Here is a 71,750-nt window from a genome sequence, read left to right as displayed (position 1 = left end):
GATTTAGGTTCATTTATGTGATGAAATGCTATAGAAATGCTCATCTTGAGAAACTTTTAATGTCTCATTAAGCATGAGAACAAGCACAATCATGGAGGTACTAAGCACAAATACATGCACACACGAAAACATCGTTCTCTCAATGTTTAATGTACATGGTGCACCCACATTCCAAAGGAAAAGGAATGCATTTAACATAATTATCAATCCAACGTCATAACCAATTACAAAACAATACAAGGGGACTATTTTTGGGGTTAGTTTGATCTATTTGGCTAGGATATCTTCTGAGCCTTTTGGTGTACATGTTAGGCGTTTGGAGCTACGAAATTAGGTCTTGGGTTAGTTGGTTCGAGGATGTGGTTTGTGTGTCGGTTTAGGGTCATTGATCCCCAATACATGGTTGGTTGTCATCGAGTAGAGTAAAGGATATACCGATTGCAAACATACCTCTTACCAATGAACTACGCAACCACCCGAGTTTGGAGACTTATGATGGGGGTTCTACATTGAGGTTGTGATCCCTCCATATTGTATAAGGTTTTGTAGGATTGGTGCCTCACAACTTACAAGGATGTGAATCAACACCCACTAACATAGCAATGAATTTACAGCTTCATCAACAAAACATGTAAGACATAATCTTATCAATTGATTATTCTACATAAGAAACCCAAACAATCACCTTTTTATCATCATATTTCACCATAAATGGTTTCTTCCTCTCTTTTTTGTAAATTCATCATATTTCAATAGGTAGTTACACCAAGTACAAGACTTCCCCCTTGATCCACAGAAGAATTAAAAAAGGAGAATTCTGTTTGAGCCTAAATAGGGGCAACATGCCAATAACAAATAAGTAATACAAGGGAAAGATGAAAAGAACTTTGAAAAGATAGTTAAAAAGTGCTTGAAATTGTTGGAAGAGAAGCAAATGGAGGTTGCGGGGTGCATTCTTAGTTTGTCCACCTCTCAATGCCACATGGGTGCATTCTCATCAACGTCTACATAAAATATCATAAGTATATGCATAAAATTGTATTATACCTTGCAATTGATTCGAAAGTCTATTTTTGCAAAAAAAACAAAAATAAAAGATGAACAAGTCATTTTCAAATCTTTAAATATGTGCGATTGGTTTGGTAAATTTTATAATGGATATATTTATAGTTTTTAAAAAACTTAAAAGATTGCTTCCATTAACAAAGTGAGGCCTACAACGAGTATAATATACCTAATGTAAATTATGCCAAAAATTAAGCAACTTAAAACACTATAATTATGTTGAAGGCCAAGGAATTGCAAATATACCAAATGGGAAATGCCTTCCTTTGTACCGTAGTAACAATAAATAGGGTGTTGCATTCAATCACATATTATTGAAATTAACGTATACATTATAACATTTATCATCAATAGTTGTTTCTTGAACTATATTCACCCATATAGTATTGAAATTAAACATATATATTAGAACATTGACTGTCAATAGCTGTATTTTGCACAAATCACCAACAAAATTCATGAATAGTTATTATATACTTACTACAAGAACACCTAAGGACTAAGAACTAATGATACATTATAGGGAAAAGTACCAGGATACCCCTGGAAGTTCGTCTATTTACCATAATGCCCCTGGAAGTTCCAAAATTACCAAACTACCCCTATATCCAAAAAAATACACTTTATAAAGTAATTATACACTCAAATCTACAAGCCCTATTTACCAGAATACCCTTAAACCTAAACTTATTTACCATAATGCCACTATATATCTATTTTGATCGATTTATACCACTTTTATTTTTCCAAATACATCATAAATCAAACTAAACTTTTATTTTGCAAATTGTTTGTGAATTCGCAAATTCATGGAATTTGGCTTCAAAATGGCATCCCAAATTCCAATGGTAAAATTTGGTGTGCGATCAAATGTTTTGGTTTTAAGATTAAATTTTGGTCACTTCAATCACAAAATTTGGTTTTATGGGATTAAGCCAGTATAACTCGGTGTAAATTCATAGAATTGGATTTTAAGGTAACCTTTCGATTGAAATTTTTTATATATAATTTAATTTTGATAATTTAGTTTGATTTATGATGTATTTTGAAAAATAAAAGTGGTATAAATTGGTCAAAATAGGTATATAGTGGCATTATGGTAAATAAGTTTAGGTTTAAGGGTATTCTGGTAAATAGGGTGTAAAAGAATAGCGTGTGGGGAAGTGTATGCGAAACACAGAGTACACAGTTCTGAAAAACAGCAGAAAACACAGAGATGGAGATGGAGATGGGGATGGAGAGACAGAGAAAGAGAGCAGAAAACTCAGTTATATTTCAAAAATAATGACGCTCTATGTAAACTTCGTGCTCAATGAGCACCTTTTATACAAGCCCTGACTATTAGGCTGACACAAGTATTGACAATACTTGACTGCTCATAAATGAGCCTACTACACTAACTCCCAAAATTATTCCTTACGAGGAATATCTTTCCAACGGCCTCGTGGTTTACGCACCGCTACAGCCTATTGTGCGCATGGTTCTACGCACCCAGTTTACGCACTGGGTTACGCACCCAATTACGCACCGAATGTTGAGCTTGTCTCTCAAAACTCCCCCTCAAGCTGAACTTGAGGTTCCGTCCGCTCTTCCGGATCTACGCTTCGGTTCCTTCTGGCTTCACGCCTCGCTCGCGCTCCTCGACCCGTTCGATTCCGCGCGCCTCGACCCTTCCGGTCGGCTTGTTTGCTCATCCGGCCCTTCTCAGCTCCCCTGTTGTCGTGGTGTCGGCGTGTCCTTCGCTGCCCTTCTCTCCACATGGCCTTCAATTGATTCGGCTTATCCGAATCGAACATTCCGATTGAATCAAACACTTCCGATTCAATTCCGCTCTCGTCCGAATTGGTTGTCTCCAATTCGTCTCTTGTCTTTAGGCCTTTGACTACATCATACCATGTCTTGGTCTTGGCCTTTACGCCGTTCTTGGCTGTATCTCCCCCTGATTCGGCTATCCTCGGTTCTTCCTTACGGTTATGGCCATTGCTCTTTTCTTCGGCTTCTTCAGCCGGCCCGAAATCGAATTCGTCATCTGATTCCGTGTCATGGTTACTTCCGTCGCGATGACCACCTCCGCTCCTTTCACGCTCTTGTTCATGTTCGTCTTCCTTTCTCCCCCTCAAGTTCGGCGTGGCGAGGTGATGCAATCCAAGCTCACCCGAGAAATGCCGTAACTTGTGGAGACCAAGAGGCTTGGTGAAGATTTCGGCAACCTGCCGATCAGTCGGAACATGCACCAGTTCGACTTCACCTGAAAGGACCCGCTCGCAGACAAAATGGTAATGCACCTCAATGTGGTTGGTCCGGCTGTGGAACATGGAGTTTTTCACAAGGTGGATACTGTTGAGGCTGTCACAAAAGATCGTCGTCAGATCATACACCTCCACATGCAGATACCGTAATAGCCGTTTTAACCAAATGACTTCGCACATAGCGACAGTCGCCCCTCGATATTCGGCCTCCGTGCTCGTTGCTTCTTACTGCTTCATGTGATCACCGCACTTCCTAGAGAGAATGCATATCCGGATGTGGATCGGCGATCGTGGGCGTTTTCGGCCCAATCGACATCCATGTAGCCGACTAATTGTTCGGCTACGCCGACCCGATATAGCAACGCCATGTCTTTCATGCCGCTGACATATCGCAATATCCTTTGCGTGCACTAAAAGTGTTCGGTCGTAGGCTACGACATGAATTGACTGATCAATCCGACCGGGTAACTGAGGTCCAACCGAGTAACAGTCAAATAGATGAGGCTTCCGACAATCTGTCAGGACCGTGTCGGGTCGCACGCTTTTCCCGAATCTGGGCGAAGCTTCACGTTCCTATCTAGAGGGATCGAGATGGGCTTACAATCAGCCATCCCGAACTTGAAGAGCATATTCAACGCGTAATGACGTTGGCTGATCAGTATGCCTTCGGGGGTGTGGATCACTTTGATCCCGAGGAAGTAATGAAGGTCCCCCAGGTCCTTCATGTCAAATGATGTCGCAAGTTGGAGCTTTACGCAGTCAATTTCACCTAGATTGGCATTGATGATGACCAAGTCATCAACATAAAGTAGAATACTAACCGGCCCAAGTCGACCTTACCAAATGAACAATGAAGAGTCCGATTTGGACGTCACAAATTCCATCCGACGCAAGCGCTGCGTGATTTTCGCGTTCCAAGCACGCGAGGCTTGCTTTTGTTCGTAAAGGACTTCTTCAACCGGCATACCGCCGAAGTGTTCATTCCGGAGTGAAATCCGGGGGGTTGTACCATGTAGACCTATTCCTCAAGCTCGCCTTGCAAGAACGCATTCTTGACATCCATCTGACGTAAATGCCACCCCTTCGCTATAGCTACCGCAAGCAAAACACGAACGGTCGTCATCTTTGTGACCGGTGCAAACGTCTCATCGTAGTTGATGTCGTGTTGCTGCGTGTAGCCTTTCGCTACTAATCGGGCCTTGTATCGGTTGACCGAGCCGTTGGTGTTGTACTTGACCTTGTACACCCACCTACATCCGATCGGCTTCACACCCTTCGGTGCGTCAACTAGGTCCCAGGTTTCATTCTCCGCCAATGCGCACATCTCTTCCTCCATTGTGGCATGCCAATTTGTGTCCTTCGCCGCTTCTGCGTAGCTCTCCAGCTCACGCACTTTTGCCACTCGCGTCATGTACGCGTAATGGTGCGCCATGTACTCATTATACCCGTATCTCTTTATGGGGTTCTTGAGGCAGGTAGATCGGTGTAATTCGTGATTACCCGATTTCACGACCTTTTCGGCTACTGTCGACCTCTTCCGTGGAGGTTCCTTTTCAGTTTGCCCGTAGTCAGACTCACTCTGATTTTACTTGGCGCTGCCGAAGTCGTATTCCGACATTTTCTTCTTGCCCTTCTCTTTGAGCATAAACCGTCTCCTCAGTTCTTTACACGGGGACATCATGGCCAAGTCTCCACTACTCGCCGTCTCTTGAATAGGTTGGTCATTTCGGCTCAACCCTTTAGTCGGCCCACTTAGTCGAAATGAGATCGGACTCTCTCTCAAAGCTCCGATTTCATCACCGTGCGGAAGCATTTCAGCCTCGTTGACTTCTTCCTCAGAGTTCGGAATGGAGTCGTGAGGTATTGGAGGTGAAGGCAAGTACCACGAAGCAGATTCGTCGGACACGACATCTCGATTTACACGTACTTCCTTTGTTCGGGGGTTATAACATTTATACCCCTTCTACTCGTTTGGATAGCCGACTAAGATGCACTTTTCGGCTTTGGCGTCCAACTTCCTCCTCTTTTCCTTCGGCACATGGACATATGCAATGCTACCGAAAACCCTCAAGTGTGCCAAGTTCGACTTCTTCCAGAAATACAATTCATGTGGCGACACTCCTCCATTAGCAAAAATTCGATTCTGCAGGTAGACAACCCTCCTCACGGCTTCAACCCAATAGAATTTCGGCATATCTTTCTCTTCAAGCATTGCCTTGGCCACTTCTTCGATTGTCTGATTCTTCCGCTCGGGCACGCTGTCGTGAAGATTTTCGGCAATAGTGTGAAAATCCCATAAAAGGTACGAAATCGAGTATGAATCACGTAGTACAATAATTGTGAAGATAACATTTTAAATAGATTTAATATCTAAGTACAAAATGATAGAGGTTTCGAATGCACTTTATTACACGAGAAACGGACAACTAAATGTCAAGATATGAGGGTATAAATTTTGTAAAAGGAAAGGAGAAAAATTGTGAGATATCCCACATAGGCACGACAAATACAGCTCTCATCATATATAAGGTGGAGCAAAAGATATTATCTTTGTGTCTATGTGTGGAGCATAGAGAGTTCGAGGTAACTTGAACTAAGAGTGGAGGTGGGCTAGCTACTCGTAAAGGGTTTTGGCCAATCAAAACCGGACCGGCGATGGAGCCGGTGATCCGACGGCATCAGGCGAACCGGCGTCCGGCGACTAGATAAATAAATATATAAATATATATATACATATTTACATATACAAGGAGGGCAAGTAAGGATTCAAACCTCGCACCTCCAAGTTAGGAGTCAATTGGCTTACCATTAAGCCATGCTATTTAGTTGAAATTATATTTTTATCATTGTACTTTTACATGTAAATTCTCATACATGAGAACTAAAATGTGTGACATGGTTATCATGCACCACATGTAATACATAAGCGCCAAATGGCAAACATGCAATTTATGCATGTCTTGTACCCTCACATGCATCATATGCATGAGAGCATCTATAAAAGAGGGAAGGGGGAGGAGAAAAAACACGGGTTTTTTTATTAAAATTAAGAGGAAGAAATTCGTTATCAAATTGATCGTGTAACTTGTTTCTTAAATCTAAAGTTAAAAGTTCAATCAATCTCTCTCAATCGTGTAATCTCAACTTCTCTCTTTCCCAATCTATCTTAAGTACTTTCTCGCCAAAGCTTGTATCGACTCTAAATCCTTCTGGTCCAGAACCCCGGCGGTTCCGCCTCACGATCCGCGCGTAGTGACGGATCTTCACGACATAATTAAGTGGTGAACCCGACGTGAAAGAGGCGGTATAGGAAGGATCAAGTCGAGATTAATACTTGGAGATGGCGTCCTCAAGCAACCAAGCAGGAGAGCTCGAAAGGATGATGCTAATCGTCGAGCAAATGATGAGATCTCGGGACAACGATGGGAGCGTGGAGAAGGTTGTCGATCGTGTCGTAGAGCTCGAGGGCCAATTCGATGGAAGGAACGTTACGAAGTTCCTTGATGCATATAGAAGGGAGATGAATCAGAGGGACGTGTCCGAGGCACGTCAAATCGCAAGCTTCAAGAGAGTTGTCGCCAACAACATCCAAAGACGCGTCATCGAGCTTCAAGAAGGTAAGACAACATGGTCCGAGTTCGAGAAAACGATACTAGCGGAGTTCGTGACTGAAGACTCAACGAGGATGACTCGACATGCCCTGATGAAGTGGATAGAGAAGAAGAATAAGAAGATGAGCGTCTCGAGGGTGTACGACGAATTCGACCAGATGTTTAGTCGTCTCCCCAATACGGACCAAGTGTTGCTTGAAGAGGACAAGACTTTGTACTTCTTGAAGGCCGTGGACATAAAGGATAGACGGGAGTTGGGGACTCTTCTCGAAGATGATACCCAAGCAAATGGGCTCGTAGCGGACTGGATCGCGGTGAAGCGGGCATGCAATAGGCTCAACAAGCGTCGCCAATGGGTTGATGACACCGACTTGACGGGACCGACTACCACAGAGAAAGCAAGACCGCCGAAAGTAGCTGAGCCGCTGAGACAAAGTAACGTGGAAGAAAAGAAGATTGATGACGACATCATTGAAGAGCTAGCGAAGAAGTTCGAGAAGGTCACGCTAGCCAACATGACTCGTCGGGGCCCTAAAGGAAAAGAACCCTTTAGATGCGTGTGGTGCGATAGCATGGACCACATGAGAAGGGATTGTGCGAGCCTTCGAGAGGCGATTCGACAAAATATCGTATACATAGAGGACAACATGATCTGCTCAAGCGAGACTAGAAGACCCCTACGGGTGAATTTCGGAAGAGGAGGAATGAAGAAATCTATGGAGGATGCCGATGCGACTCATGTGGATGTGATGCACTATGCTGCGTCGGCCGGAATAAGAGTCGGGAAAGACAAGACTGAAGTTGCTAGAGCGGGAGCAAAGTTTTGAACTTCCGTTCTTGAATATGAGAAGAAGGGAAAAGTCACATCGAACGAGGTAGAGCTTGCGGACCGAAACGTGCAAAGCATAACCGGGTGGTCGGATCCGGTGGACGACTACACCATACTCGCAGAGGTGATGTGCGACAACCACGAGGTGTTCGTCGAAGAAAAGAGAAAGAGAATAGAAGAGCAAGGCCCATCAAAAAGACATGAAACAAGGAACGCGAAAAAGAAGGACGATACGGAGACGAGTCGACCTTTACAAACGGAGGAACAAGAATCAAGCCGAAAAGAGGAGCCAAGCATACGAGTTGAAGAAACGGTTCGGCCCGTGAAGGTTGGTGTCGAAGACCCCACTTGGAGGACAAGGACTATACCTACCTATAAGCTAAGGTCGGACATAGAGCAGACGACGGACCTAAAGAAGATTCTCGAAGAACGAGTTCTTGATAGCCACGTAACTTTTTCCTTGAGGGAATTTCTTGGCATTACGAAGGAGTTCCATGACACGATCGTGGACCTTGTAAAGAGAAAGAGACAACAATCGGACGAGGAAGAAGAGAAGCCGCAAAAAGCAAAAATGAATGCCATAACGATGGCAAGAGACGAAATCGATGAAGATATGGTGGACAGCCACTACACTCGACCTCATTGGGCACGAGCGACAACGGAGACGCCGGTGAAGATCGGGGAGAAGAAAGAGACCGTCGTAGCCTTGATCGACCACGGCTCGGAGATCAACCTCATGTCAACCGACTTCTACAAAAAGGGAAGATGGCCAATCAATACAAACCACGGATGGAAGATTCGCGCGGCAACAAAGTCTATGGAGGACTTGTACGGAGCTTGTCCCAATGTCAAAGTCACGATCGGGGTTGTGGAGATGGATCAACACTTCTTCGTACAAGAATCGGCGTCGCATCCTGTCATCCTAGGGCAACCTTATATCACATCATCTCGGATGGAGACCAGAGTGTTCGATAATGGAGCAGCCTTCGCACGAATAAAGAGTCTTGACAACCAAAGATCGGTCCAATTCCTAACGGTGCGAGCCAATCATGAAAGGAATCGAGATAGTCTCGGAGGCGAATTCTCGGATTTTTAGAGCGGACTATTGAAGCATGGGGCACAAATAGTCCGAGCAATCATAGGACCCCACAAGAAAGAAGAGTGCATGGATTGCAAGGAGAAGCAACATGTGTCACACCTAGTGGCGCATGTAAACTAGTACTGCCCGACAAGAAGCACAAGCACCGGATACAAGAATTCGAGAAGATGCTGAAAGAAGAGAACATAATAGAAGAAGGGGAGTTCGTGACTCATATTATGGAAGAAGCCTCATTTAACGACACCATCGGCGAAATCGAGGACATCGTGGACTTGAGCTATCTTCACAACCAATGCGTGATTTCGGTTAACTCCGTCAACATGTACGCTATCATCGATGAATACCGTCGTGGCATCTCGATGAAGGAAGCTGACATCAACATGAAATATAAAACGGTGGATAAGAAGATCAAGCCAGTTGCGGTTCCGCTACCGGAAGATAGTTGGCAAAAGATGAAGGAAGTCGCTAACGATCCAAGCTTAAGAGATCCGAAGAAGATAGGTCATGTCTTCACCAAAGAGACGAAGGGGAAGCTACGAGTTGGATAGGAATAAAGTTCGAATGGCGAGACGAGCACACAGAGGCGATGCGAAGATTAAAGAAACTGCTTCTTGAAGCTCCGGCACTAAGGAAGGCCGACTATGCCGAAGGGAAACCAATTTACGTGACCGTAGATACGAGCCCAACCGGAATCGGGTGGGTCATCAATCAAGAAGGTGAAGATAATGCGCGATATGCCGTCCGGTTCGGAGCAAAGGTTCTCAGCGAACGACACCAAAGATATGCCCAAGTCAAGCGGGAACTTTGGGGTATTGTGTCGGCAGTGAAGACGGACAAAGATTACCTGATCGGGTCAGAAGTGATAATAGAGACAGATTGTCTCCCAGTTCTCGGAATGGTCTCGGGATGTGCGACCCCAGATCTTGCTATGCTAAGGTGGATCGCCTACATCAAGTCTTTAAACCCATAGATCCGTCACATCGCAGGGAAGAAGAACGCCATGGCTGACATGCTGTCGACGGCAAGATTTTCAAATGGAAGTAACATGGTTTCGGAAGATGAAGATGTCGCCCTCGACTTCTTCAAGATGGCTCGATTGTCGGCGGAAGACCAGGACACGCAAACCCTCCAAGCCTTCAACAAGAACGAGTACGAAGGAGAATGGTTACTCATCGGTAGATTCCTAAGAACATTGACGACAGATGCTTCGTTGACAAAGGAGGAGGCCCTACGAATCCGAAAGAAAGCTTACCGATACTTCTTGAAGGGAGGATTCCTTTGGCGACATCCAAAAAGAAGGATAGGAATACCACGTCGAGTGGTGGTAAAGAAAGAAGAGCAAGAGACGCTGATGACCGAATTCCACGAGAGTGCTTGGGCAGGTCATAGAGGAACATGGGCGACGTTCAAAAAATTGAAGGAGAAGTACTGGTGGCCAAGCATGTACAAAGATGTACTCCATTTCGTGTCCACATGTGAAACTTGCCAAATATATTCAAATATACGTCATCGTGATGAGTTAAAGCCGACATACCCACTCACCATTCACTTCAAATGGATGGTGGATCTGGTCTCGATGCCAATGGGAGTGGGACAAATGAAGTACTTAGCTCTGGCAAGGAAAGACTTGACAAATCAAGTGGAAGGACGAGCCTTGACAAATAAGACGACTTCAGCCGTTTGTAAATTTTTACTTGAAGATGTTGTTTGCCGATATGGATGTGTAGGGAAGATAGTGGCCGACCGAGGGGAGTTGGACGCGCACGAAGCGACGGAGCTCTTCGAAAGACTAGGCGTGAAGCTCTCCCTCACGACTGCCTACAATCCGGAAGCAAATGGGAAGATCGAGCGAGGGCATGGACCTATCGTTAAAGCCATCGTACGGGCATGCAACGGTCGAGTCGAGAATTGGCCACGACTATTACCCTATGCCTTGTGGGCCGATAGAACGACACATAGCTCGGTGACAGGGTATATGCCGACGGAGCTTATGTATGGACAAAAGCCGATTATGCCCATCGAAAGGACGATCGCCTCATGGGTAGCGATACCGTGGGAGAACGAGATGAGCCGAGAAGAGTTATTAGCAGCGCAGATAAGGCAACTTGATAGAAGACCTGAAGATTTAGAAAAAGCGCGAAAGATGATGAAGGGAGCCCGAGTAAAGAACAAAGTTCGGTTCGACAACACGCATTGACTTCGTCCCAAGAAGAAATAAGAAGGGGATTGGGTTTTGGTTTACGACAGCACCACCCTTGACAATCAACACAGTACAACAAGGAAGTTCGCAAGAAGATGGTTCGGGTCGTATGTGGTGACAAGTGCCAACGATAATGCCACATACCACCTTGCGGAACTAGACGGATCAAGGTTGGTCGTACCCATTGTGGGAAAAAGAGTAAAGATTTTCAAGAAAAGACAAGACAAGGATCCTGACCTCGATTACCTCGACGATGAACATAATAGGCCGGATGAAAATGAAGACATAGAGGAATCTAATTGATCATCGTAGCCGAAATCTCACTTCTTCTCTTCTTGGCACGTACCGGAGGACGTGCGGTTTGGTGGGGGTGGATGTCGTGAAGATTTTCGGCAATAGTGTGAAAATCCCATAAAACGTACGAAATCGAGTATGAATCACATAGTACAATAATTGTGAAGATAACATTTTAAATAGATTTAATATCTAAGTACAAAATGATAGAGGTTTCGAATTCACTTTATTACATGAGAAACGAACAACTAAATGTCAAGATATAAGGGTATAAAGTTTGTAAAAGGAAAGGAGAAAAATTGTGAGATATCCCACATAGGCACGACAAATACAACTCTCATCATATATAAGTTGGAGCAAAAGATATTATCTTTGTGTCTATGTGTGGAGCATAGAGAGTTTAAGGTAACTTGAACTAAGAGTGGAGGTGGGCTAACTACTCGTAAAGGGTTTTGGCCAACCAAAACCGGACCGGCGATGGAGCCGATGATCCGACGGCATCCGGCACCTATATTCGGCGAGGCACCGGTAACCGACGGCGGCACCGGTATCCGGCGTCCGGCGACTAGATAAATAAATATATAAACATATATACATATTTACATATACAAGGAGGGCAAGTAAGGATTCGAACCTTGCACCTCCAAGTTAAGAGTCAATTGGCTTACCATTAAGCCATGCTATTTAGTTGAAATTATATTATCATTGTACTTTTACATGTAAATTCTCATACATGAGAACTAAAATGTGTGACATGGTTATCATGCACCACATGTAATACATAAGCGCCAAGTGGCAAAAATGCAATTTATGCATGTCTTGTACCCTCACATGCATCATATGCATGAGAGCATCTATAAAAGAGGGAAGGGGGAGGAGAAAAAACACGGTTTTTTTATGAAAATTAAGAGGAAGAAATTCGTTATCAAATTGATCGTGTAACTTGTTTCTTAAATCTAAAGTTAAAAGTTCAATCAATCTCTCTCAATCGTGTAATCTCAACTTCTCTCTTTCCCAATCTATCTTAAGTACTTTCTCGCCAAAGCTTGTATCGACTCTAAATCCTTCTGGTCCAGAACCCCGGCGGTTCCGCCTCACGATCCGCGCGTAGTGACGGATCTTCACGACAACGCCGTTCTGCTACGGCGTGTATCTACATGAGAATTCGCGTCAAATTCCCGCCTTCTGTAGATAACTTGTGAACTAGTCGGAGAAGTACTCCTTCTCACCATCGGACCGTAGGCATTTGATCTTATGCCTCGTTTCCCTTTCCGCAAGGCTCTTCACCTTCACGAAACATGCAAATTCTTCGCTCTTCTTCTCAATCATGCATGCCCACGTGTGCCGAGTGAAGTCATCGATGAAGGTTACAAAGTAACAGCTTCCACCGAGACTCACGTTCTGTGTTGAACCCCACACATCCGAATGGATAAAATCCAGCGGACTTTGACTACGATTACGCTCATTGGGGAATGGAAGTCGGTGTTGTTTTCCATCTAATAGGCTTCGCAGACTTGGCCATTATGGCCCCGAAATTTCGGCAAGCCGAAGACAATGTTTTTCATCTACATCTCACGAAGCCATGGAAAATTTACATGGCCGAACTGCTTGTGCCACAGGTCAATATCTGATTCGACCTTTTGTCCTTTCACGTACAATGCAGTTCCGACTTGATTAGCGTCGAGGATAAACATCCTCCCTTCACGGCGCCCTTGCGCGATTACTTTGCCTTCCTCTTCTATGAAGTAGCCAAGATGTGTGAATCGAACCTGCATTCCCTGGTCGACGATCTGACCGACTGACACTAGGTTCTTCGTTATTGTCGGGACATGGAACACATTCATGAGTTTCCCTTTCTGTTCGACATGGCTGAGGGGAACTTCACCGACATGTTTGATGGTATGGAGAGTGTCGTCCCCCGTTTCGACCACTCCTTGCGATTCCAGTTTCTCAAAGTACAAGAACCATTCCTCCTGACTTGTCATATGATTTGACACTCCGGAATCAACATACCACACCTCGCTCAATTTCGAGGTGTTCACGGCCATAAAATTGGCCTTATGCTTCATTACGAAGGTTGGGCCCGATTTGTTTTCGGCTCGTTCAGAGCCTTCGGCGTAGTGCGATCTCTGACGCCTCTCTGCATCTCTTCGACTCAAACCGGCTTTGTCCGAATTGGCTCTCTTTTTCCAGCACTCGCTCTCCTTGTGGCCTTTCTTGCCACAGTACCAGTATTCCGACGCGGCCTTCTCTTGCCGGCTTCTGGCGCCGCCATGACTCCCCCTGCTTGTGGAGGGTCCGGAACTACTATCGGCATTTCAATTATGCTGCCTGTACTGCTCTTGTCGGCCGCCTCCATTGCGTGCCGATCCACCTCGTCCACCACGACCACGGGGCCTATCTTCCTCCGTGTACAACATCTTGCCGTCGGCATGCATACTCGTCGGCGCACCCGCGTGGCTTTCCTCTACGAGCAACATCATTTGAAGCTCGAAAAACAAAGGCGTATTCTCCCTCATGCAGACCGCCGTTCGGAAAGCTCCGAACCTGGACACTAGCCCACCAAGACAAACCTGCACCATTTCATCCTCCTTGACGTTCACGTTGACGGAGGCGAGAGAGTCGTAGATTTCCTTGATTCGGGCCATATAATTGGCCACAGACAGATCTTTTTGTCGGACATTGCTGAGCTCTTGTCTGAGATGTAGCTTCCTGGCCGTTGTGCTTGCCGTGAAAAGCTTTTTGAGATTCACCCACGCGTCCTTTGGCGTCTTAGCCTCCCGAATATAGCTCAATAGTTGGTCGCTCACATAGGATGCAAAGCAGTAGAGAAATTTGCTTGCCGCTTGTTCCCAAGCCGAAAAATCTCTGTGTGTCGAATCGGGTGCTACATCATTAGCTCCTTCGACATAATTCCAGTAGCCATGGCCAAGCAGGTATTGGTGCATCTTGTACGACCAAGACGTGTAGTTGCTCCTATCGAGCTTCTCGATCGGTAGCAATCTTCCCATGCCTCTATCCATATTGTTGTCTTTTTCTTTTCGAAACAAAAATGAAGAACAACTTCAACTCTGGTGTGTCGAAAGCTTTTCTTGTCGGCTGCAGAGGACTTCAACCCTCGCACTTTGATATCATGTAAAAGAATAGCGTATGAGAAACACAGAGTACGTAGTTTTGAAAAACAACAGAAAACACAGAGATGGAGATGGAGATGGAGAGACAGAGAAAGAGAGCAGAAAACTCAATTATATTTCAAAAATAATGACGCTCTATGTAAACTTCGTGCTCAATGAGCACCTTTTATACAAGCCCTGACTATCGAGCTGACACAATTACTGACAATACTTGACTGCTCATAAATGATCCTACTCCACTAACTCCCAAAATTATTCCTTACGCGGAATATCTTTCCAACGGCCTCGCGGTTTACACACCGCTACGGCCTATTGTGCGCATGGTTCTACGCACCCAGTTTACGCATTGGGTTACGCACCCGATTACGCACCGAATGTTGAGCTTTTCTCTCAACATGGGGGTTGTAGATTTGAGTGTATAATTACTTTATAAAGTGTATTTTTTGGACTTAGGGGTAGTTTGGTAAATTTTGAACTTCCAGGGGCATTTTGGTAAATAGACGAACTTCCAGGGGTATCCTGGTACTTTTCCCTACATTATATTTAGACTTTGCAAATTTCATTGATTAATGAGGATATTCATAATAAGCCCCTCAAACATAATTCCATTGGGAACGAAAACTATGGTTAATGAAAACAGTGACAAGGGAGCGACAGAGAAGTAGGATGGGGCAGCGGTCTGAGGAGACGATGGAGGAAAAGCAGGTGAGGGCGAAAGGGAAAGATTCCTTCCATCATCCTCGATGTCCTTCTTTGCCTTTTCGTCGGCAAACCTCTCGTCGGATAGCACGAACCAAACCGAGATTGGCAATGAAGATAGTCTATAGGGAAAAGTCTTCGGCAATGGGCGGCCGCACGATGGGAAGGTGGCTATTGATGATGCAAGGTCAAAGCACAAAGAGCTGCAACAATCTTTTGGAGATGGCGGCAGTCAAGCTTCCTCCAGTGGACATAATCAGAACAGGTATGATTCCCAACCCTCCTCAAGCTGAAATATTAGATACTGGTATGTCCATTTGTACGCATTTGGACCCAAAGGACCAGAAGCCGATAGGGGGGAGCTGAACACGGCACTTGCCGAAATGAATACCAAGGAAATCATTAACAATGGCATGATAGAAAAGGAGTTTATTGACTTCAATTTAGTCCAAGAGAAGCCGGTGGAGGAGAACATTGACAAAAGAAAAGGAATCGACCTCTATCTTTCTCCGGCCGAGAATCAAAGGTTGGCTGAAGAAGTGGGTAGGTTGCAATGTTCATCATTCATATGTCAGTTATTAGGAGGACGCCCTAGGAAAGGGTTGTTAAGAGACATGCTACAAGTAGCCCTTTTGGGTAAAATGCCGCCTATCCTAAACATTTTGCGAATGGGCCTTAATTATCACCATGTGGTCCTAGAAGAAGGCCATAATGTGCAAGAAATTTTGGACCACAAATAGATTACACTCAAGTATGGCAAATCCATGATTTTTTAATGGAGTCCAGACTTTAATGCAATGGAGGAGCATAAAAAAACGGGCACTCCAATGGTCATTACCGTATGCTTCCTAGACCTACCCTTCCAACTCCATCATTTGATCCCAAAGTTGGCACACTATATTGGGATGGTATGTATAGAGAAACCTCCATTTGCCGATAAGGTTGCAGAAATCCCCAAGCTTAAGGTGTTGGTTAGAGACATAAAAGAACTGCCAACAGAGATTTGAGTCCACACAAAGGATTTTGGCCTAAGGGTGGTGAAGGTTAGCTATGAAGTTTTGTCGGGCCAGTGCTTTCCATGTAAGCAAATGGGCCATAGGGCCAAACAGTGCCCTTTGTATTGGAAGAAAAGAGAAGGCAAAGGAAATCGGGGCACCAAGATGCCCAATAACCCATTGTTAGTGATGGGAGGGCAGAGGATCCTTGCTCATGTTGGGAAGCAAGTCATTGGGGAAGAAGGATGGGTAACGCCAAGGAAAGTGGCTAGGTCTAGCATTCACAATCAAAAGGGTCCTCCTACAAGTGTCGGTTCCAGTTCGAACAAATTTGATATCTTGTCACAAAGGGAAGAGGAACCCGAAGAGGGTGAGATAATTTTGACAACTCCGATTGATTTTCTTCCAAGAGTCGAGACCCTAGAAACACATGTAGAGCCCTCTGAAAGCCAGGGCAAGAGAGTTCCATCAGACCTAAGAACGGTTAAGGCATGGATTAGGAAAGGGGAGGACAAGGAGAGTCATGTGGACATGGGTATTAGTGAAGTGCAGAAAATGATTGCCTAGATTGAGGCTGGAAATCCCTCGATTGGGGGAGTTGATTTTGTTATGATGAAAGATTAGAAGATGCAAGGTATGGAGGTACCCAAGGTCACAGTGGACATTGGTACTCCCAAGGAAAGAGTTCACGGTTGGAATAGAGCACACATGGTCCTCATCAATAGTGACTCTAGTAGACCGGAGATCGGTTGCTCCTTCAACTTGGAGCCTGATTTGGAAGATGGAAGGGGAGAAGAATCCTCTTTGAAGACGTTCTGTAACAGGGCAGCAGTGTGTATGCAATACCTTATACCTGAAAACGAAGCTAAGGGGATGCATGCACAATGGAAGAGCTCCCTCATACATGGGGAGATTTTTGAACTTGGTCCAAATGTTCCCTTGGTTTGCATATGAAGGGTGCGCGATCTTATGCGAAATCCTGGTCAATTCCACTTCCACTGTGGTGAATTAATTACCCACTGATCAAAAAAGGGAAATAAGAATGGAGTGGGAAAACATATGGAGTATGATGACGACATATTTGTCAAGCAAGGGTGAATCCCCCTTAGCCTTTCTTTTGAACCCAATTCAATGAGACTTTTCTCTTGGAATGTGCAAGGACTTGGTGGGTCCCATCATCTGCTTGAGAAGCAAATTTTTAGGAAGGAATTTGAAGTTGTTAGCTTATGTAGGAAGATTGATATTTTGCTCTTACAAGAGCATCACCTTGGCCGAGAAAGGACAAAACTGTTCAAAGACCCGTTGCCAGGGGATTGGCACATATGGTGGGCTCCAGCTCACGGCGTGCTAGAGAGGAGAGGTGGAGTCTGTATTTCGGCGAGAAAATCACTAGATATCACCATTTTGGACCATGGCATACTGATAGAAGGAAGGGTCATGTTCTGTTACCTGGAATGGAGGAATGTGAAATTTGGGGTCTTGAATGTCTATGCACCAAATAGTAGCAGTGAGAGGACCTCTTTTTGGAGCGAGCTGGCAAACAAAATTCCCTCTTATGAAAGCTAGATAGTAGCAGGAGATTTCAACATGACTAAGAGGACCAATGATTGTTTGGGGGCTCACTCAAACTTGTTACAAGGAGAGGAGCTTAGAGCATGGGGTTTCCTAATTGCTATTCTTGGAATCAGAGATTCTTGGCATTCTAGTATGGTGGTTGAGGAGAACTCCTTGCGGTTTTCACGATTTGGTTGGAAGGAAAGTGAAGGATGTCATTCTAGATTGGACCGCATCTATGTGAGCCCCAAAATTGAGGATTGGAGTGGTTGCACATCCATTCTAGTTGGCTTTACCTACTCCGATCACCTTCCAGTTTCCTTGACTCTCAATCCTATTCATAAGAAGAAGAGTGAGTGCAATTTGAGGATTCCTGCGAAGATTTTTGGTACCATAAGGTTAAGGAAGAAGTGATTAACATCTGGTCAGCATCTCCATCATCCGACGACCTGTTACAGGTACTAGAGGAAAAGATTATTAATTCTTCTCATGCTCTTCAGAAAGCGTCTAGAGAGGAGCTGGTAAGGTGTCGTTCCCAACTACAACGCTTGTTAGTCACCCCAGCTCAAAAGCTTACGCAAGTGGACGCACATTGTTCTTGGGCAAAAGATAGACTGCATGAAGCCACAAGGGTGTTGTAGGAGATTAGGCAGCAAAGGGAGCAATTCCTCTTCAGAAAATCGGCAGCACGATGGGTTGTCAAGGGAGATAAAGTTAACAGTGAGTTTTTTCTCACCAAGGCTCCAAAACTGAAGGGAAAGCCTATTCTAAATCTTAAGAGAGAGGATGATTCGGTGACAACTGACCAAGATGAAATCTTGCAAATGGCAACGAAGTATTACAAAGACCTTTTAGCTCCAACATTGATAGAAGCCCCACTGATTCACTTGATGCATCATGTAGTTGCATGCTTGAAGACCAAGATTGGAGAGGTAGCCAAATCATAGTTGTCAAAGACCATAGAGAAGGAAGAGATTGTAGCGGGGCTAGATAGGATTCATAGCAGGGCTTGCCCAGGAGTTGACGGCCTTCCCAAAGCCTTCTTCGTGGAATTTTGGGAGCATATTTTTCCTAGTTTCGAAGCTGGATTCCAGGAAATGTGGAGAACGGGAAGGATGCCGAGTAGCTTCAACGAAGGATTGATATACTTGATTCCTAAATTGTAGAAGGTGTCGCACGAGATTAGACAATGGAGGCCCATCACCATTTTAAATCTCATTTATAAAAAATTTGCTAACATACTAGTGCAGAGAGTCAAGCCCTTTCTAGGAGATATCATCCAGACCAATCATTGAACTGGTTTCATGGAGCATCGATCTATTATGGACAATGTGATCTTGTTTTGGGAGGCTGTTGCGACAACAAGGGAGACCAAGCAAAACTTAGCTTGTCTGATGCTTGACTTCGAGAAAGCCTATGATCAATTGCAATGGTATTTCCTTGAAGAAGTGATGAAGGTGATTGAGCTACCGTGGGCATGGAGGTGTGTTGCTCAAGCCCTATATAAGAATGGCTCAAATAAGGTGTTGTTTGCAGGGAGGAAAGGAGCTAGAATCTCTCAAACTAGATCCATCATGCAAGGTTGTCCTCTCGCCCCCTTTCTATTCCTCTTTATTACTGAAGCAATGTCTTCCTTTTTGAATAGTCAGATGGCAAATTTACATGGTCTTTCAATCCCTAACACAAGGAAGTCCTTGCTCGACTCGGAGTTCGTGGATGATACGATGTTATACCTCCAAGGTAATGACGCGAATTTGGGGAGGGCACAAATTTCTATCAATCTCTTTTGCAAAGCATCGGGAGCCGCCATCAATTGGAATAAGTCCAAAGGTTTTTGGATTAGCTCGGAGGCCGAGCCGATATGGAAACCAAATGTTGATTTCAAATGGATTGCAAAAGGGGAAGGCATCAAATATCTAGGAATGTGGATTGATGTAGATATCGACAAAAAAATTCAGTTGCAACAAAATCCGTATCTGGTCAGGGATGAATTTATCATTAGCTGGCAGGATCATAGTAGCTAGCCATGTGCTCTTGTCTACTATGTGGCATGCGGTCTTAATGTGGATGTTTGACAAGCATGTTATTCGTATTGTTAAAGCATGTATTAGGGGCTTTCTGTGGGTTGGGAATAGGAAAGACAACATGACAGCTAAAGTATCATGGTCTACATTGATTCTTCCCAAAAGTAAGGGGGGTTCAGGATTGATCGACCCTGGAGTACAAAGTCAATCATTGCTATGTAAGGTATTGGTAAGGAGCTTGTTGCTTGGAAATGAGTTATGGAAAACATTGATTTTTAATAAGAGCATCCTTTGGAGTCCACGACTTGGTGGGCATTGGAAGCCACATAAATCATGGCTCTTTTGTATGGACTTAAAGCTTAGGAAATCTAATCGATTGGCTGATCACACATGTATGTCAGTGATGAAGGCGTGGGATATGCTCCGTGGGCATCTTAAGCGTAGAGGTCCAAGTACTAATGTTGAATGGATGCACCAACCCCTATTGTGGAACGAGACCTTAAAGTCGACCAAGGGGAAGATGCTTGGCCAGCGCAAGGGTATGCCGTGGGCTATATTGCATGGTGTTGACATTCAGTCAATGGCAAATTGGATGCAGTTGTCCCCTAGTAATCAGGATAAATTGTATGAAGATGCGAGAAAGTTTAGAAATGGTAGGAAGATGCTTGATCTAGTCGATAAAGTTGTTTACTCTGTTCCTATTAGTAATGGGGACGAGGGTGAATGGTTCGAAGAATGTGATGATGCCGGAAAAGTTATCAATGCCAAGGAAAGAATCGGAAAATCATCCAGTTGGGATGTGTAGTTGCAAGTGCTCGTTGGTCCCCGATTAGAATTGTGGCACGAGACGGTAAGAAATGGAAGGTGAATCCATCAGTCGTTGAGGTTGAGGAGGATTGGATCTTGTATGTAGTTGAAGGCAAGCCCCTTGAGTGTTTAGAATGGGATCCTACAGAATATATGTGGAGGGATGAACAAGGTAAATCAAATGGTTTCTTTGACTTCTCAATTCGCTTGGGGAAACATTTATGCTTGCATCGTGAGAAGTGTGTCAACAAATGGACCCATGTAGTTGTTGATTCGGTCTTTGTAGATAAAACCAAGAGCAGGGTATGGAACTCTTCCCTCCCCGAGAGGGTCAAGGTGTTTTTTTGCCTAATCACCCATCAGGTTGTTCCAACCGGAGAGTGGCTGGGGAAAAGGGGTGGCGTGAGTAACTACAAGGCCTGTGGAGCGAGTTTGGAGGACATCGCCCATTGTTTATGGAGTTGCCCGCGAGCCCAAGAAGTTTGGACGAGGAGCTTAAGAATTCTGGTTCAATGCAGGGTTGAAGTTCAGGTATCAAGTGCAGTTGTTGTTTGGTTAGCTATTGAATTGGTTGCATGGTTTCGTCGATGGAATGGAAATAGCCCTTCTTTAAAGGTAGTGAATGGTACAATTCAGCCTGCAGCTCACGGAGATTCATTCTTCATACAGGAACGGTACATAGATGTTTGGTTTTTAGTGGTTGGCCTTATTGTTTGGTAAGTGTGGGTATCAAGGTGTAAGGAGTCATTTACCGAGAAGCAAACCCCATCGGCTGAGAGTTTAATGATGATTTGGTTTAATCTAATTTCTACACTACAAGGTAAGTTTAACAGCCTTCAGGGGCCCTTTGATGCAAGTGAAGAAGCTAGGTACCGCTTCCTTCTTAAATGGAGAGGTTCTCCAATGTTACATATGGTGGATGGCAATGCAAAGTGGATATATCAGCCACCCTGATGGTTGTTGCCTCCTAGGGTACCAAACATAGAGGTAGGTGTTGAATTGTGAAGAAATTGGAGGGTGTCTTTGCTGAATGTGGGTTGTGTGAGGCTCATGTTGATGGGAGTCTATCGAGCAATTATGTGACGAGGCTTTGTTGTTTCATTTATACATGATTTTTTCTTGTAGCCATTGCAAAGTGGCTTGTAACATATGAGTTGTATATTATTCTATGTATTTTTTCTTAACTAATGGAAGTAGAATTTTTTTGGAAAAAAAAATAAAATTCCATTGGGAACATAATGTTACAAACTTCCTTTCCAAGCTTCTCTAAAAGGTTACAAAAATTGCCTAGAATAACTTGTTTCGTGGAAAGTTTCATTTAAGAAATATATGTTTCAAACCAACTCATATAAACTATATTTTCTATCACGTACGTACATGTGCAATCCATTTTATGACTCGTTTATAAATTAGTATAAATAAATTTTTGCCAAATACTACATAATAAATGTAAACACTTTGCTATAAAAATCAAACACCACTCTACACATAAGACTGTACGAAAAACCATTAAAACACAGTTCCATTGAATGGCTTGAAAATATAAACAATTTAAATGAAAGACACCATAATAGACTAAAATTACAATGAAGAACAAGTTACCATATGACTGAGTTAACAGAGGATATTTGTTACATTACATGAACAAAACATAAAACATTATAAACCATAATAGGAAACATTTGCAATTGTCACATTTAATCAGACACAAAAAGAATGGAAACAATCAGTGAAGACATGCCAAAATTCTCTGAAATCCATAAACTATGTTTCCAGTTCCAAATTTAAATTTTTCGTGAGGGAAAAATTCTCAATAGCAATCCATATCGTGTATGTGCACATATATATTTCTTGGAGTTTTGATATTTACTATATTTTCCCTTATACGTAACGAGATCCTGCTATTCAATATGGAAAACATACACCATTCCCTATCTCTTCTAATTTTATGGGTCACCCCCCTAAATTCTAAACCATTCCCATTAAGTTTAGGGGCTCACCATTTTGCAACAGGATTCATTCCCTATTTCTTCTAATTCTATGGAGATACGCAAAATCAGTTGGACATTCACACTGCCTTCACAAGAATTAATTATTGATAAAACCTGTATAAACAAGTACAGGTGAAAAATAAACGTTGAACCATAAAAGCTCATAACAAGTTACATGTCGACACTAAATACATTAAGCCTGTTGTACAATTATGGCACAATAGTTCGTTGTTTCTATCTATTCTCCCCTAGATGATAGTAGTTGAGATTGCTATCAGGAGCTCCATAAGAATGGAGATCACTATGGACTCCGTCTGATGGTGATGGATACTGAGGCCAAAGAGGGCGTCTTTCAGGCATCCTGGATCCATATTGTGCATACGACACTGTATTCAGCAACTGTCTTGATGAACCTACATAACTTGCACCCCAGCCTGGTATATTCGCAGGATAAGCGTTCAGATCATGAGATAGATATGATGCATGGGCAGCATGGTGTGGCAAAACGTTTGAGATGTTTGAGGGTCCAGTATAGAAAACATCCCTTCCATCATAGGCACCCCTATAAGCAATATCAACACCTTCCAATGGCATACGGGATGTCTGAATCTGATGCTTCGCTAGTTGCAACGCCCTCAAAACATCATCGACTCTCTCAAGACCATCTAAGGATTTATGACGATTCTGTACGGTTATACCCTGATTCATCCTTGCATCAGACATAGTGGAGACAGGGGCACCAGACTTCCCACCTCCAGATTTTGATCTGTCCCGCAGCATTGATCCATATTGCAATTCCGGGTTTGTTGAGAAGCTAGCCATAGCTAGTGGGAATGCTGAGCTATAGTCATGATGACCAATATTTCCTGTCTGCAAGTTTCTGTCAACCAGATGATTTTCAGCTGCCAAATTTGATTGACTCTCTTGGGTCATGTTTAAAACCATTGGCTGTGTCTCTGTTGATCTAGTCTGGGAATTATTGCTTTGTCCAGAAGTATTGCTATTTCCAGAAACATGAATATGTTCATTGAACGTAGTTACGATGGTAGTAGAGTTCTTGGTGCTTTTTGTAGTTTTGGAGACTCCATGATCACTTGGCCCTTCAGCATTTCCTGAGGTACAGTCATGGTGACCAGTATTACCTGATTGCAAATTTCCATCAACCAGATGATTTTCAGCTGTCAAATTTAATTGATTATCTTGGTTCATGTTTAAAACCACTGACTGTGTCTCTCTTGATCCAGCCTGAGAATTATTGCTTTGTCCAGAAGCATTGCTATTTCCAGAAACACAGATCGGTGCATTGAAAGTAGTTACAATGGAATTAGAGTTCTCACTGTGGTTTCTATTTTCGGAGACTCCATGATTACTTGGCCATTCCGCAGCATTTGCAAGTGGACATTTTAGGGGTTCTTCTATCAGTGTGTCTTTCAATTTATCCCTCAAATGTATCTTGGACTCATTAGATGCAAAGCCTGGCATTTCTGGGGAGCCTACTGTTATCTGGTCAGACTCATTATGTACGGCAAATCGAAAACTGGATGAAAGATGTTTCCTATACCGATTTGGTTTCTCAACCTCAATAGAACAGTCTTGTGTATGATTTGCCATGTCATCCTCAATGTTGATGTCTCTATTGTCCTGGTTTTGCAATATGCCTTCTGGTTTTCTAGACACCAAGTCCTGTGTGGACTGCAGGCTTGCAACATTATCAGATGAATCAATATGAACATCAGAAATTCCTGACAGAAAATCGACCTTATTGCTTGATCTAGACATCTCTTTATGACAAGAATCGGTGCCACCAAAGGCAGCTATACTGTCAACACTGTCGTTGCCATCATTTCCAACGATGATTTCATCTATTGGAAAACTAAGTTCACATTGCACTGCAACCAAGCTCTCAGTGAGATGGCTCTTAATTTTATCGGCATGCTGAATAGGAGATTTGTGCTCATCTTCAACCTCTTTGACATTAGCATCGTTCTCATATTCTGTCTTCATGTCATGCTTAACTTCTGAAGGCTTTGAAGCAGCCCCAGCTTTCTGCAGTTCAAAAGACAATACAAAAACATAAAAAAACGGATAATTGAAACTCATGCAACATGCACGAGCAACAAGATCAAAAGTTATTACCTCTAAATATTCATGACTAGCCAGGATCTTCTGTTCCTCATCTCTGGCCTTCTGCTCCTCGTATCTAGCTTCCCAAGCTCGCTGCTCGCTCTCTTCAGCCTCAAATTGCTCAATAAATTCAGCCTGTTGTTCCAGTACTCTCTCTACTTCAGTGTCTTTCTCCTCTTCCTCTCTCCTGCGATTTAGGTTTTGAATTTGATAGCTCTCTCTCTCTTTCTCTCTCTTTGGTCTTACAGCCCATTTTGGCATCTTACAAGACGTTAATATATCTTTCTTTTTCATAGATGTGCTACCCGTTGCCTAGAGGCAAGAACGAGAGCATATTATGCATTTGAGAACACATGCAATCATGGACAAATTAAGTGTTGGGTCCTCAAGAAATACATTTTCGAAAATTTGGTGACACTAGTGCTTCTCTATGGGGTGGAAGTATGGGACAATAGCATCCCTAAGTTCACTTGCAAAGAGTTTGAAAATGTCCGAAAGCATTTTCTTACAAAGTTTCTTCAAGTCCATAACCAAATACCATACACTCTCCTACTTCTTGAGACAGGATCCCTTCCCATTGAGATCATGGCCATGGAAAGGATTGTCGAATACATGCTTAAGGTTCAAAAACGTTCCTCACGTCGACTTCCAAGGCTAGTATAGGAAGCAAGCAAAAATATCCAAAAGGCAAATAAAAGAAAATTTGTGTTCCGGTCGGATGCAACACTTACTTCATGACGCATCAATAAATGCCTCTGTAAATGCGACCTCTTTGCAATGCCAGTGTATCATGACACATGGGAAAAATGTGGAGGCTCATGCTTCACACATTATACTACATATGTTGCACCCAACTTCAAAACCATGTTCTTCGCCGAACGAAAAACTACACACGTCAATACATATCATGGCCCATCCCATTCTCTGCCATCCGAACCATTGCTTCTATGCGACTGAGCTTACACACACTACCATGTGAGAAGGGGCCAAGTGATGAGAGTAGATGACTATGCACACTTTCCTAAAAGCAAGTTTGGGATTCTTGAATTTCATACTTTGATACAATGCTCTGCCTTTTATCACATTCGACTATGTTTGACCAAACCAAATCCTTGCACAAATTTCCCTAACAGTCACAATGTGCAATCTCGATTGCAACATTCATGGTAAAGGTCTTGACCATCAAAAGTCGCTACTCACTTTCACATGTATTACATGAAATGTAATATTTTTGGTCTCATAGGTCATATTTGACCTCCGAAGATGACAATAAAATCTATTTATCTATTAATCTCATAATTCAGATGGTATGCAACACTTACTTAATGTATTATCATGCAACCATGCAAAGAGTACACAAGTATTATCACAAAAGTCAAGAATATGCATGATCATAGATTGCCCTAACAAGCTTGGAACATAGGATGCAAGTGCAAAATCCTCTCATCTGGTTGGGTGCTTGACATTATGAAATGGTTTAAGAGATGGGGAGTAAAAGACCTCTTGGAGCTCTGAGTTGATGCTATGAAATGTGTGATTGTTGAGGATAGATTACTAGAGGCACAAAGGATGAATTGGCAAAATGTTAAAATGTCAGAATTGGAATACTACATTGCAAATATAACCCCCAATATTGGCCACATTACAAGGAAACGATGCCAGAATGTATCCAATCAAATCTCATTACCACTAAGAACCTTGGCTCTAAAAGAACCTTAACACTTCTTCAAGCTCACTCACACAAGTTAGGTGTCAAAGTAACATCGGGCAATCATCACGCAAACATGAAGATATGCAAGGTATGCAAATGAAAACTTAGTGGAGGATGAATATCACTTATCAAATGCTCAACATATAAAGGTAATTTACACGAAATATGAGGTTGCACATATTAACCCCCAATATTGGGAGTCACATATAAGTTAATATGTTGATTGGTCTCATATGTCAAATTTGACCTCATCATGGACGATAAAATACCTATTCTACTGTATTGTGGATTTCAAGAAAGCCTTTGACACTTTACCCAGGACTGAGCTTTGGAAAAGAATGATAGAGATCAGAATTCCATTAGAGTACAGAGCATTTGTAGCACAAATTGCATGAGCAAGTTAGGTGCCAATTGCAAATGGACAGTGGTTTCTCGAAGTACTTCTTGAGCAACGTGGGGGTCAAGCAAGCATGCCCACTCTCTCACACTCTTTGGTCTATGCATCAATAAACTTGAAGAAATAGTAAATACAGCTATGAAAGGACTAGATGGCCCATAAATCATGAAAGAGCTTATTTTTATACTCCTATATGCTGATGATGCTGTTTTATTCTCATACACTCTGGACGATATGCAACACTTATTTAATGTATCGTAAACATTTTATCAAATCAGCAGGCTGATTATTAACATGGACGAAACAAAAATGATGGCAATAAAGGCAACACAACCAGCCCACATTTACATACAAGGGAGAAACAATACAAGTGAAAAGCTTCAAATATCTTGGTATTAATATCCCATCGACAAATAGGTGGAATTTCTGCTATGAATCTAGACTTCCAACAGGTTGGAATAGTTATCATATATTTGAGAATCCTCCCGAATATGCCCGATCACAGATTGCCAAGACTGGCTAGGAATATAGGATGCAAGGTACAAAAACTAAGAAGAGCAAAATCCTCTCATCTAATTGGGCGCTTGACATCATGAAATGGAGAAAAGATGGGAGTAAAAGATCTCTTGGAGCTTTCAAGTGATGCTATGAAGTATGTGATCAAAAGCACTAAATATGAAGTCGTACGATGCCAAAATGTTAAAATGGGAATATTACATTGCAAATGTTCTCCCAATGTTGGCCCCACCCAATACAAGGTAAAAATGCATGAACATACCCAGCCACATCTTACTAACCCCATGAGACTTGAGTCGTGGAGAGCCTCAACACTTCTTTGAACTCACTCACACATGTTAGGTGTCAAGGTAGCATCATGGCATCTCACCGAGTATGAAGATATACAAGGTATGTGATGAAAAGCTAGTGGAGGATTAATACCATTTCTCGCATGGTCAGCGTATAAGGTATTCGGTGAGAAGTAAGATGATTTGTTGGAGAGGCATGATAATTTAAGTGCCATACTCAAATCCCTGCCAAGAAGGGTGAGGACATATGTGCATGCATTCTTTTCACATAGAGAGTTTTTACTACAGAGTAGTAACCCCCTTTCTTAAGGAGTCACATACAATATATGTTTATTTGGTCCCATAGGTCAAAATTGCCCTCCTTGTGGACGATAAAAAATCTAATCTATTCTCTCTTAAAAGACGAGACATCACTTAAGATGTAATATCTTGTTTAGTCTTATAGAGTATTTTGGCCTCTTAAAAGACGTTATATAGCTTTCTTTCTCTCTCAGCTCAAAAAATGTCATTCGAAGAAAGTTATAATGCAGACTGAACACCAATAAAGGCTTTTGTAGTGAGTCGAACATCATGGCACTAAAACAAGAATACCTACCCTCTATCACCTAATTTGTTCTCTAGTATTGACCATCCAAAAGAATTCATCCAAGGAAAACATCACAATTGGATGCTTACCTAACACACGTTGAAAATAGAAACTAGGGTTGACTGAGTACTGAACAGAGAAAGAGAATGTATGACCTATGTCAACTCAATGTACTAGACACAGATGAACATGTTATTTTAGAGTGCCTCATGTATAAGGACATCAGAAATTATTTTTGAGAATTCCTACAACGTTCTCTTACCTTTCAAAAACTCCTAACGAGGATGGAACAATTGCCAACGAAACTAGGAATGATATTTCCTTGTTCCCTCGACCATAGAACCAAACTTATGGCAGATTATTGGTTCAATGGGTCATGTTAGGCTCCCATGGACATTAATATATCATCATCACCACCATCACCTCTCCATAGCCCGATGGATACCTTCATTTACAAATCAGGCAATTGTACATGGTTTTCTTCTAGACTGGGGAGAAAATTGAATCAAGACATTGTACAAAGGAAATAAAAGAAATCGGCCACCACAAACTATTACACAATCATGGTGGGATTTTGTAAGGCTAATCTTCTAGGCAGTATTGCTGAGCGTCAACTTGGTGAACAAGCTGAAAGTACAGCAAGCGAGTTCTGGGACAAGCAGATTCTCCGACCAAACACAAGATCATCTCATTTGTCAGTAGGTTGCAATGGAGGAGAGTGAGCTTAACCACCAAGGCAGGTCACGAGAAAGAACGTAAAAAATTTGGAGTACCGATATGCTGGCCTGATCATTCCAGCAAATAAGATGGAGATCGAAGGCAACTGGAGACCTTTCTAAAGAGTTCATGATGCACAATGAAAGTGAAACAAAGATGCCCTCTACCTACTCTATTTGGTCTATTTATTGACCAACTAGAAGCCTTAACAGAACATAATGAAAAACCAGCTGTCTGAACATTTCAGAATATTGCCTCTGATTTATGCAGATGATATTGTACTTTTGGCATATTCTAAGCTGAGACTGCAAACGCTTTCAGATATATTACATACTTTCTGTGAACATAGTGGCTAAGACCAAATTCATAGTGATCTAACAATCAGCACGGCTACGACCATATTCACATTGGCTAAGCATGTGGCTAAAACCAAATTCATGGTGTTAAGCACCTTTAAATCCAAAAGTCAGCGGTCAATAGTGTATTATGAAGTGGAGAAAAAATTGAAGTGGTTCATAGTTTCACACAACTCAGAGTTGACAGATCTTGTCTACACACTTGGAACAGGTGTCTATCTAGGAGAACAGAAGCTAGCACTGTCCAATGCTATGAATTGGTGAGTATGTGCCACTTGAGCGCAAATGAAAGATGGGAGATTAGAGCAATAGTATGTGATGCATGTATAGCGCAAACTCTGAGATATGATACTGAGGTTTGAGAAGGATGCATTTCAGCAAGTTCGAAGTAGGGTAAATGCAAAGAAATTTCTATGCCACCATTTAGGGGTTAACAGCACAATCCAATACTCTGATATGCTCCCTGTACTGGAAGTTAAAAGAGTTCTATGCCCTTCAAAAAGTGTAAAAGTGCATATGACAATGACAATGCCTTAAAATTGCACCCCCCCCGCCCACCCACCCAAAAGGCTGCATGGGAAATTGGATTCTTACCACAGAAAAATCACAAAAGGATGTTTCTTTCCTCCATCTGGGTCCAACACATTTGAAAATGGTTCAATGATGACATATTGAACAATATGTGAATGTCTTCATAGAGGAAAAGAAAGGGACCGGGAAACAGGTCTATGTTTTATTCAGTCAATCACACTGGAAGCACTCAATATGAAGTAGGAAACAGCCCAACAAAGATCTAAGTTTGAGTACTATTGCAGCCGCATTTACAGATGTGTTTTCCATTTCCATGCTTTCTATTTCATCTGCATTGGCTATGTATGTTACAACTATTACACATACAAATATATCCATTCTACTAAAGAGGAATGGATCAATTAACTATACAATGAAAAGGAATTCCGTCAGCACAAGAGAATATATTGATGTATCACTGTTGCTTGTTCAGAGAAGGTTGCAGCCTTGAGGCCATAAAACCTGCCTGCATATAGTCTCATGATCCATGCCACAATCCCAAGCTCAAATTTGTAGTGCAAAAGCCCTCTTTTACCTTTCCGGTACAATTTCGAGCAGGACTCAGTAGAAAACCAGGATCCTCACATTCAGGACATTGGCTTTTAACCACTAGGGACAAAAGGTAGCAAAAGACTCAATATGGACATGTGATCAGCTCAGATGCATGAGACATGTGTCAATCTGACTCAAAAGTCCACTACCAACTTCCTATGGGGATGTTTGCCAGAAATTAAGCAATTCAAATGGAAAGTGCCAAAAGTACAACAAAGAAACATGAGGACTCACGAACATGGTTTTCAAATATAGCTATGTGGAAGCTTTCCTGAAATCAGATGTGGGTGCCAAAAAGTAACAATGGCAACAGGCAAATATCAGGTAATGACAAGGTATGTAACGAGATTTGACAAAGGCTCCACCATTGTATCCTGTTCAAATCCCCCAAATCTAGGTCAGAAATGGCCCCATAGATATGTTCTTCCATTAGTGATGGAAATATGGCTCCAGAACATGGATACTATCCCAATCCATAATCTCCACTATGCAACACGAATTGCCATGGTCAGAATATGTTGGCTATGCGACTACAATGACATGCAAACAGAAGTTCAATACCAAACCTTAGCAGTTTACAAGACAAGACGTAATCTAGTTGGTGTCGGTATATAAAATAGACAAGAGATGGGCAACATAGTTTTACCTGCTTTGATTTTTCCTGATTTTGCGCACTGACTTTCCAACCCATCGCTTTTGTGGCGATTCTCCATCGAGAGATGCAAAGGACCTTTGAGACACACTCCTACCCATCCATTCAATTCCAGACCCAAAGTCTTTGCCATGCAGCTTTCTTGAAGGTTTCCTCGTCCCCCAAGACAAAATTCCCTTCTCTTTTACAGTATGATCCATTTCCAAATCACCTTCATTGTGTTCCTCGTTATCCAGATGCCTGGCAGAATCACTGACGCCATGGACATGATCCATACTGCCAGTGAATGAACCCTCTTTATCTTCTTCCTTGAGAATAACTTCAGAATCGTGCTTTGAAGGTGCCTTATACTGATCTGTGTCCCAGTCGGACCCATCTTGACTGAGGTTTGAGAAACAATAATCTGGTCCAAGCTCTTCTTTATATTTTAGCAGCAGTTCAAATCTGACTGCTTCTAGCTTTTTCCGAAGCTGAATTTCATACTCCAGTTGATGTTCAAGCTCTTGCACCTGAGAGAGGAGCTTGCGGGGTGTCACAAAGAATCTATAAAGAACGAAAGATAAGAAAGCATGTGGTGTGGAAGCGTGCAGGACTCTAACCTTGTTGGCCAGCTGATCTGCCCGTTCTCGGGCAGCTTTCGACACCGATCTCTCCGACAGCAAGCGGGCACGAAGAAATTCGATTGTCATCGACACAGAGTCTTCGCCAGGAGGCTTACTGTGATAATTAGGTCTAATAAGAATTGGCAAATCTTATGAACTGAACCTAGTCACAAATTAGATCCCGGGAAGAGAAATTAATGCATGAGCTTTTGTAAAAATGATTACCTTTCTGATGCCGACGAAGATGGCAGATCCATCACGGCTGCCTGCTGACCAGAGTCCGGATGCATTATTTTTGGGGGTGGGATGGGGAGTTGATCGATTCTTTCTTTCCCCTCCCTTCCCTTCTCTGTGGCGGACTTCTGGGTCAATAATACCAACGATATAATATGAGACAGAGGCGAGCCTTGAATATGTATGCGAACGCAAGAATAAAATGGGAGGCAGTCAAAGGGAGAGGGAGGGAGGCCGCAGATCCAACAGGAGAAGTTTAGGGTTTAGGGTAGTAGATATGAATAATTAGCGGCTTCTGCTGCTGCGGCTTAGGCTACCGGCGTCCTTGTGTTTTACTGTGCTGCTGCTTGTCGTCGTCGTCGTCTTCCATGGCAGACAGAATGGAGAGAGTGGTCCTGTTCCTGTTCCTGTTACTGTTCCTGTTACTGTGACTGTTCCTGTTCCTGTTCCTTGTTCCTGTCTGAGCCTTCGTTACCCTCCTCCTCCTCTGCCTCTTCCTCTTCAGTGGTCTGCGCTGTCAAAATTGGAAGAGTAGACGGACCCCAATTTAATTGTACATAATATGTATGTATGTACATACATACATAATGATAATACTACATACCTCTAAGGCTCTATGTACATATGTGTGTGTGTGTGTGTGTTGTTGTTGTTGTTGTTGTTGTTGTTGTTGTTGTTGTTGGGGTGGGGGGGGGGGGGGGGAGACTCGTACGCGATCCTTTTCTTCGCATTTTTTGCTTTTCCTCTTGCCTTTATCCTTCCGATTCCCGAATTCAACGCGAGACAGAGACAGTCTTTGTGTGTGTGTGTGTGTGTGTGTAGCGAGACAAGAGACTGTGTGTGTATGCGCGCTTTTATTTAAAAACCTGAAAGTCCAAAAGCATAAATAAAAGACGTGAGCAAATTGAGGGTGGTGGGGTACCTTTGGCATTCTTTCATGCATTCTTGGCCCCCCAAATTTTGGAGTCCTTGTTGGTGTTGACTAGATCGACTCCCCCCCCCCCACACAAATCCATTCAACCACAATCAGCCTAATGCCACAATCTTAAGTTGTTATCTCATGACATTTACTTTGTTTGAATTTGGGGACTTCAATTGTCCCAAACTATTATTGCCAAACTCAAAGGACATGACATGAAAATAATATAAATGTAGCCTTGTCTTATACCTTGGCGAGGCACTCTACGGATCCAAAATATGAGAGTTTTACCTCACCAACAAAGTCCATACAACAACTTTGATTTGTCATGTCAAAGGGGGCTAACTAACCTAACCACCTATATAGTTGAACTCCTTAAGCTCACGTGTTGATTCTTGATACATGTCAATATCTTTACGAATGGCTTGGAGTCCTGGGATAATCGATTTCCCAAATCTTTCCCATAATTATGTTCATTGAAGTTTGCCTTTTAACTTGTTCCTCGAGGTTATATTCCTCTCCCCGTTTTCAAAAACATTGCTCTCTTGCAATGATAAATTCAAAATGGGGGAGTCAAGATTTAATGTCTATGCTACCTCCCAAGTGGCACCGTGCTCAGTACAATCCAACCATTTAACATATCACCCTCATCTTATATAACCAATGTAAAAAGAAAGGGATGAATGTAAATGAGTCTTTTTGTCATTGAATACTACATCAACTCTTTCCTCTATGTCGTTATTTGAGCAATTATGTATGCTAATTAAGTACAAGTTAAACTAGAAACCAAATCATCATTAGTGAACCCAATTACCCTCAATGCCTAGCCAACTAGCCTACATGTCCACCACGTTGTTGAGATGAGGCCATTTTTGCCCTTTGGTCAATTCTAGACAAGGTAGTTTATGCCATTAGGTCAACTAATAACTAATGTCATGCAACCTTGTTGGAAAGTAATATTAGTTGAATTGTGGCCCTATAGTTGGTTGGAGGACACTATGCATTATTTATGTTGTTGATTTCCACTACTAGTGTCAAATGCTCCTTCTCGTGTAGATGTGTTGTTGGGTGTCCTCCATTTCGCCTTTTTAATATCTTAATTCTTTCATAGTACTTGGCGCTTCAAGCTTTGGCCCATCATAACTCAATCAAGTGTCACATGTTAAGAATTTTGTTAGTAATATGTCTCCAAATTTTAAATTGATGTGTGACACATAGAAGAGATAAAGCAATTTAAGGCCTAGAAACATTCGCGAAGCTCAAGCATTGCCAAAATCTTGAACAAGCTTGGAGCAACGAATCAAGAGGGCATTAGAGATCGACGATGACAAGAGGCAATAAAGTTGTCTCACTAGTCAATCTAAATAAAAGCTCGAGGATATTCCTTTGAAGCTCTAACTACGATTCCTATGTCTCCACCTTCTTATATTCATACCTTTCAATACACTCCATGTAGTGGAGTTGAGAATTTGGTATTCATATAAAATTAATTTTAGAAACCCAATATGTAGTGTTGCTCTTAATTAATCGGGGATCGTGTTGGAATTTTCACTTTGTGATTTTGAATTTGGAGTATATCTTACGTGGATCCGGAGCAAGATTTGCGAAAAGACAAGCCCCCGAATTACCACATTGAGACACTTACAGTGCGATAGGAAGGGTTTGTTGCAAGGCTTGGGTCAGGTTTTTTTTATTAGGATTCTAACAACCTGCCAAGAAGTTGCAAGAGTGACAAGAGGATTTGATCATTCTCCTCTTCAAGCCTTCTACTTGTCCTACGTTCACCTCGTCTAACATTCTCCTTCTCCTCCTTGACTATTATCCTCATCCAACATTCAAATAGGGAATAAAATAAAAATATGGGTGTGTATGCCTAATGTGGCACATTGGTGTAAGGCAAGATTCAAACCTTACACCTATAACATATCGAGTTAGAAGTAACATTCTCCCTCTGAACCATTGTCCACCTCGAAACTTCTCTTCGTCCAATGTTCTTCTCCAACATATGGATAAGGAATAAATAAAAAATATAAGTGTGTAGGCCTAATGATCCACATCCACATAGATGTAATCATGTAAAGCAAGATCCCAACGTTATATTGTAGAATTAGAAGTATATATATTTATGAATATTAATTTATATTTACCCTTTATAAACTAAACCAAATATCGATGGGTAGCTTAAAGTCTCCAACACAACAATTCAAGGCCACAATCCATTCTTTGTGGTTCTAGTCCTCGGTGGTCCCAGTCACGTTTCACATGCACATGCATAACTTCGCAGCAACATGTCCAATTAATAATGACTATTAAGTGATCGTGTAAGTTCAAACTAAATTATGTGCATATAGGTATTAAGTTTCAAGTTGTTTTGTTTGTTGGTTAGTTTCACTAGTACGCTTAGTAGTGGACTAATACCCATTTCTACTTGTCCTTCCATTAGTAGAGTAGACATTGTCTTGGGCTTGTAGGTATTGGGTTTATGGACCACACTAGTTAGTTAGGAAAGACTAACAACACCAACAACAAAGTGTAGCAAGTCTTAAACTTGCCCCCAACTCCCGTTTTACATTGCACACAATACTTTGATATAATTTCAAACCATGCATGCAACATTATAAATACACATCCAAGCTTGTCAACACATGCACAAGACCTAAGAAGCGAAAACTCAAAAGCACAACCATGTGCCAACATGCCCGCTTGACTTTGACAAACCTTTGTTAGTGACACCGCCAATGTCATCTTTATTGGTTGATGATCTTGCTCACCTCTTTAACACACTTCTCATGGATTGTTGTGAGAAAGACAAGTGTAATGTCTTGCTTGCATGCATTTAACAACTTTCCTCCTAAGACTCTCAACATGTCCCAAAACACATCCTTCCTCATACAAGCTAGGAACAAGGTTAGCAAACAATCCAATATTGTTTATCAATAATCTCAATTATCATCATCAATTTCACGAGAAGAGGCTTCGAACAATGCATTGTTGAGGTTAATATGTGACGGGGGACAAGAAATAAGACACCATAATATTGTTGTAGAGATTTATGGTATCGAATCATGTGAATGATGAAAGTGGAGGTTGTCGCTATGGATGTCTATTGCCAATTATGGTGATGAGTTCTAGACACACAAATCTCATTAAGAGATGGATAAGGGAGTAATAGTCCGATTTATATATAAAAATTTGATCATAAATTATGTTGTTATGGTATGATTATTGCACTGGAAGATTACTACAATATAGCGTTGGATGTGACTATGAGCAATAAAAGCTATTTCGTGATGGGAAATAGGTAAATTTTTTTGAAGGGGCTTGGGTGTGTGTGTGTGTAGGAGGAAGTGAAAAAGACGCCACACAACCGACAACATTCCCTTTCCCTTTCTCTTTCCCTTCCCCCCAAAAGCCAAAACAAATGATTTGATATTTTTCGGGGAAAAACAATATCGTTCCATACCATACCGTACTGTATCATACCATACCATACCATCTTCTTCTTCTAGTTCGTACATCCTCCTCCCCTTTTTGTTTGTTATTGGGCAAATGAGTGGGAACCATTCTGTTTGTAAGGGTCCTGTTGTCACCCGCCCGCCCGCCCATAGACACTCATTCTCCCAAAGAAGATAGAGAATATGTATTCACGAAAAACCCAAAAAACGATTGATATGGCTGCACATTCATACATTACTATTTACATACATACACACACACACACACATACATACATACATACATACACACACACACACACATACATACATACATACATACATACATACATACATACATACATATGTACATACATACATACATACATACATACCGAACAGTAAGTAACCATCAATCATTCTCATCTTCTCCCCTCCAACCTTTTCTTCCTCTGTATGTATGTATTCTCTTCTTTAATACATATAATCTTCTCTCTCTCTCTCTCTCTCTACTGTATATAACATTGTTGCTATCTTCATCCTTGTATCCCACTCGACTCTGATGAATATCCCTTCCAGATCATTCTTATCCTCGCCATCGTTGCAGCCTGACCTTGTAAGTCTATCTCTCTCTTCATAAAAAAATGATGAATTCAGATGAAATGGACATTTAACAACTCATCGATCACTATAGTTGCACCAAATCGTTTTCTCTTTCAACATTATACACGAGCTACTTTTCCCTAATACGTACGTCTCTCTCTTTGTGTGTGTGTCGTCTGGTTAATCAGGTGGTGGATCAAGTGGAAGCTACTGCATTTCATAGGGATCACCATGGAAAATGGCTGAAACTATGGTGGCTCAAGTCCATGCCATTTCGAAGTCTTGTTATTTTATTGTCGCTTTTAGTTGTCACTGTGATATTTGAGCGTTATAGTACGGTGAGCACACATCACTCTCATGATATGTTATGGAATTTGCATTTCATATTAATCAAATATAGCCAGGACATAGGATTATGCAACTGGGATTGGGGGTCCCCGTGCCTCAACCATTATGTTACTGCAATGGTGATTACAATGATGGTTAGGAGGGGTTTACTGGTGTAGGGTAACCGTTAGATATATCGATATGCTCAGTTACAACAATGATAATTATGATACATGGCTAGAATGGGTGTTTGGGCCTAGGATAACCATCGAGATATAATTAATAGCCCAGCAATCAAACGATACAAACTAGGAGCTACTCTATATTGAGAAGAAGGGTAAGCAATAATATCGATTGTTGGGAGTTCAATCTCATCTATTTTTCTGTTGATCTTACATATTACTGCTCAGTGAGGGCAAATTTGACCACCCATGGGAATGGAATCAAGGTTTTACCCTATGTGAAAAAACACTCTCAATGCATTACAATAAAGAGTTTTGATGTTTTTTGCTTGACTAACTGCAGGAAGGTGCTCGATGGAGCTTCTCTAGCTTGTTTAGGCCTCCGAGATTTATAAGTCATTCAGTTAGGAGTTCTTGTGAGGTGATTTTACTATCCTAGGTTGATGCGTTACTCCCTGTTTCTGTTACAATCCCTAAAGGCCTTCATGTACGATGTAGACAAGCAACCCTGGATATAAACCGGAGGGTATTGGTGGGTTACCTAGAGGTATTGTTGAGGAGACTTCTGATTTATTTTTCCGGGCATTGGGAGCGAATCCGATTGCCGAGGTATATTCCCTTTAATACTCTTTTATTCCTTCTATAATATACATCCATCTTGACTGTTATGAGCAGATCTCTCCAGTTTATTTAATGCATTATGCTCAAATTGTATGAATGTACAGGATCAACAAAGGCCAACATCTCAAAGTTTGTTGGCAATGCCTGTTGGAATCAAGCAGAAAGAATTTGTCTCCAAAATTATTGAAAAGGTATGTTCCTTCTGTTGACTTTGAAAGTCTTCTTTTATGCGGTTGGTTTTTTTGCTATTGATCTTCTTCATTTTTTTAAAAATCTTTTTTAGTTTCCAGCTGAAAATTTCACAATAATGTTGTTCCATTATGATGGAATTGTTGATGAGTGGAATACATTCCCTTGGAGCAGCCGGGCAATTCATGTTGTTGCTGTAAACCAAACAAAATGGTTTGATTTCCAACCTTTCCTTGCTTAGATGCCTGTTTGCAGAACAGTGTCCATTTAAGATAGAGAGCTTTTCTCAATATTTTTGCCTGTGCATAATTTTTATGCAAAATGAAGACGCAATATGTTAGTTTTTAGTTTTGGATCAAATATTGTGCATTGTCACAGAGTGTTGAACCATCCAAAGCTCATGAAAGATGTTGGCTTAAGCTTAGATATTGTAGTTGGTTCCATTGAGAGGCACTGTCCTTGGAAACATGGAGAAGCTGATAGAAACTGTTATATAAGTCTTCTGGTATGTCTTCTTCTCCCTAGCAATCACTAGCAAGCTGAGAAGCAACGTTTTACTCTTTATAGACCCTGAACTGTACTACAGGTTAAAAGTCACATTGGAATGCTGATTCCCAGCAAAGAAATCCACTGACTACATTACAACCTGAAACACACACTCAGTGGTCACACTGATTGCTAGACATGTTGCCAAGAGGTTGCTATGGAGAATTGAAAATCTTAATCTATGGAACATAACCATGTACATCCAAATATTGCCAAACAGTCCACATTGGGAGTGTATGAAGAACCATATCAGAACAATCAAAATATGATTGGCTTATATGTTCGTCTAGTTTTCTATATGTTGTACATTGCCGTGAATTTTCACTGCTTACTGGAAAGTTCGGTCGACATACGGAAATAGTTTCATATATACAAAGAATATGTTTTTCTGCAAAATAAAACAGTTTAGAACTTGGAATGCTGATTTCTTTTATTGCATTTAGTGGAGGATAAAGCCACGGACCTTGTTTGACTAATGGGTTTTACAGCACTGAATTTCAAAACCATTAGACTGGCTGAGGATCCTTAAATGTAGCCCAAGATCTGAAGCCAATGGAAAGTATTTCATACCTGGAAATTAATTTTGCCTCAAATCCATAATGGAGCAAGAATAGTAAAACATTGTCGACAAGGTGGGGAGGCTACATGTTTACAATCACTATACTTAGCCTTGATCCTTTAGCCTTCAGAGCGTAAGAACCAACATTAAGCCTATATACTTATTCCACTACATGCTTTCCTAACTTGGTTTTTATTTTCATAAATAATGGCTATTATTGGTGGTGCTGCTGTTTTGAATAATCTGTGCCAAGTTACATGAAAAAATTAAGATTACTCTAGAACTACAAATCAATCTTCTTACACAATGCAGATTATTTTATTAATTAGGAATTAATCTAATTAGTAACGTATTTCCTAAATTGAATGGGGTAACTTGTAATATCTATATTACACAAGTAAGGAAAGCAACCCCAGTTCATTCATTACTCTCAAATGTCATGTCCAGGTGGTTTGCCAAAAGATTTTTGCATCCAGATATAGTAGTTGACTATAAATATATTTTTGTCTGGGATGAAGATATTGGTGTGGAAAATTTCCATGCAAGCAAGTAAGAAATAAAGGTCACTAACTTCACTTGTCTCGTTGGAATTTGATAATTTCTAAAACTCTAATCCAAAATCAAGAGATAAATTTTCAGGTATTTAGATATTGTGGAGAATGAAGGTCTAGAGATATCACAACCCGCATTAGATCCTCAGTTATCAGAAGTGCACCATCAAATAACAATTCGAAAACCCAAAGGCAAGGTTCATAGGTACATATTCAATGGAACCTCTGTCATGATTTGTCTGTGTTAGTTTCTAGTTATCTATTGTTTTCTGCTTGTTACAGGAGGATTTATAAATTTAAAGGAAGCGGATTGTGCTTTGATAACAGCACTCAGCCGCCTTGCACAGGGTATGTGTTTGGTCAATGATTTTCAAGAACTGAAGGAAAAATGAATTCATTGCAAAGCAGGATAATTTCTTACTCGTTATAAATGTGTGCACTTCTTGTTTCAATGTGTTACTTATTATAAAGGCATTGACATCTTGTTTTTAGTTATTTATACATACATAAGACATCTGTAATGAAGTTTGCCATTGTAGATGGGTAGAAATGATGGTCCCAGTCTTCTCCCGGGCTGCTTGGCGCTGTACATGGTACATGATTCAGGTTAGGAGATTGCTCTGATGTTCTTACCCTATTGAGATGAGACGAAACCGTTGTACCTTCCAAATTCCAATGAAGTTTATATGGTTTTTGAAAGTAAAGTTAAAAAAAAATCTCTAATAGAAAACTAAAAGTGAAGGATTTTAAAATGCAGAATGATTTTGTACATGCATGGGGACTTGACAAGAACTTAGGATATTGTGTACAGGTGTTGTATCTTATGATATATTCGTTTTTTCTGTTTTTGTTAAACCACTTAGCAACTTATTTGTGTGCATCCTATTACAGGGAGATCGTACCAGAAGAGTGGGAGTTGTTGATGATCAATATGTTGTGCACTATGGCATACCCTCTTTAGGAGGACTTTTTAACAGGGTAATGTATATTTCTGAAGAGAAGACAAAAAACTTGTGGGTCAAATAGTGTTGTCCCAACAGCCATTATGACTTCTTTGCTTGGGTGGAAAACGGAAATGAATAGGAAGCTACTTTTACTCTTGGTAGAGAGCTATCATCCTCTATAAAAATCCCTCCTTTGATTCTACGGTGTTCTTTTCTATGCAAAATCCTGTCTATGTCAAGTCGGAACTTCCAGCTATCTGTTTGGAGTTAATGGGATGCTGTACAGATTTGGTCAATGAGTGAGGTTGAGATGATGATATGCTACCATCCTCAGGAGGCCGCAGCATGACCTATGTACTAGACTTAAAATGAGCATTATAAGAGTTTCCTCTGTTTGTGCAGAGGTTGTAGCCATATGTGGCTCGTGCATTTTCTTAAGGAGCACCTATTGTTAAATAGAGAACATAGGTGGGGCTGAGGGTGGGTGTGTCCCAACTTATAGAAGTCATGTAAGGCTGGTACATTGGGTAGTTGATGATGGGAAGCATTGTTGAATCTCCATTGGAGTGTGAAGTGGTCCTCATTCACATTCTCCTTATTGGGGCCAAATATGCAGATGTAGTTTGTATGAACATGCCTCTCCATGCATTATTTTCAATTTCAAGGTCATGGCTACAACTGCTGCCTGTCTCGCTTTAAATGGCGCCAGGATGATGATATCTTGTTAGGTGCCTCCCATCATTTCCTTGGTGATGTCTTGACATGTTAGGTGTATGTGATGTAAAAGTATTGCAATTTGATATTCTTGGTATCATCATTCCATTAGGAAATTTGTGTATCTGCAAGGAAAAATTTGATGTCAGTCATGCAATATCACCGGGAAGGCCTTCTATGAAGGCCCTACCAAACATGTGTACAAGGATAGGGGCAACTGTGCTTACTGCATGAATGAGTTATTTGCCTTGTAACCTGTGTAGTCAGAAATCGTCCACGTTGAGGGCACCAGATGGCCTTCTCAACTTTGTGAGGTGAAAAAGGTGGTGGTATAGGGTGAGACTCTAATGGTTGGTGGTATTATTCAAACTTTTTGCATAGGAATGCCATAGTTGTGGATCCTTGATTGGCGTTGGGGTTCAAGGTTCTCTGATATGTTGCCAAGCCATTGCTCGTGAAAAGGTGGTAGAAATCCCAATGTGTGTGTCTACTAAGCTTGCCTTTTCTGGCATGTAAGGTTTCCATTTGCTCACTTAAGTGGGAAGTAACATATTTTGATCCCTTAGGAGGGAAGTAACATAACACAATGAATAAGACTCGTTGTGTCTCTGAGAGCTCAAACTGAATCTGCATTTATCTACCCTCTGCATCACTTCCATTATCTCTATGCGTGTCTGTCTGTAAGGCTTGTTGGAAGGGGATCACGATTCCTGTTGACCCTTGTAATGTACTTTGTCTTGTGGTTTGCCTGTATGCAAACTCCCATGGAAAGTCCTTCACTGACGTAGATCTTTCTCTGGGCTTTGGTGGATCTCTGTAATGAGGAGCATGTCTTGTCCTGCCATGACCTCTTCCATTCTTCACAGGTATGTCCGAAGTGCTTTATTGCAATGTGTAGTGTGTCGCTGATTCTATTGAGTTATAGTGCGCGAATCTTGGTAAACAGCCTTCTTATCTTCCTTGAGTGCTTGTATGATTGGCGGCATACGTTTTTTTTATATGGTTGATTTGCATCATAATCAGGCTGTCATCAAGGAAGATGGGATGCTCATCCAATCCCAGCAATATGAATCATTTTTTTAAAGAAACAATGAAAGATATATTTATGTCTACTAGAGGCTTCAATTGGCCTATGAAAGAAATCATGATTACGGGTATGGGTGAATTCAAGTTATCCATGCCAAAACAAAATAAAAACTGGAAATCTTCAAAAGATCCAGGAAAATGATCTTAATGCATGAGGTGGCTATATAATTGGTAATGATTCTTTGAGATAGTTTTGCAAGTATGAAGTGCCTAACAACCATGTATGAGAGTTGTAAGTGATTGAACATTGGATGGGAGAACCAAGGGGGATCTGAGTGCGGGGGTGCATCAATTGACTCAAAGAAGATGAATGGTTGCTCAGATTTTATCTCATGTATTTCCAGGATTCAAATAGTTCCGATCCTGATGATCGAGGAGCGGTATGAGGAAGTTTATAGTTTTACTTTGAATGAAAATGGTTTCACTTAGATAATTGGATGATAAAGTTTGACTGCCGTTACAGGTCCGAAAGCGTTCTTCTGTGGAGCAGGAACTCTTTAAGAGGAGATGGGATGCTGCAGCCAATCAAGATAAGTGCTGGATTGATCCTTACTAGAATCAGAACTGAGGACATACAAATACACACACACCCATCCCTCATTTCATATGCCTCTTTTGCATCAACAACATGCTAACATCACAAGAAGCAAAAGGGTTATTAAAACTGCACTCAATCTCATATATATAATATCCATACAACACAAATTTAAATGCTGACAATATATTAATCCGGAAAGTGTAAGATAGACACATCCATTAAATTGTGAAGCTGTAAATGTAAATGTCGAACAATTCACGTGTCCTCATCTCACGTGTCAAGAAATGCTGAACTTGAGCCAACTCATGGAGGGGATTATGAATTGAGCATTATGATGAAGTCATCAACAAAAGTCCTAGCAATTTCTCATCCCCGAAAATTTCATGGTAGCAATTGCCAATTTTTGCGTTTGTTTTGCTTAGGGCAATTTGTTGCGTTGCTGAAGGGTTCAACACCTTCCCACAACACTCTCTTGACATCTACATTTGGATTTTGTAATACTTTTGTTGATATCCTCCATTTTACCACAAAAAGTACATTAATTGGGCATGATGAATGCTAATATGCAATAATGACCTTAAAAATTTCGAGAGAACAATTTAAGTTTTCATGTCTATTATTGAGAGAGAATTGATTCAATAGCTTGCAAAGTAAACATGCAGAAGATAGTTGTAGTTGCAAAATAAATGAAAACATTGTTGTTAGTGGTACTTTTTTTATTATAAAAGATTTTCTTCAATAGTATTAAGAACAAAGCGCTTGAAGGCTACATCTTGAACCTAGCTACCAAGGAGGTTACAACTTTTCTTATACAATGCTGTAAAATACAAGGATATTTACATTTGTTGATATTCAAGAAAGAGTCCATGGAAGTCGATATTGCCATTGAGGCTCTTGAGTTGACATTGTAAACAGGGGCACCTTTTTCCATAAGTGAAGAAGCTTTTTCCTTTTCTTGTTCACAGTATTTGGGGAACCTTGCATATTGTCATACTGGCCACGGACTACTGCCAGCAAGTTCTCTCGTATCTCAAATAGTACATCTGAGAGATGAATGTCTACCCCATCATAAAGTCGATTACATCGATATTTCCATAATGCCCATAATGTTATTGTGGTCACAGTTGTTAGTGGTACTTTTGAAATTCTATCATCAATTAATTTAATATTCAAATTATGTATATGTTCAGAAGAAGATGCACAGGGTTAGAATATATGCCAATGGGAATCAACTAACATTAAAATGTGTGCACTACTTGCATTGTTCATTTTATACAATCTCATGTCGAGCTCTATGGTTGTGTTGTTCTTTTATTCTTGGAGACAAGGTCAATCTTCCAAAGTTCCTAACTATAGTTATGACCTAGTACAACAATCATAGTTTCCATTCAATTATGAACGAATGGAGTTTATTTACATGGAGATAATGATAAAAGATGATGGGTGGCTTCTAAAGGAATTTATTTATACTTGTCTTCCATGTGATATGTGACACATCTCAACCAATCGAGAAAAATATATATAGTGAAGCCTTTCAACTCCAATAGAGTTTGCTTGCCCATGGTAATGCATGAGCCGTTTGGCATGCAATGGTTTCATAAGGTTGAACAAAAATCACTCTTTTAGTGCAATGATAGAAGGGTTACAAGGCCTATAAATCGAACATGGATAAAATTTGGGCTTAGTGATGCAGGGGTGTAAGTACTGCTCATAGTTCTCCTGAGACCTTGAGAGGACAAGGTAAGTCTCTCACCCTTTGAGGGGTCATGGATATTGGTGAATGTGTTGAGCCAAATCTCGCAAAATGGCTTTTAGGCGTTACCACGACGAAACAAAAGCTATCCCACACTCTTCTATTAATATGTTGTGAAGGACAGGTTGATCTAACAAGGCAAGAGGAGGTTTATTTTTCTTTCTTTCATGAAGTAAGGAGGCTAGCTAGCGCTTGAAAATAAACCATGGCCTATTTATTTTATTATTGCACAAGACACATTAGCCATATGAAGAGATAGTTTCCTACATGACTAGTCTTGTGTTATTTTCCAATCAAGGTACTAATTGTATCAACAACTCACTAGTTTGTATTATTGTATTGATGGACAATGGGCATCACAAAAAAAACCCATGATCTATGATTGTAATGCAATTAATAATCCACATAATTCAATGGAATTATGACAATGAAGACCTTCGAGATGATCGATTATGCTTACAATCCCAACCTCGCCCCAAGGAAAAAAGATTTGGGCAAGTGACCAAAGATGGGTGGCACTAAACTTTTTGGTTGGCCTTAGACGGTAGAGAGAAATAAGTAAGTTAGTTGGTCCATCTTTGATCATGTCTCTGCCAAACGCCCAAAACTCCAAGCCAATTGAATCCTACAGCAAACAAAATCCACAAAAGCTGCACTGAAGCGATGGCGTGGTCCGAGATGAAGAAGACGAAGGATGATGATGCAGCAGAAAAACAGCAGCCCACGGCCATGGTTGTGAAGATGAAGGCCATGGATGCAGATGCAGCAGGAGCAGGAGCAGGAGAGTTGATAACACCTAGAAGCAGGAAGGAGGAGGGGAAGGAATGGGGCTCGGGTAGTGGTGATCGGCCCACGCGTGTGAGTGTTGTTCGGATGCCTCGTTCTCGACCCACCAGCGATCCATCTCTCTCCCTCCATGTGGATGACATAGACGACCACCAGTCCTCTCGAAACCTCTGGCAGGTTTGTGACTCTTGGCATCTCTAACCATGTTGTTGCTTCCCCTCTTTGAAAAAAGTCGGTAATTCTGGTTTCTGATGCAGGTATATGCCCTCGGCGCTTTCATGGTGGGTCGATGGCTATGGGGTCGCTGGAGGGAAAGGCGAGCAGGTAGAAGTGTGGGCGATGATAATGAAGATGGATAGCACCTGTATCGCCCCACCCAAAAAATATCTAGAATCAAATATTTAGATCAGTCACGTAGTGAGTGAGATATCATTGTATTGCCCTGCATCATCAGGGTCTTGGTGTTACATGTACTGAGCGGTGGTAATTTGCGGATAACTTTACATGTTTTTTTATTTATGTATGTCAACAATATATGTTGTTCTGATAGTCCCATCTTCCACAATTGCAAAGTCTCTCCACATACATACATGTTAATGTGTGTTTAATGCAACATTGGATTTATCTGTGAAATGTGTCCAAATAACTTGATTGTTTTTCCTTATTTCTATGGGCAATGCAGACTTTTAACAGCTCCAGGTTTTAGGCGTAATGGACCGCTTATCAAAACCCTGGCTTATTAGCTAGCATGCATGTAAGATGGTTATGTGAACATTGCATTAATCAGCTGCAGATCAAATATCTATATGCGTCATCAGTGTATCCTTGTAAAGAAACTGCTAATGCTTCAACATTGCCTCCATTTTCCTGGAGTTAAGACATATAACATAGATAAAGTTATGGGAGACCAAGATTCTCAGGGTACACTGTCATTAAGGGAATTGTGTTTCATAAGCCCCCTTAACATCTGTTTGGAGCTGAATCTGCATTTGATGCAATTCTATAATCCAAAGTGATGTCTTGTTCCTTGACAAACACAAAATCATTGGCACATTGAAAATCTAATCTTCTTATGCGGCCTTTACTCTACCTAGATTTGTGATGATTGAGTTGGTGGTGAAAGGATGTCTCCCTAGAAAGTAAAAGGTACAGTCTATGGTCAATCTCAGGTACTATATCAGATGAAAAGTTGATCTCTCCCTGGAGCTCTTTTGAGATGATGACTCCAATATGATCTTTGGTTGAGTTTCGAGTGGTTGGTTGCTACGGGCACCCTAGTATGCATTGTTTGAGTATAGCTTTAGCTTTTATAATGGATTGGGGAGTCATGATAGGGGAACCAAGCAAATCATATGCTAAAGCTGTGCTTTGGGAAGATTATCCTTACATATAAAAGATGAAACCACTGGAACATGAACCTATGGGAGGATGCTTTGATTATACCATAGAAAAATGACTGGAAATTTTCAGGATATGATTATTTGTAATCATACATTTTCTTTAAGAAGTGTGATAAATAAGCTATATGATCTGGTTTACATATGTGCTTCAAGTTGTTAATGAAGCTAAATAGTTGATGATTAATGAAGCGAGATAGTTAATTATTAATAAAGCTAAATCGTGTAGGAGAGAAGTTCCTTAGAGAAACAGAGGATTAGGTAGTCATTGATCAGACATCCTTGGTAAAGTTAAGCCCACTGTGGAGACATTCATAAACAGCTCTACAATCATTCTTAGAGGAAGGATATGGAGTTTTCATAGATCAGTTACATCCATTATTTATTTAATTGCTTCGTCCCCGATTTGTCCTGGTTCTGAGGACTCTGATTCTGGCTTCTTCCCCGGTTATGGTCGTCTCTAATTCCTTGATTGGTCTAGTTCGTTTGTTAGTTGCCCAACACATACAATCCAAGATTGACGTTTCTGGGTTTCTATGGATTTGCTTACACCAAATTTCCTGGAAGTAAAATTTTCCCAACTTTATAAGAAAATGGTCTCTTGATTAGGGTTAACCTTCAGGAAAGGAATTCACAAATAACAGTTTCCTTATGGAGAAACAAATGTGAATTTTGAGCGAATGGATGTGTTGGCTTAGTTTACCCTTCATCGTGCGATGACTCATGAGACAAAGAGAGACTTTTTTGTCAATTGACATGTAACTAATACAAGCATATCCACTATTACTTGGCTTAGCATGTGAAGCATAGCTTAGAAGTTCACTCAGTCTTTGTCTTAAAAATAGCTATCTTGACATTTGTAAAGCGAGCTTGTTGAAAATTGTCATTTTGGCCGTAAAATCAAGACATGGATAAAATTTCAAAAAATCTTCAATTGTCCAATTCTGCTTTTTATACATTTTAATCAAGATGAAGACATCAACTCATGTCCTCTATGTAGTGTGAACATTGGTACGAGAAATTTTGTCAATATCTCATGCAGTCCAAGATGCTTGGGTAATGATATTCTTGAACTCCTTTTGTCCTTGTTAAATAAATATGCGCATAGTCCATATCTTCTTAATACATGTAAATTTTCACTTATCAAAACTTAGAAAGATCTTGGATTATCATGGCAATGCTTGATGAACAAAAATATAAAGTTGTTTGATCTTAAAAATGTGTCAATACCATAACACATTTTAAGCGGGATGGATTAGCAGCAATACATCAAAAATCTAGATTGATTGATGTGCTTGTAGATTAAATATTTTTATTGGCAAATATCTTGATCTATAACAGCCTTAACATGCAAAACGGATTATGGATCCAGAAACTTAATAGACAACAGTTTTAGACATAATCTAGCATAGCAAAATCCACTTGTTCCCCAAACTAACAAAACAACAAACAAAGAAGAAACTAAAATTTTATCGAGTCAGATGAAAAGCCTTCTGAAGCTGGACTTTCCACTTCCTCCTCAACATCATCATCACCTTCTTTGCTGAAGCTGCTGCTAAGAATCATGAACTTTTTTTAGATGCATTTTTGCCACACCAACAGGCCACAACATATTTAGGGCCAAAAGCCAAACGCATCTGGTTTAAGATGGACGTTATAATCAATATGTAACATCTTCCAAACTCTCTTTTCAAGCTCTCTTTTCTTTGTTCACTCTTAAATGTCTCCAGTCCGTGGATCTTGTAAGTGTGTGGTATGCTCCATGTTCCTTGACATCATTGGTACTATAGTACATTGATTACTCGATTGTTTCTAGGTATGCCTTACTATCCTGCCCTAACCAAGGATTTTAGCACAAATCTTGCTACTTCTTACGGACGGTTTCATGATGTCAAAAGGTCCTTGGAATAGATTGATAGAGAAAATCTGAAAACTAAACGGCAAGCACCAACTTCTTCATTGCATGTCTTCAGAGGATCAAGCTCATCTCAGCAGAAACAAAAACAAATGTTCCCATCTTACCAGCTACAGAAGGATAAGTGAAAAACAGAATCTTTTAATTTAGCAGTTTACATTAAAACACTGCAGAAATGAGGTTTGCTAAAATGAGCCAGTTGAGATACAAGAATGTGCGGATAGCCGCGTGATATATAAGGCTTTTCTTTACTTATACATTCTGCAATACCAGACTGAAGGAATTCCCCCAAATAAACATCCACAAAAACATCCATTCTTTATAGATGGAGGGAAAGAGAGACAGTTGTGTCCCTTAAGCTGAACAAGGATAGGCTGTGTTACAAGAAAGAGAGCTTATTCTTTACACAGGAGGCATTTCAGCTTTACCTCTGTTACCAAAACCACAAAACCCGGCATACACATTGGCAAGGGACTTTATAAGATAAGCATAGTTGGCAATTGGACCAAGTGCTGCTACCCTATCCCCTTTCTCAAGCAAGGTTTGCAAGTCTAACCTCTGTAGTACTAAGACATTCTGTGCTTCTCGCCATACAAATGCTAGCGATCCTTTACTCATAACAAAAAGATCGCCGGGTTTGGAGCTAGGGTAGCGAAAGCCATAGCCACTCGCAATGCCTTCTCCCTCGAATGCCTGCACAATGTCAACAGGTGTATCGTCTCTATCAGTATGCCATGGAAAAGCTTGTGAAGAGGGTTCATCAACATTGGCAGTAAACATAGGGGAGCCATTAGGGTGCGAGACATAGTGCGTGCCTTCCAAAATCTTGGTTGCTGTTAAGAAGCGACCCTCCTGTGTCTCATCATAAGATAACAGCAGAAAATACAATGCCTTTCCTTGCTTATCCTCGGAGGGTTTTTCTGGTGGCCATCCAAAGGTTCCACCCCACAACCCAGCAAGTTCTCTGCCTTTTAGAGGCATCTGTTCAGGCATCTTATAGATAGCAAATCGATTTTCCGGCATCAGTGGCCATGCCTGATAGGTCTTCAAGTCCCAGTGCCTAGCATGCAAGCGTAGGGCAACACTGTCTCCTTGCTTTGCAAATTGTTGCAGAAAAAGAACACGTTTCAATCCCGAGTTCCCCTTACAATTGGTGGGGTTACCCACTTCATCGTTCTTACCCATTCTGATGATCTGCTTCATCTTCTCCCTTATGATCTTTGCTAGCTGAAGTTTTTGGGGAACCTCAGGTCGTGCACCGTTTCTGCGAGCATCTGCACTAATTTCTAAGGATGAAGACGAAGACGCAGGTGCAGTCTCTGTTGCTCTTCCTTTATTTTTCTGGTTATCACCATGGGGTTTCGTGCTCAGCAAGCCACTGGTATAGTCAGCAGGATTGCACATTTTGTCGAGGAGATAGTTTGAATTGATGCCATTATAATGGGTTATGGTTGGTGGGCGCCTACTGTGAGGATCACCCGAGTTGTACATCCGGAGAAGGAGCGACCTTCTCTCGTCCAATTCAACAGCCTCTTTCTGAATCGTCTCTTGCATAGGGAGATAATCGATGTTCTCTGCTCTTCTTACTCTGCCCCTTGCCTTCGGAAACATTGGTTCCACAAAAGGCTGTGGAATCTTGAGGCGGACATGCTTCGCAATGGCGTCGAGCATCTTCTTCCTATCTGCAAAATGAAGGCGTTGAAAAGAAACAGGGCCAAAGGGTTCTTTGTCTTTAGTGAGATTACAACCATGTCTGGCCAGCATCCTAAAATCATCAAAAGTCAACGAAGCATCCATGTCATCTGTGTCACCCATGACATCACAAATGTTACCATCCGAAGAAGACGAAGACGAAGAAGATAATGATGATGATGATGAAGAAGAAGGCGAACCGGCAAGGCGGGATCGAGGCTCGGCTTCTAGCAGGAGAACATTGGAACCTTCCTTGGCTCCGTTGAAACAGCCAGGGTAGCAACAATCTCTCTCACCCTCCCGCCCATGTAAGAAGAAGGCAAGGGATCCATCAGCAGCGCCCATGATTTCGAAGACAGGCGCCCAGAGGAGACCGGAGTCGATGCCAGTGGGACCTAGTTCTTGGGGTATGATACGGCATCCCACAACAGAGAGGTGGCCCCATGTGACGAAGACAAGGTTGCCAGGCTCAGGGTTTTGATGAACCCAAATGCCCAGCAGCGGCCGAACAGAGAGGATGAACCGAAAGATCGACTTGTAAGAGCGTACGATGAGCCACCAGGAGGCAAGGTCTATGCAATTGGAAGAGGAAGCATGGTGCTGTCCGCTGCTGGGCTGGAGCGCAGACTTGCAATGAGGCAGCCATAACTTGTCAGATGTGCAGATGTTGTGAAGCTTCTTGCAGGTGAAGCCGAGGTTGCAGAGGTCTCTGGGGGATAGGGAGGCAGAGAGATATGCCAAAACGTCCTCTGGAAGGTCGAGTAAGGAGGAGAACACAGAAGCCATGTAATCTAATCTATCTGCTCTTCCTGTTCTCCTCTCGATGGATGGATGGATGGATGGATGGATGGAATGGATGGATGGATCCAGGTCAATATGACAGACAGCAGCCAAAATGGATTGGATCAATCGATGGAATGGATGGATGGATCCAGGTCAATATATAACAGACAGCAGCCAAAATGGATTGGATTAATCCAGGTCAATATGACAGACAGCAGCCAAAATGGATGGATGGATGGATGGAGTTCCTCTTTCTCCTCTTCTGATCGAAATGGCGGGGGTACACAGAAAGAAGAGAGAGAGAGAGAAAGAGAGAGAGAGAGAGAGAGAGAGAGAGAGAGAGAGGGAGGAACTAGTCGTGGTGGTGTGTGTGTATGTATGTATGTATAATGTATGGATGTATGCGTGTGTGTACGTATGTAGCCTGTAGGTATGTATGTTAATGTATGTATGTGTATGTATGTATGTTAAATGTATGTATTTGTGTATGTATGTATGTTAATGTATGTATGTGTATGTATGTATGTTAAATGTATGTATGTATGTGTATGTATGTATGTTAAATGTATGTATGTATGTATGTTAATGTATGTATGTTAAATGTATGTATGTATGTATTTATGTGTGTGTGTATGTATGTATGTTATGTATGTGGCCGAATAACGTTTATGTTTAGGCAATGGTCTTTCTCCTATGCAAAAACTATTGTTAAATGAAATGTCTTCTTCTGTCTCCATCTCTTGATCATACATTTCAAGGTTGATCTACATTCTAACATGTCTTCTTTGCCTTTTAACGGAAAGTGCTAATGTTCTCATTGATTGTGCACAAACTCACGAACTCAGCTTGTGAAAAGAAACCATAACCTTAATTAACATTGCAATGCACTACCTTCACTACTATTCCATCATCTTTATGTATTTCGTTTATTGAAAAATCCAACAAGGTAAGTGCAATACTTTTGTGTGTGGGGACATCCAAAGTTGTTTGTATGATATATAAAAGGCAACGGTTGTACATCTTGGTTTACTAGGTTACATATTGTTATTGTGTTAAATTGCAACATACAAGCGTGCTATAAATGTTCTTTGTCATATGACGTTTGTTGAATTAGCTTTATCTTCAAAAAGTCATTTGAACCATGTTCCTAAAAGCAAACTTGCAATGTGAACACGCTCCTTTTCCTTGTCGAATTTTCTTTAAAAGGTGAATCATATGGCATCCTACATTCTCAAGAGGCCCTTGAGTACTATTATTAATATCCTTTTATGCATCAAACTTTCATTCATTTTAACCTATGCGGTCTATCATGCATGTTGTAAATGTATATATATGCACAATGTCTATGCATTGTTTGGCGCTTCTTCTCCTCTCATGGCAATAGGAGTTTATTGACTCAAATAGAACATTTAAGTTTTTCTTCAATGACATTAAAAAATAAAGTTAACATATTGAATTATTAAGTACCCATTGTACGTTTCAGGAGTGCCGACATGAGCATTGATGTATGTTAGAGCAAGAGACTTGGAAGAACTTAGAAAAAGGTCTTGTGTCCCTAGAACTCTAAAAAGGGACGAAGACAAATTCACCCAAGTCATAAAGAGATATAAAGGCAAATGAATTAACTTATCTTGGAGAGTTCTTCTCCTCATCCCTCATACTTTGTCAAATGTCAATGGAAAAGATGGCAGGTATGTATATCTCATTTCAAGAGACAGTGGTGAATATGCAAAGCAAAATGTATGTTTGTAAAGAGAGAGAATCAACTCTTGAACATAAAATGGAAATGCAAGAGTTAGAGATTAAAGCTCTGGGCGGAGAACTACATGCAATGAAGAACATGACTACTCAAATGCAAGCTAATTGGATACCTAAAATAAAAAGAAACATGTTGGGTCTTGAAGGAGAAAAAAAGATTTAAATAAAGGCAAATGCTGAAATAAAATCTACAATTAAAGGGAAGGAAAATGTGACCATGACAAGATGGAAAGATGTTCTCTTGAAAGAAACACCAAAAATCACGCAAAGGCATTCCAATACCATGGATGTGTTAGATGCAGAGGAGTAACATGAAATAGCAAAAAGAAAGAATAATGTTGTCATTAGAGGTATGCAAGAGAATGAAATAGAGAATACATTATCTCTTGCTGAGAATATTAGAAAATTCTTTGAAGGACACTTTGCTATACGAGATGTTATTGTATATGCCGCACATAGGGTTGGCAAAAGCAGCAAGAGGGAAAGTCATCTTGAGCTATTGTTTGTACAATCCTAGATTAGCATAAAGGAGCAACATCATTCTAGATAGTAATAAGGTGTACCTAAAAGGGACAAGTTTCTTTGTAATAGAGGATAGAACTCTACAAGATCAAAAACGTAGAAGGCAAGCATATGCATCTAGGAAAGCAAATCAAAATGCATAGCAATCAATGACCTATAGAACCATAAATACTTCAAGATTGAAAGTAATGTTTTGGAATTGTCGAGGATATCCATGGAATAAAGGTTTAGGACTCAATGATGTAGCTCAAGGTATGGATATTATTTTTTTGGCTGAAACATGGGAGCATGAGGCCAAACGTATACCTAAGATAGATGGTTACCCCATAAAATCGATATGGCCTCATTCCAAAGGGAATATTGGGCGTGCCAGGATATAGCATTTATCTACCATGAGAGCTTAGATAACTCTATCAAAGTCTGCAAATATGACGACTATAAGTGATACATATGGATAGCGATTAATTTGGGGAAAGAGAAGCTATATATAGTTGCATGTTACATTCCTCACACTGACTCAAACTACTACAATAGGTTTGGGTTAGATTGTAATGATCCTTTTACAGAATTATGCCATGATATACTTTCATTTGAGGAGCTTGGTAAAGTGTTAATTATGGGAAACTATTGTAATGATCCTTTTATAGAATTATGCCATGATATACTTTCATTTGAGAAGCTTGGTAAAGTGTTAATGATGGGAGACTTTCATGCAAGAGTTGGAAATTTCCAAAATATGGAGACATCTGGAGAAACTGTAGTAGATCATTGTCTATTGTGTGACTCAAAGGATTGTGTCATGTCAGATTATGGAAAACTTTTGATACATATGCGAAATTGCACAAACTGGATTATCCTAAATGGTATAAAGTCATTCCCATTGACAAATGTCCTCACATGTTTACCATCCTCATGTGGAGGAAGTGTGGTTGATTACACATTAATGTCGGCTTGTGATCTATCATTGGTGAATGTGTTTAAGGTTGGCTCTTTATCTCCGGACTCGGACCATAAGCCATTGTACTTAAAGCTTGCAATTCCACATTTCATCAAATAGATGTCATTTATGGAGTGAAAGACGAAAAGAGATGTATCATTGTTGTCCACCGGAATAGTAACTGATGGACAAGAGCGCAGGAATAAGAAATAATATAAGATCATAACGCATGTAACGGTTCACGCAGGAAGCGTGAACGGCTAAATAGACCCTGCGTATATAAAGGGCAGAAAACCTCTGATAGAGGGAGCGTGTATTTTGGAATGTAAAGAAGCGTATCGTAATAGAATTCTATCTTCTCTGAAAGTCTGTGTATAGCTACGACTAATCTACTGTGTGTCTGGAATACCTGAGCGTGTAAGAACGTGAGTGTAATCACTACTAAGGGGTCGGTTGTAGCCGTCTCCCTTATACGCTGATAGGTTATGGGGCACATTCCCCTACACATTACGCATAGACGCCACCATTCGTTGTTCCACAATCACTTGGAGGTCTAGGTCGAAGGACTGACCGCAGACTGTGTTCCTAATCGGTAACAATCATCTGACCTTGCTATGAAAAAGCTAAGATGCATGCGAATGATGGAGAGCCATTTGTTAAATTTTTCTTTAAGAAACGATGTTAATGAAAATTAGCAACATTTGATTCAAGGATATCATTCGTAAGGCTGGATATCAATACTTTAAGAGGCATGAAGGTTGGCATAAGATGTCTAGTTTTCCATGTAACTCTTGGTTCGATAATGAATGTAAGATGTATCTCAAATGGTTTAAGTCCATAGAAGGGGAAAATGAAAAGATTGTTGCATGGCACCTATATAAGAAAGTAGTGAGGAGAAAGAAAAGAAGATATTTCCAAATGCAAGAGATGAAAAAGAAAAACTTGTTTAAGCTCAAACCAAAACTAGCATGGGGACAACTCAAGGCTAAGAAAGAAGATGTGAAAGGTCACTTTACAAATGAAGAGATGCTAGACTATGTACAAAGGCTATATATGCATGAAGGTGTGGCTCCTACGGTGTCGTGAAGATTCCGAGCCATAGGTAGAAACAAGGAGAAACGCGTAGGAACACCGGTTTACGCGAGTGCACGCCTCGAGAGAATTAGCTAGGGAAAGTACTAGGCCTGAGTATACAGAGGGGTACAAGGTAGTCAGGGCATTAATGAAGAAATAGACATCGCATATGTAGGGAGAGTTACGAGGGGAGAGGATCTAGGAAGGGAAAGAGAGGAGTCATGAATGCTGGTAACGATCGCTCCTTGTGCTAGAAAAGAGGAGGCCATTGAGAAAAGAGGAAGCCATTGAGAGGAGAGGAGGGGAGATACAGAAAAGAGGAGATACAGAAAAGAGGAGGAGGACTAATCATCGTAAGGCGCTCCCGGCTAAGGGATCGACCTTCAGCGTGCCAATGCACCTTCGTGTCTGGCTATTACCAAGCTCCGCACCCCATCACTGGCTCTAATCCGGCTGTAAACACCCACCGCACTGTGCACCTGTGTTGTTTACCAAGCTCCACGCTCCATCACTGGCTCTGATCCGGTTGTAATCACCCACTGCATTGTGCACCTATGTTGTTTACCAAGCTCCACGCTCTATCACCGACTTTGACCCGGCTGTAATCACCCACCGCATTGTGCACTTGTGTTGTTTAATAGAAACCCTCTTTGCCTAACAAACATTGTTCTCAGTGTCTTGCCCGTGTCCGCGTCTACGCACAACTCTTTTACCCTCTCTCGATCGCTAGCATTACCTGTTTTCTCGCGGTCCCAAGACCTACGCAATTGTCAAACGGCTCCCTTCTCGTTTCCTCGATTCCTCGGTTCGAGACCCCCCTGGTCCTACCCGACTTCCATGCATCCGCGAGGATTTCCTCGATATCTTTGGTGAACTTGACGTGAAGAAGGGCAGCAAGGGAATCTGGAGATGAGAGGAAGCGAACTGGCAGAAGCAATGGTGGTGGTGGTAGACCGCCTGGTTAGTGCTCGCGAGGGCGCGAGTGCCCTCGACCGGGCCATAGAAGCAACGGTCGGCAAGATAGGCTAGTTCGGCGAAAGAGGACTGGTTCTGAGGAATGCTCGCGAGGCACGGGAAGGCCTTCGCATTCTCACTAGGAGAGATCGGGTGCGTCGACCCAACCATCGTCGAGCCAATGATGATCTTTACAGTACCACACGTACCATGGAGTCTCAAGCCAATCCCAGTACCGAGAGCTGACATGCTGATGTTGATGGAGCTTCTTAAGCAGAAAGTGGAGCTGGGAATCCTCGAACCGTCGAGTGCCCCCTATTCTAACCGGTGGTTTACAGTACCAAAGAAGAACGACACGCTGTGGTTCATCCAGGACATCCACAATACGGGAGTCGGGCCATCGATCGACGAGTTCACTGAAGCCTTCGTCGGAAGGTCCATGTACTCGGTCAGAGACCTTTACTCGGGGTACGACCAATTCCAGCTCGCCGTGGAGAGCAGGGACATCACGACGATGCGGACCCCTCTCGGCCTAGTTCGAATGTGTACCCTACCATAGGGCGGAACCAACTCGGTGGCACACATGGTGAACGCAATGAACAGAGTTCTGAGGGACTGCATCCCGGACATCACCATGCCTTTCCTAGAGGACATCCCTATGAGAGGGTGTCTGGAAGACGCTAAGGATGAGTCGATCGGTGCGGACGGGTGCCGAAGGTTTGTCGCGAACCACATCTCCGACTGCGAGAAGATACTATAGAGGCTCGAGGGCGCGCAACTTACCTTCTCGGGCGAAAAGTTGGCTTTCAGAAAACCAGAGATATTAGTGGTTGGCCACCTATGTGGGCCATATGGCTGGAAGCCATCACCGACCAAGGTAGAGGCCATCTCAGCAATGAAGGAGGAGTGCGGATCCATCACGGAGGTTCGACGGTTCCTAGGAGCATGCGCCTTCTACCACATATGGATCCCTCATTACGCACACGTCGCCGAACCACTCTACGGCCTGCTGAAGAAGAACAGGAAATTCGAATGGACAAAGGAACATACGAGAGCGGTCCAGAAACTAAAACAAATGCTTGCCGCGGCACCGGCTTTGCGCAAAGCGGAATACGCATCGGGAACTCCTGTCTACATCACTGTGGACACCAACCCGACCGGGATCGGGTGGGTTGTAAATCAAGAGGACGAAGATGGCACGCGCTTCCCTATCCGGTTCGGTGTGAAGGTACTGAGTGAGCGACAACGAGGGTACGCCCAAGTCAAGCGTGAGCTGTGGGGTATCGTTTCGGTGGTTAAGGTCGACAAAGATTACCTAATCGGGACAAAAGTAATTATCGAAATAGACTGCTTGCCGATTCTCGGTATGGTCTCCGGATGCGCAACTCCCGACCTGGCCATGCTCAGGTGGATTGCGTACATCAAGTCCCTGAACCCGGAGATACGACACATCTCGGGTAAAGACAATGCCATGGCCGATATGCTTTCTAGAGCAAGATTTGAGGATGAGGACGACATGGTATCAGAGAGCGAAGAAGTCGGCGCAGACTTCTTCAAATCGGCAAGGGTGAGGATAAAAGGGTGAAGTGCTCCGCCCGTGAATGAGTTCGATGAAGACGGCTACGATGGGGAGTGGCTTCTAATCGGGAGATTTTCGGAGACAATGATGACAGACGCCACGATGACTAAGGAGGAGGCCAGACAGCTCCGAAAGAAAGCATATAGATACTTCCTGCGGAACGGAAAAATCTAGAGGGTCCCAAAAAGGCGAAATGACGCACCTCCTTGGGTGATAACGCGGGCGAATGACCAACAGAAGCTGATGTCGGAGTTCCACGAGAGCCCTTGGTTTGGACACCGGGGTACATGGGCTACATTCGAGAAGCTAAAAGGAAAGTATTGGTGGCCAGGCATGTACAAGAGCGTGCACAACTTCGTGTCCACATGCGAAAGCTGCCATATGCACTCGGTGGTTTGACACCGCGACGAACTACGCCCAACTTATCCCCCGACCGTGCACTTCAAATGGATGGTTGACTTAGTTACGATGCCAATGGGTGAAGGTCAGAAGCGATACCTAGTGCTGGCTAGAGAGGACCTAACCAACCAGGTGGAGGGACGAGCACTAACGAACAAGACCACCGCAGCCGTATGCAAGTTTTTGATCGAGGATGTCATATGCCGATACGGGTGCGTGGGGAAAATCGTGGCTGACCGAGGAGAGCTAAATGTGGAAGAGGCCGAGGAACTGTTCGATCGGTTAGGCGTAAAACTGTCCCTCACAACAGTGTACAACACAGAAGCAAACGGAAAGATTGAACAGGGCCACGCCCTGATCGTAAAGGCCATTGTACGTGCGTGCCATGGTCAAGTCGGCAACTGGCCGAGGTTGCTCCCATACGCTGTCGAGGTACTCCTCGCGGATGCGTGGAATGAGGCGGGACCTCGGGGGTCTTGTACCGAAGAGCAATAGGGAAAGGAGAAGGGAAGGGACCCACTACGTGCGAGCGTAGATCCACAGGGACACGGCCCTTCGACACGAAGACGCGAGCGGGGAAACCAACATAGAGAGGCACAACGGTATGTAAGTATATATTAACAGAGACAAACAACAAAAGCACGAAGTCGGTTACAACCGAACAGGCCGGCGAACAGATGTTGATGCCTGTTCGCAAACGCTCAGAAAGGAAGGAGTAGGTTGGAGGTGCTGCCGGAAGCACTCGGGCATTCCTCAGAGCAGTGCGAGCCTCACGAAACCTGCACAGAAAGAAGCTACGGAGAGTATGGAAGAGAGAGAAGCCTTCGACCCACAACCCGACAACACTTCGTCCTCTCTGATTTCGCGATCCCTTCCTCTTCCTCGTCTCCCTCCTTTTATAGGCAAGAAGGGAGCCGTTTCCTATTAACTGCCTACCTACCGAATCTACCTACCTAGGATCTTCCATGTCCCCCTAATTCTCTCTTATGTGCAACATAAGGCGTACGTGCATGAAGAGCCGGTTCCTATGCTCCGGCGCACCGATTCCGCTCGTGGACGGTTTTCTTCACGACATCCGCCCCCACCTAACTGCGCATCCACCGGCATGCGCCAAGTTGAGTTGGGACGGAGAAAACCGGTCCAGCCTTCATTCCCCGCCCGTCGGTTCTTCCTCGGTTTCGGATCGTTCGTCGTTCCGGTCCAGGTTAACCGGATCCGACTCGTCGTCGTGACGCTTCTTGAATGCTTTGATCCGCTTCCCAGCTACCGGTATCGCCATTCTCGTGCCGTCGAGTTCCGCCAGATGGTACGTCCCGTTGTCGTTGGCGCTTTGTACCACGTAAGGCCCGAACCACCTTCTTGCGAACTTATGTGTTGCTCGGTGCTGGTTGTCGAGGTTGTTGTCATAGACTAGCACCCAGTCGCCTTCCTCGATCTTCTTCGGTCGGAGCCGGCGCGTCCGGTCGAACCGGGCTTTGTTCCTCGTCCTTGCCACCCGAAGCTTTCCCGCAGCTTGCTCCACGTCCTCCAGTCTTCGCTCGAGCTGTCGTATACGCGCCGCCAACAATTCCTCCCGGCTCATCTCGTCTCTCCAGTCCACGGTTGCCCACGAGGAGATCGTACGTTCCATCGGCATGATCGGCTTCTGCCCAAACATGAGCTCTGCCGGCATGAATCCGGTTATCGAACTGTGCGTAGTTCGGTCAGCCCAGTTCCCGACTTGCCCCCCGCATGCCCGAACTAACGCCTTGACGATCGGTCCGTGTCCGCGCTCCACCTTCCCATTCGCCTCCGGATTGTACGCAGTGGTAAGCGAGAGCTTGACTCCTAGCCGGTCGAACAGCTCCTCGGCCTCTTCGGCGTCCAACTCCCCGTGATCAGCCACGATCTTCCCGACGCACCCGTACCGGCATATCACGTCCTCGATCAGGAACCGACATACGGTCGCGGTCGTTTTGTTCTGAAGGGCTCGGCCTTCCACCTGGTTCGTCAGATCTTCCCGAGCCAGGACCAGATACCGCATCTGTCCTACGCCCATCGGCATCGTCACCAGATCTACCATCCATTTGAAGTGGATGGTCGGAGGGTACGTAGGGTGAAGCTCGTCCCGATGCCGGACTATGGAGTGCATCTGACAGTTCTCGCAAGTTGTCACGAACCGATGCACGTCCCGGTACAGTCCCGGCCACCAGTACTTCCTCTTTATCTTCTTGAACGTGGCCCACGTTCCACGGTGTCCAGCCCAAGGGCTGTCGTGGTAGGCCGTCAGCAGCTCCTCCTGTTCTTCCTTCATCGCCACCACCCGGAGCGGGACGCCGTTCCTCTTCTTTGGGTGCTTCCATAAGTATCCGTCCCGAAGAAAGAATTGGTATGCTTTCTTCCGGATCCGGTTGGCCTCGTCCCTCGTCCACGACGCATCCGGCGTCATTGTCCTCAAGAAACCACCGATCTGGAGCCACTCGCCGTCGTACTTGCTCGCGTCGAAGCCGTTAAGCGCCGGAGTGCTCGTCCCATCGGTCGTCACGTACGCTGCCTCGAAGAAGTCCACCCCGACTTCTTCGTCCTCCGAAACCATGCCGCCCTCGTCATCAAACCTCGCCCTCGAAAGCATGTCGGCCATGGCGTTGTCCTTTCCGGAAATGTGTCGTATTTCCGGGTCCTGGGACTTGATGTACGCTATCCACCTGAGCATCGCCAGGTCTGGTGTCGCGCATCCGGAAACCATGCCGAGAATTGGCAGGCAATCCGTCTCGATAATCACTTCCGTCCCGATTAGGTAGTCTTTGTTGGCCTTTACTGCCGAAACGATACCCCAGAGTTCGCGTTTAACCTGGGCGTACCCTCGCTGTTGCTCACTGAGGACTTTCGCGCCGAATCGGATCGGGAACCGAATGCCGTCCCCGTCTTCTTGGTTGACGACCCATCCGATCCTAGTCGGACTCGTATCCACCATTATGTATACCGGGGTACCCTTCTCGTATACAGCCTTCCGGAGCGCCGGTGCTGCCGCAAGAGCTTCCTTCAGCTTCCGGACCAACTCCGTGTGCTCGTCTCGCCACTCGAATTTTCGCCCTTTCTTCAGCAACCCGTATAGCGGCTCCGCAACGTGGGCGTAATGCGGGATCCATATGTGGTAGAATGCGCATGCCCCCAGGAACCTCCGAACTTCCGTAACCGAGCTACAGTCGGTCTTCATCGCGGAGATGGCTTCTACTTTTGCCGGAGACGGCTTCCGGCCATATGGTCCACATAGGTGTCCGACCACCAGGATTTCTAATTGCCCGAAGGCCGATTTCTCCCCGGAGAAGGTGAGCCTCGCATCCTCTAGCCTTTGTAGCACCTTCTCGCAGTCGTCGATGTGTGTTGCCACGAATCGCCGGCATCCGTCCGGTCCGAGTGTCGCGTCCTTCTCTTCCACCGGGCACCCCTTGATCGGAATGTCGTCTAGAAATGGCATGGTGATGTCCGGGATGCAATCCCTCAGTACCTTGTTCATTGCATTCACCATGTGGGCCACCGAGTTGGTCCCTCCTTGTGGCAGGGTACACATTCGCACTAGGCCGAGGGGGGTTCGCATCGTCGTAATGTCTTTGCTCTCCACGGCTAGCTGGAACTGGTTGTACCCCGAGTACAGATCGCCGACCGAGTAAATCGACCTTCCGGCGAAGGCCTCCGCGAACTCGTCTATGGTCGGTCTGATTCCTGCGTTCCGAATGGTCACTCTGTTGACCGGCTGCAGGTCTTGAATGAAGCGCAATGTTCCGTTTTTCTTTGGTACGGTAAACCATCGGTTCGAGTACGGGGCACTCGATGGTTCCAGAATGCCCATATCGACTTTCTGCCTCAATAGCTCCATCAACTTCGGGATGTGAGCTCTCGGTACTGGAATCGGCTTGAGATTCCACGGCACATGTGGTACCGTGAATATCACCATCGGCTCCACGATTGTCGGGTCTACGCACCCGATCTCTTCCGGTGAGAATGCGAAGGCTTTCCCGTGCCTTCCGAGCATTCTCCGAAACCGGTCTTCTTCCGCCGGCAGTAGGAACCCGCCCCCACCGATTTTGAGCTCCTGGAGCGTCCCGTCGGTGAAGGTGTGTCCTATGCAGACCGGATCTCGTAAACTGGGGTCCGACGCAACCCCTCTGATTCGGGACTCGCTGCCCTCCGGTAAGGGTGCCGCGACTGGCCTTACCTTCCGGTCCACAGTTTTGTACTTCGTGCTAACTCGGGCCGTCCGATCCGACCGGAGCCCCTGACTGAAGTTCGCGATGACTTCGTACATCTCTTCGGAACATACCGGTATCGTCCGGTCTTCGTTAAGGTCTTCTCCGGCTACCTTCCTCAGCATCCCCAAGGTGTCGTCGAAGGAGACCGCCTCCACGGCCCCGCTGATTTTCTCGTCCGGGCCGAGAACTCCGCACGCTCGAAGTCGCTCCTCCGCCCTTGCCCTTTCTCGGCCAACGATGCCGACTATCATACACCCTCCGTTGTTGGAGAAGCAGAATTTTCTACCTTTCTTACAAGGTTTCTTCGGTTTCGGTTCTATCGTACAGCTGTGGGGTCTTTCCCGAGTGTCCGGACTGTCTTGGCCCCACCCCTTGGCAGCCCTCTCTAAAAATCCTCTCGGTTCTCGCCACCGAGGGATTCGCGGTTTCGCTCGTGGTTCGGCCGCACCGTCAGAAATTGGACCGAATGGCGCTCGTCCTAGCTCTTAACCCTCGCGTAGGCCGAACCGTTGTCCAACACTTTGGTCTCCATTCGTGCCGCTGTGATGTATGGTTCCCCTAATATGACCGGATGCGAGGACGTCTCCTGCACGAAGAAGTGCTGGTCAATCTCGACGTCGCCGATCTTGACACGCACATTCGGGCAGGCCCCGTGCAGTTGCTCGGTGGCGCGCGTCGCCGCCCGTATCTTCCACCCGTGCTTGGTGTTGATCGGCCATTTTCCCCTTTTGTAGAAGTCCATGGACATCAGGTTTATTTCTGAACCGTGGTCCACCAGTGCCACCACCGGTTCCTGAACATCTCCGATCTTTACCGGGGTCTCCGTGGTCGCTCGGGCTCAGTGCGGCCTCGAATAGTGGCTCTCCGCCCACTCATTTTCCAGCGCCAAGTCGTCGATGTGCGTCGTCCGCACCTCCACCGGTCTTTCCGGTTCCGTCTCCGTCGACAGCCTCTTCCGTTTTACCAAGTCCACAATGGAGTCGTGGAACTCCTTCTTGGCGATCCCTAGCACCTCCCGCAATGACAACTCCACCTTGCTGTCGAGGATCCGTTCTTCTAGGACCTTTTGTAGGTCCGTGGTCCTTTCTATTTCCGTCCCCAGTCGGTATCCGCCCTTCCTGGGGTTATCTTGCGCGCTGGACCCACCGGCTTCATTCCGTTGTTGCCCGAATCGGATCTCGTATCGTTGTGAGGGCCCGGCCGCTCCGGCTTTCCCCACTCGTTTGTCTTCTACCAGAGCCTCGTAGTTCCGGCAGGCGGCTTCTACGAAGCCTGTCCTCTCCTCAACCGGATCGCTCCACCCGGTTATTTCCCAGACCCGTCTATCAGCGCGGTCCGTTTCATCTTTCCTTAGCCGTGCGCCGGCGAGACCTTCCAGCATTGCCGACCAGAATCCGTCTTTGCCCTCCTTTCGGGCCTCGCTGCCCCCGACCCGAATGCTGGCCGATGCCAAGTAGTGGATGGCCTCCACGTGTCGGGCCGCTGCCTCTTCCATCAGTCTCTTCATACCTCCTCGCCCGTCGTTTCGGTTTAGGGCCCTTCTGGTGTCGCCGGCGTGCACCCAGCCTTCCTACAGGTACACTACCCGGTTCCTCAACGCTTCTGCGAAATCGCCGCAGTCCTTCCAGATGTGGCCGACCTCGTCGCACCACATGCATCTGTTCCCTGCTGCCGGCCGTCGGTCACGAGCCGGTTCACCGCCTTCCCTTCGAGTTTGGGCGATCTGGAGATCCTTTATCGCCCGCGTCAACTCCTCCAGCGCTGCTCCTCCGGATGAGCCATTGACCATGCCGGTCGAAGCCGAACCGGTTTCGAGCCACTCCCGGGTCTCTTCCCTTCGCCCTTGTGGTGCCGGTTCAAGCCTCCTTGCTGTGACAGAGCCCGCTCCGGTCGCCCCGTTGTCAGCCCATTCTTGCCGTTTGTCGAAACGGCCACAGACTCTCTTAACCGCCGTCCAGTCGGTCGTCAGCCCATCTTCGGTTTCTAGCAAGGAGCCGACTTGATCCCGGTCCCGCTCGTCCACCGACTTGACGAACAATAGGACCCGGCTCGTATCTAGAACGGTTCGGTCAAGCGCCGAAAGGCGCGCAAAGCGTTCCTCAAACTCCCGGAGGAGTGCCGGCACGTTTCTTCCCTTGCTGGGGGACTCCACCCATTCCATGAAGTCCCGTTTCGAAAGCCGGAGCGTGTCGTCCAGCCCGTATTATTCTAGGAGTCGGCCCTCGAACTCCTCCCAGGTACGGCTCTCCGCCCGTACCTCGAGCACCGCCGCATGGATGCTCGGCATCACCACTCGAGGGAACCCGGCAAGACGCCTCTCTTCCGGAATGTCCCGCATCAACATTTCTGCCTCTAGGACGCCAAATACTTCGTGGCATCCTCTCCGCTTAACCGGCCGATCGTATCGACGACCGCCTCAATGGCTTTGTCGAGGGCGCCGGATCCCTCGCGTGCGCTCAATATCCGATCCACGGCCGAAGCCATAGACTCCGCAAGATCCAACCCTTTCATCTTCTGCTCTTCTGCCGCCTCCTTCACGTCGGGTTCACCAAGATGTCGAGGTACTCCTCGCGGATGCGTGGAATGAGGCGGGACCTCGGGGGTCTTGTACCGAAGAGCAATAGGGAAAGGAGAAGGGAAGGAACCCACTACGTGTGAGCGTAGATCCACAGGGACACGGCCCTTCGACACGAAGACGCGAGCGGGGAAACCAACACAGAGAGGCACAACGGTATGTAAGTATATATTAACAGAGACAAACAACAAAAGCTCAAAGTCGGTTACAACCGAACAGGCCGGCGAACAGATGTTGATGCCTGTTCGCAAACGCTCAGAAAGGAAGGAGTAGGTTGGAGGTGCTGCCGGAAGCACTCGGGCATTCCTCAGAGCAGCGCGAGCCTCACGAAACCTGCATAGAAAGAAGCTACGGAGAGTATGGAAGAGAGAGAAGCCTTCGACCCACAGCCCGACAGCACTTCGTCCTCTCTGATTCCGCGATCCCTTCCTCTTCCTCGTCTCCCTCCTTTTATAGGCAAGAAGGGAGCCGTTTCCTATTAACTTCCTACCTACCGAATCTACCTACCTAGGATCTTCCATGTCCCTAATTCTCTCTTATGTGCAACATAAGGCGTACGTGCATGAGGAGCCGGTTCCTATGCTCCGGCGCACCGATTCCGCTCGTGGACGGTTTTCTTCACGACAACGCATTATGGGCGGACATGACTACCCACAACTAGGTGACAGGGTACATGCCGACAGAACTAATGTACGGACAGAAACCCATCATGCCAATAGAGTGGACGATCGCCTCGTGGGCAACGATCGATTGGGCTAGCGAAATGAGCAGAGAAGAGTTGCTAGCAGCATGAATCCGACAACTCGAGCGAAGACCGGAAGACGTGGAACGAGCCACGATGAGGGTGAGAGAAGCAAGGATCTGGAACAAAGCCCGGTTCGGCCAAACGCACCGGCTCCGGCCAAGGAAGATCGAGGAGGGCGACTGGGTGTTAGTCTACGACAACAACCTCAACAACCAACATAGGTCTACGCGCAAGTTCGTGAAGAGATTGTTCAGGCCGTACGTGGTAAATAACGTCAACGACAATGCCATGTATCATCTTGCGGAGCTCGACGGGACAGATCGAGGAGGGCGACTGGGTGTTAGTCTACGACAACAACCTCAACAACCAACATAGGTCTACGCGCAAGTTCGTGAAGAGATTGTTCGGGCTGTACGTGGTAAATAACATCAACGACAATGCCATGTATCATCTCGCGGAGCTCGACGGGATGCGAATAACGACTCCGGTGGCTGGGAAGCGGATAAAAGCCTTCAAGAGACGGAACGAGGAGGAACTGGACTCGGAAGCCGGAAGCGCCAGCTCAGGAGAGGAGGACGAGTAACCGATGGCCCAGAATCCTCCACTAAATTCACTATCCGGCACATATCGGAGGATGTGCGGTTTGGTGGGGGTGGATGTCGTGAAGATTCCGAGCCATAGGTAGAAACAAGGTGAAACGCGCAGGAATACCGGTTTACGCGAGTGCACGTCTCGAGAGAATTAGCTAGGGAAAGTACTAGGCATGAGTATACAGAGGGGTACTAGGTAGTTAGGGCATTAATGAAGAAATAGACATCGCATATGTAGGGAGAGTTACGAGGGGAGAGGATCTAGGAAGGGAAAGCGAGAAGTCATGAATGCTGGGAACGGTCGCTCCTTGTGCTAGAAAAGGGGAGGCCATTGAGAAAAGAGGAAGCCATTGAGAGGAGAGGAGGGGAGATACAGAAAAGAGGAGATACAGAAAAGAGGAGATACAGAAAAGAGGAGGATTGATCATCGGAAGGCGCTTCCCCTACACGTGTCTGACGCCCGAGTGCTCCCGGCTAGGGGATCGACCTTCAACGTGCCAACGCACCTTCGTGTCTAGCTATTACCAAGCTCCGCGCTCCAGCACCGGCTCTGATCCGGCTGTAATCACCCACCGCACTGTGCACCTGTGTTGTTTACCAAGCTCCGCGCTCCTTCACCGGCTCTGATCCGGCTGTAATCACCCACCGCACTGTGCACCTGTGTTGTTTACCAAGCTCCACACTCCATCACCGACTTTGACCCGGCTGTAATCACCCACTGCATTGTGCACTTGTGTTGTTTAATAGAAACCCTCTTTGCCTAACAAACATTGTTCTCAATGTCTTGCCCGTGTCCGCGTCTACGCACGACTCTTTTACCCTCTCTCGATCGCTAGCATTACCTGTTTTCCCGTGGTCCCAAGACCTACGCAATTGTCAAACGGCTCCCTTCTCGTTTCCTCGATTCCTCGGTTCGAGACCCCCGTGGTCCTGCTCGACTTCCACGCATCCACGAGGATTTCCTCGACAACGGTTGAGAACATTGAAACAGCATACACTAAATGTATCGATATTGATGATGTCAATAAGGGAATAAAGAAGATGGTGAGTGGGAAAGTAGCATATGTAACCCATGTCTCAAGTGAGCTTTTAAAATGGACAAGGTCACATACTCGTCATTGGATATTGACAATTATAGAGCAAGCTATAAAACAAGGTTTTCCAAATGATTGACTTATGAATTGGATTAAACCAATCTTTAAAGCTAGAGATAAGAATCAAGTGTCAAATTATCGTACAATAATGGTGACCTCAACTATTGCTAAATTATATAGCACTATTATGGAGCAAAAGATAAGCACATGGGCTGAAAGTACAAGTAAAAGAGCACTTGGAAAAGCAAGATTTAGACTAAAACACTCCACTATAGATCATTTGGTCACATTGAGAGTAATCATGGAAGAGAGTCGATTACAAGGAAAAACACTTTATTGTTGTTTTGTTGATTTCAAAGAAGCTTTTGATACCGTACCGCGAAGTGAGCTTTGGAATAGAATGGTAGAGATTGACATGCCATTAGAGTACCGAGTTGCTATTGCATGCCTATATGAACAAGTAAAATGTCAACTACAAATGGATAGTGGATTCTCAAAGGAATTTTTAAGTAATATGGGGGTCAAGCAAGGATGTCCACTAACACCCACACTCTTTGGCTTATTTATTGATAAATTAGAAGAAGTGGTGAATGAGGTTGGAAGAGAAGAAGGATTGAAGGCCCCCAAATTGATGCAACATGTTAACTTATTGCGTCTATATGCATATGATGTGGTACTCTTCTCATATGATGTTGATAGTATGCTACATTTACTTGGGTATTAGAAGAATTTTGTTATAGTAGTGGACTAGTAGTGAATGTGGAGAAAACAAAAATGATGGTAGTACAAACCAACCAACCTCATTATTACCCTATGCTAACATATAATGGTGAACATATACAATTTGTTCAAAGATTTAAGTATTTAGTGTATTGATGTACCTGCAACAAATAAATGGAGTGCATGCTTTGATTCTAGGCTTCAAGCCGGTTAGAAATCGTATTGCCTTTTGGAGAACCAATGTAACCAATGTGATACTTGTGGATGGGAAGTAAAACTAATGTTGTTCAATTCCATGGTAACTCAAGTATTGCTTTATGGAGTAGACGTATAGGATGACACCATCTCTCTTAATGCATGGAATGAGATTGAGAAAATTCAAAAGAAGTTTTTAAGGAGGCAATCAAGAGTTAAATGTACTACCTCTTATTAAGTTATGCTCTTGGAAACATGTGTTCGGCCCATAGAAATTGTTGATAATCGAACTCAACTTTCACAATGAAGTGCTTTCACACTAGCAGTGGACACACTAGGCTAGTTTTGTAAATAACATAAAGGGCAGTTGCCCTAAACTAGTTGGTATTTAAACCCACCTTTTGTAACTTAGTTACTATTGGATGTAATTTTATTGTTCACTAATATTGGTTCTTGGTCTAAGCTCTCTCTCTCTCTCTCTCTCTCTCTCTCTCCTCGCCGAGGGTTTTCCATCACAATGGACGACAATGAACATAGTGGCCCCTATACATAAAAGGAGGGGACCCAATGGACCCAAATACATATAGGACCATTATGATAGGTCATACGCTTGCCAAAGTATATGGTGTAGTAATGGAAGCAGAGCTCAACGATTATATGGAAACATTAAGTCTTTGAGCACCTGAGCAGGCTGCATTTAGACAAGCCTTCTCCACCATTGACCATATCTTCACACTTAGGTGCTTAATTGACCAGAAGAAGGCTCGTAAGAAGAAATTGTATTGTTGCTTTGTGGATTTCCGCAAAGCCTTTGACACAATTCCTAGGGAGAGGTTGTTTGATAGACTTAAAATCTTGGAGATACCAAATGATATGATCTGGGCCATTTATGCTCTATATGAGCAAGTCTCTGGGTGCATAAGATGCCCATGTGGCCTATCTGATTGTTTCACCAGTACCATTGGTGTAAAACAGGGTTCCCGCTATCACTAACTCTTTTTGGGATCTACATTGATGAGATCATTGATTTTATTGCTCGTAAGGGAGGCAATGGAGTAGCTATTGGGGGTACGCAAGTTAGTCTCTTACTCTACACAGACAACATCGTCTTCCTCTCGGAGTCTGAACACTACCTACAAAAGCATCTTAATGCCCTAGATGACTTTTGTACACAACGAGGACTGGTAGTGAATCTGGCGAAAACTAAAGTCCTTATCTTTCATACATCGTCAGGAGTTAGGAGTAAATGTCACCTACTCCTCTCTCATAAACTAGTTGAGGTAGTCGGATCATATATATACTTGGGAGTCAATTTTAGTGCTCGTTCAGGTAATTTCTCGATGACCCAGGCAACCAAAGATAGGCTAGTGAGAGGGTATGCATCCCTCTCACTTTTTGAGAGACAATGCCACCAGGCATACTTTCAAGAACCACGGACTAAGGGATGACTCTTTGACTCATTAGTGACCCCGTCCCTCATGTATGCATCACTAGTATGGGCTCCAAGTCTACTATCTTTCATGTGGACGCAATTAGAGAGACCTTTGGTGACGATGCTATCATGTCAACTACGAAGCAAATTGATAGTACTGCATGACATTATTAGAGTAGAGTTCAGTTTGCTCCTGATACTAGTAGAAGCACTTTTCCAAGTGGTAGTTTTTATTCATCAGATACATAACCAACCACAAGATAGGATCTCCCGTCGAGCCTTTGAGGCATCCCAATCCCTATATGCGTTTGGAGACACTAATTCTTGGTATAGCATTGTAGTGAGTTGGTTACTTGCAAATGACATAGACATTAACAATCTACCTCCCCTTAAGTACAACCATGGGACTGATCAAACTTTAATATCTCATGAAGACCATAATAAAGTAATACACCAAGAAATATGGCAAATTTACACCCGATATACATGGATCATCCCACGAGAGCCACTCCCATATGAAATGTTGTACTATAAGGAACACTTCTTGCACTTCTCTAAGTTAGGTTTTATTACACGACCAAGATATCTAGATACATTCTTATGAAATGCACTAAGGGTGGCCATTGGACAACTTAGGATATCATCTCACCAACCTGAGATTGAGAATGGTCGGGCTAATAGAGTCCCTAAAGAGGAAAGGCTATGTAGATTATGTCACATAGAGATAGAGGATGAGTATCACTTTACATGCAAGTGTATAAGGGCGGAATACCAAGACATATTAGGACCCGCTCCCACCCTCTCCAAACTATTAGATAGCCCGGATATAAAGAGACTAGGTAGGTATATCTTAGAGCTAAAACAACATAGGGAGAATAAGCTACAAAGTGTTTACCATAACCCTTTTAATATTCATCAACATGTAAGCAGTGCAATTTTTCAGGAACAAGGGGAGAAGATGAATGTGGATACACTTACGCCACTCGACCTCTCTCTTGAGGAAGCATAAATGCAAAGAACAACCAAACACCCTCGGATGTTGGGCTTTAAACCAACTCGACGTGGAGTAGAAACGATTAAGAAGATAAAGGAATGTGAGCTATGCCGATTAGAAGCTATTGTTGGGGTACCTTCTACATTGGGACCACGGGGGGGGGGGGGGGGGGGGGGCACATCCACATCGAAACCCTTTGACCTCCCGCTTCTTTTCGAGAGACTTGGATGGAAATGAAACTAGGCCTAGTATAAAGCCATTTCATTGTAGAACATGTTTGTTATTTTACTAGAACTATTTAGCTTAAGCTCTATTTTTATTTTATTTTATTTTTACTTTCGATGAATGGGTAAATATCCCATCTTGTTGTAAACCAATTGTCTCATGGGCCAATTTTGGCCTTAGAAGACGTTAATCTCTCTCTCTGCTTGTCTTTCGTACACTCACACACAGTTCACTTTCGCTGCACAATATCACCTATGCTTTCCATTCTTTACATAGTATCAGAGTGTGTGGTTTTCTAATCGAGCTTATTCAACTGTGTTGTGCTACACAC

At 43.4% G+C, this 71,750-nt stretch overlaps 4 protein-coding genes and 1 long non-coding RNA gene across 7 annotated transcripts; 3 read left to right on the top strand and 2 right to left on the bottom strand.

The window, feature by feature from the left end:
- Window positions 1-22,638: 22,638 nt before the first annotated feature.
- LOC147849526 (uncharacterized) lies at window positions 22,639-31,983 on the bottom strand. Its single transcript, XM_087337429.1, has 5 exons — window positions 31,850-31,983; window positions 31,622-31,739; window positions 31,017-31,531; window positions 24,688-24,862; window positions 22,639-24,597 (listed from the first exon to the last, which is right to left on the bottom strand). The coding sequence occupies exons 1-5, from the start codon at window positions 31,912-31,914 to the stop codon at window positions 22,786-22,788; spliced, it is 2,685 nt and encodes an 894-aa protein (XP_087193555.1). The 5' UTR covers window positions 31,915-31,983; the 3' UTR covers window positions 22,639-22,785.
- A 4,741-nt stretch (window positions 31,984-36,724) lies between these two features.
- Window positions 36,725-43,498, top strand: LOC147849524 (uncharacterized). 2 transcript variants are annotated; one of them, XM_087337445.1, is made up of 14 exons: window positions 36,725-36,827; window positions 37,003-37,152; window positions 37,667-37,744; window positions 37,822-37,932; window positions 38,049-38,135; window positions 38,228-38,346; window positions 39,686-39,787; window positions 39,878-39,994; window positions 40,072-40,137; window positions 40,329-40,395; window positions 40,547-40,600; window positions 40,681-40,767; window positions 42,878-42,913; window positions 42,997-43,498. In XM_087337445.1, exons 1-14 carry the CDS (start codon window positions 36,774-36,776, stop codon window positions 43,087-43,089), a joined length of 1,221 nt encoding a protein of 406 aa, XP_087193571.1. In that variant the 5' UTR covers window positions 36,725-36,773; the 3' UTR covers window positions 43,090-43,498. The 2 variants fall into 2 exon arrangements, with proteins under 2 accessions (XP_087193571.1, XP_087193573.1); XM_087337447.1 differs by lacking the exon at window positions 42,878-42,913.
- Window positions 38,353-39,010, top strand: LOC147849525 (uncharacterized). Its single transcript, XR_015531775.1, has 2 exons — window positions 38,353-38,638; window positions 38,720-39,010. It is a non-coding gene; the product is annotated as an uncharacterized LOC147849525 (long non-coding RNA).
- Window positions 43,499-45,447: 1,949 nt separating the features above from the next.
- LOC147849523 (uncharacterized) lies at window positions 45,448-46,127 on the top strand. Its single transcript, XM_087337448.1, has 2 exons — window positions 45,448-45,787; window positions 45,868-46,127. Exons 1-2 carry the CDS (start codon window positions 45,488-45,490, stop codon window positions 45,967-45,969), a joined length of 402 nt encoding a protein of 133 aa, XP_087193574.1. The 5' UTR covers window positions 45,448-45,487; the 3' UTR covers window positions 45,970-46,127.
- A 2,916-nt stretch (window positions 46,128-49,043) lies between these two features.
- On the bottom strand, window positions 49,044-51,755 carry LOC147849522 (F-box family protein). 2 transcript variants are annotated; one of them, XM_087337444.1, is made up of 3 exons: window positions 51,725-51,755; window positions 51,630-51,677; window positions 49,044-51,520 (listed from the first exon to the last, which is right to left on the bottom strand). In XM_087337444.1, exon 3 carries the CDS (start codon window positions 51,398-51,400, stop codon window positions 49,325-49,327), a length of 2,076 nt encoding a protein of 691 aa, XP_087193570.1. In that variant the 5' UTR covers window positions 51,401-51,520; window positions 51,630-51,677; window positions 51,725-51,755; the 3' UTR covers window positions 49,044-49,324. The 2 variants fall into 2 exon arrangements, with proteins under 2 accessions (XP_087193570.1, XP_087193569.1); XM_087337443.1 differs by lacking the exons at window positions 51,630-51,677; window positions 51,725-51,755 and having other exon boundaries at window positions 49,044-50,186; window positions 50,223-51,476.
- Window positions 51,756-71,750: the final 19,995 nt, after the last annotated feature.

This window comes from Azolla caroliniana, unplaced genomic scaffold, assembly GCF_043228905.1.
Source record: "Azolla caroliniana isolate FFs.n. ecotype wild unplaced genomic scaffold, voAzoCaro1.0.p SCAF_36, whole genome shotgun sequence".
NCBI lineage: Eukaryota > Viridiplantae > Streptophyta > Polypodiopsida > Salviniales > Salviniaceae > Azolla > Azolla caroliniana.
This window is presented reverse-complemented; position numbering and strand designations above follow the sequence as displayed.

Bases quoted from the DNA above. Each gene is read 5' to 3' on its own strand.
- LOC147849526 (XM_087337429.1), bottom strand. From the start codon at position 31,914: ATGCATCCGGACTCTGGTCAGCAGGCAGCCGTGATGGATCTGCCATCT. The intron at 31,740-31,849 runs GTAATCATTTTT...TAATTATCACAG, and splicing joins TCTTCGTCGGCATCAGAAAG to TAAGCCTCCTGGCGAAGACT. The intron at 24,598-24,687 runs GTAATAACTTTT...TTTGAACTGCAG, and splicing joins CTAGTCATGAATATTTAGAG to AAAGCTGGGGCTGCTTCAAA.
- LOC147849524 (XM_087337445.1), top strand. From the start codon at position 36,774: ATGAATATCCCTTCCAGATCATTCTTATCCTCGCCATCGTTGCAGCCT. The intron at 40,396-40,546 runs GTTAGGAGATTG...TTTAAAATGCAG, and splicing joins GTACATGGTACATGATTCAG to AATGATTTTGTACATGCATG. The intron at 40,601-40,680 runs GTGTTGTATCTT...ATCCTATTACAG, and splicing joins ACTTAGGATATTGTGTACAG to GGAGATCGTACCAGAAGAGT.
- LOC147849523 (XM_087337448.1), top strand. From the start codon at position 45,488: ATGGCGTGGTCCGAGATGAAGAAGACGAAGGATGATGATGCAGCAGAA. The intron at 45,788-45,867 runs GTTTGTGACTCT...TTTCTGATGCAG, and splicing joins CCTCTCGAAACCTCTGGCAG to GTATATGCCCTCGGCGCTTT.
- LOC147849522 (XM_087337444.1), bottom strand. From the start codon at position 51,400: ATGGCTTCTGTGTTCTCCTCCTTACTCGACCTTCCAGAGGACGTTTTG.